Source organism: Arachis ipaensis, chromosome B2 (genome assembly GCF_059453495.1).
Source record: "Arachis ipaensis isolate K30076 ecotype BB chromosome B2, ASM5945349v1, whole genome shotgun sequence".
NCBI lineage: Eukaryota > Viridiplantae > Streptophyta > Magnoliopsida > Fabales > Fabaceae > Arachis > Arachis ipaensis.
The window spans coordinates 36147483-36219571 of NC_142437.1; the positions used below are offsets into that span (position 1 = coordinate 36147483).

General features: G+C 38.0%; 5 non-coding genes across 5 annotated transcripts; 4 read left to right on the forward strand and 1 right to left on the reverse strand.

Moving 5' to 3' along the window:
* Positions 1-1999: 1999 nt before the first annotated feature.
* LOC148573590 (small nucleolar RNA R71) lies at positions 2000-2107 on the forward strand. The gene has a single exon (XR_015906844.1). It is a non-coding gene; the product is annotated as a small nucleolar RNA R71 (small nucleolar RNA).
* A 10221-nt stretch (positions 2108-12328) lies between these two features.
* Positions 12329-12436, forward strand: LOC148573591 (small nucleolar RNA R71). Its single transcript, XR_015906891.1, has one exon. It is a non-coding gene; the product is annotated as a small nucleolar RNA R71 (small nucleolar RNA).
* A 17295-nt stretch (positions 12437-29731) lies between these two features.
* LOC148573592 (small nucleolar RNA R71) lies at positions 29732-29835 on the reverse strand. Its single transcript, XR_015905979.1, has one exon. It is a non-coding gene; the product is annotated as a small nucleolar RNA R71 (small nucleolar RNA).
* A 22894-nt stretch (positions 29836-52729) lies between these two features.
* On the forward strand, positions 52730-52837 carry LOC148573593 (small nucleolar RNA R71). Its single transcript, XR_015906845.1, has one exon. It is a non-coding gene; the product is annotated as a small nucleolar RNA R71 (small nucleolar RNA).
* Positions 52838-59348: 6511 nt separating this feature from the next.
* On the forward strand, positions 59349-59452 carry LOC148573594 (small nucleolar RNA R71). The gene has a single exon (XR_015905854.1). It is a non-coding gene; the product is annotated as a small nucleolar RNA R71 (small nucleolar RNA).
* Positions 59453-72089: the final 12637 nt, after the last annotated feature.

Below are 72089 nucleotides of genomic sequence, written 5' to 3' on the forward strand. Positions count from 1 at the left end.
CCCAAATGTAGCTTGTTTCTGGCGTTTAACGCCAGGTAGATGCTTGTTTCTGGCGTTAAACGCCAGCTTGGTGCCTGTTTCTGGCGTTAAACGCCGGACAGATGCTTGTTTCTGGCGTTTAAACGCCAGACTGTTCTCCTCCAGAGTGTGCTATTTTTCATTCTATTTTTCACTCTGTTTTTGATTTTTCAGTAGTTTTTGTGACTTCATATGATCATCAACCTAAAGAAAACATAAAATAACTATGGAAAATAAATAAATATAATTAGATAACATTGGGTTGCCTCCCAACAAGCGCTTCTTTAATGTCAATAGCTTGACAGTGAGCTCTCATGGAGCCTCACAGATGTTCAGAGCAAGGTTGGAACCTCCCAACACCAAACTTAGAGTTTGAATGTGGGCGTTCAACACCAAATTTAGAGTTTAACTTTGGGGGCTTTGGTTGACTCTGTAGTGAGAGAAGGTTTTCATGCTTCCTCTCCATGGTTACAGAAGGAGATCCTTGAGTTTTAATCACAAGGTTGTCCTCATTCAGTTGAAGGACTAATTCTCCTCTGTCCACATCAATCACAGCTCTTGCTGTGGCTAGGAAGGGTCTTCCAAGGATGATGGATTCATCCTCATCCTTCCCAGTATCCAGGATTATGAAATCAGCAGGGATGTAAAGGCCTTCAACCTTTACTAGCACGTCCTCTACTAGTCCATAAGACTGTTTTCTTAAGTTGTCAGCCATCTCTAATGAGATTCTGGCAGCTTGCACCTCAAGGATTCCCAGTTTCTCCATTACAGAGAGTGGCATGAGGTTTATCCCTGACCCAAGGTCACATAGAGCCTTCTCAAAGGTCATGGTGCCTATGGTACAAGGTATTAAGAACTTTCCAGGATTCTGTTTCTTCTGAGGCAATGTCAGTTGATCCAGATCACTCAGTTCATTGATGAGCAAGGGAGATTCATCTTCCCAAGTCTCATTACCAAATAATTTGGCATTCAGCTTCATGATTGCACCAAGGTACTTGGCAACTTGCTCTTCAGTAACATCTTCATTCTCTTCAGCAGAAGAATACTCATCAGAGCTCATGAATGGCATAAGGAGGTTCAATAGAATCTCTATGGTCTCTAGATGAGTCTCAGATTCCTTTGTTTCCTCAGAGAGAAATTCCTTGTTGATCACTAGACGTCCCAGGAGGTCTTTCTCACTGGGATTCACGTCCTCTCCCTCCCTTATAGGTTCGGCCATGATAGTTAAATCAATGGCCTTGCACTCTCTTTTTGGATTCTCTTCTGTATTGCTTGGGAGAGTACTAGGAGGAGTTTCAGTGACTCTTTTACTCAGCTGGCCCACTTGTGCCTCCAAATTTCTAATGGAGGATCTTGTTTCATTAATGAAACTTAAAGTGGCCTTAGATAGATCAGAGACTATATTTGCTAAGCTAGATGGATTCTGCTCAGAATTCTCTGTCTGTTGCTGAGTGGATGATGGAAAAGGCTTGCTATTGCTAAACCTGTTTCTTCCACCATTATTAAAGCCTTGTTGAGGCTTTTGTTGATCCTTCCATGAGAAATTTGGATGATTTCTCCATGAGGGATTATAGGTGTTTCCATAGGGTTCACCCATGTAATTCACCTCTGCTATTGCAGGGTTCTCAGGATCATAAGCTTCTTCTTCAGAAGATGCCTCTTTAGTACTATTGGATGATTCCTTCAATCCATTCAGACTCTGAGAGATCATATTGACTTGCTGAGTCAATATTTTATTCTGAGCCAATATGGCATTCAGAGTATCAATTTCAAGAACTCCCTTCCTCATGGGCGTCCCATTATTCGCAGGATTCCTTTCAGAAGTGTACATGAACTGGTTATTTGAAACCATGTCAATGAGTTCTTGAGCTTCTGCAGGTTTTTTCTTTAGGTGAATGGATCCACCTGCAGAATGATCCAGTGACATCTTTGATAACTCAGATAGACCATCATAGAATATATCCAGGATGATCCATTCTGAAAGCATGTCAGAAGGACACCTTTTGGTCAGTTCCTTATATCTCTCCCAAGCTTCATAGAGGGATTCACCTTCCTTTTGTCTGAAGGTTTGAACATCCACTCTAAGCTTGCTAAGCTTTTGAGGAGGAAAGAACTTGGCTAAGAAAGTTGTGACCAACTTATCCCAAGAGTTCAGGCTATCCTTGGGTTGAGAGTCCAACCATATTCTAGCTCTGTCTCTTACAGCAAATGGGAAAAGCATAAGCCTGTAGACCTCGGGATCAACCCCATTGGTCTTAACAGTATCACAGATCTGTAAGAATTCAGTTAAGAACTGAAAAGGATCTTCAGATGGAAGTCCATGAAACTTGCAGTTCTATTGCATCAGAGAAACTAATTGAGGTTTAAGCTCAAAGTTGTTTGCTCCAATGGCAGGAATTGAGATGCTTCTTCCATGTAAATTGGAATTTGGTGCAGTAAAGTCACCAAGCATCTTCCTTGCATTATTATTATTTTCGGCCATGTTGTCTTCTTTTTCGAAAAATTCTGTCAGATTTTCTCCAGAGAGTTGTGCTTTAGCTTCCCTTAGCTTTCTCTTTAGAGTCCTTTCAGGTTCAGGATCAGCTTCAACAAAAATGTTCTTATCCTTGTTCCTGCTCATATGAAAAAGAAGAGAACACAAAAGAAAATATGGAATCCTCTATGTCACAGTATAGAGATTCCTTTATGTGAGTATAAGAAGAGAAGAATGTAAGAAGGAAAATTCGAACACCAAGAGGAAGAGAGGGTTCGAATTTTGGGATGAAGAGAAGTGTTAGTAAATAAATAAATAATTAGAAGGAGATGAGAGAGAGGGAATTTCGAAAATTAAACAAATTAAAATAAAAATATTTTTGTTTTTAATTTGAAATTAAAATAAAATTCGAAAGTTAGAAAAAAATAAAATTAAAATTAAAAATTAAAATAATTAGTTAATTAAAAAGGAATTTTGAAAAAGAGGAAGGTGATTTTCGAAAATTAGAGAGAAAATTAGTTAGGTAGTTTTGAAAAAGATATGATTGAAACAAAAAGATAAGATTGATTGAAAAAGAATTGAAAATTGTTTTTGAAAAAGATAAGAAGTTAGAAAAGATTTTGAAATTGATTTTGAAAAAGATATGATTGAGAGATATGATTGAAAATCATTTTGAAAAGGATTTGAAAAAGAAATTTAAAAAGATTTGATTTTGAAAATTAAAGTTGATTACTTGACTAACAAGAAACTAAAAAGATATGATTTTAAAATTTAAAGATTGAACTTTTCTTACTAGGCAAGTAACAAACTTAACATTTTTGAATCAATCACATTAATTGTTAGTATTAATTTCAAAAATATGAAATAAAAATAAGAAAAAGATTTTTGAAAATCAATTTTGAAATTTTCGAAAATCATAAAGGAAAATGAAAAAGATTTGATTTTTGAAAAAGATTTGAAAAAGATAGAATTTTGAAATTGAAAATTTGATTTGACTCATAAGAAACAACTAAATTTTAAAAAATTTTGAAAAAGTCAACTCAAATTTTCGAAAATTTATGAGTGAAAAAGGAAAAAATATTTTTTTTATTTTTGAATTTTATTAAAGAAAGAGAAAAACAATCCAAAGACTCAATGCATGAAAATTTTAGATAAAAACATGTGATGCATGCAAGAACCTATGAATGTCAAGATGAACACCAAGAACACTTTGAATGTCAAGATGAACACCAAGAACTAATTTTTGAAAAATTTTCAAGAAAAGAAAACATGGAAGGCACCAAACTTAAAAATTTTTATTCTTTAGACATTAACAAATTGAAAATGCATATGAAAAACAAGAAAAGACACAAAACAAGAAAATATGAAGATCAAACAAGAAGACTAGCCAAGAACAACTTGAAGATCATGAAGAATATAATGCATGAAATTTTCGAAAATAATTTTTAGAAAATTAAAAAGATGCAATTGACACCAAACGTAAAACTTGACTCTAGACTCAAACAAGAAACACAAAAATATTTTTGATCTTATGATTTTGTTAATTTTTTTGGTTTTTTTTTTTCGAAAATTATTTTGGAAAAAACGAAAAAGAAGAAATATTTTTTTTGTATTTTTCGAAAATAAGAAATAAAAAGCTTAAAATTAAAATAAAATTACCTAATCTGAGCAACAAGATAAACCGTTAGTTGTCCAAACTCGAACAATCCCCGGCAACGGCACCAAAAACTTGGTGCGCAAAAATCGTGACGATTCCATTCCTTGGTAACGGCGCTGAAAACTTTATACGCACATTCATAATCTTAATTCTTTATCACAACTTCGCACAGCTGACCAGCAAGTGCACTGGGTCATCCAAGTAATAAACCTTACGTGAGTAAGGGTCGATCCCACGGAGATTGTCGGCTTGAAGCAAGCTATAGTCACCTTGTAAGTCTCAGTCAGGCGGATTCAAATGTATTAAGAGATTATAGTATACTAAAAGATAATTAAAATATGATAGAGATACTTATGTAAATCATTGGTGAGAGTTTCAGATAAGCGTATCGAGATGCTTTCGTTCCTCTGAACCTCTACTTTCCTGCTGTCTTCATCCAACCATTCCTACTCCTTTCCATGGCAAGCTTTATGTAGGGCATCACCGTTGTCAATGGCTACATCCCATCCTCTCTGTGAAAATGGTCCTATGCGCTGTCACTGCATGGCTAATCATCTGTCGATTCTCGATCAAACTGGAATAGGATTTACTATCCTTTTGCGTCTGTCACTACGCCCAGCACTCGCGAGTTTGAAGCTCGTCACAGCCATCCCTTCCCAGATCCTACTCGGAATACCACAGACAAGGTTTAGACTTTCCGGATCTCAAGAAGATTCTAATATCTCGGACTCGGTCCCCTGTATTAGATATCTAAGAGATACTCATTCTAGCTTGTTTGCATGTAGAACGGAAGTGTTTGTCAGGAACGCATTCATAGGTGAGAATGATGATGAGCGTCACATAATCATCACATTCATCATGTTCTTGGGTGCGAATGGATATCTTAGAGAAGGAATAAGCTTGAATTGAATAGAAAAACAGTAGTACTTTGTATTAATTCATGAGGAACAGCAGAGCTCCACACCTTAATCTATGGTGTGTAAAAACTCTACCGTTTGAAAATACATAAGTGATAATGGTCCAGGCATGGCCGAATGGCCAGCCCCCAAACATGATCTAAAGATGAAACTGAAGATGTAAATACAATAGTAAAAAGTCCTATTTATACTAAACTAGTTACTAGGGTTTACAGAAATGAGTAAATGATGCAGAAATCCACTTCTGGGGCCCACTTGGTGTGTGCTTGGGCTGAGCATTGAGATTTACACATGTAGAGGCTTCTCTTGGAGTTGAACGCCAGTTTGTAACCTGTTTCTGGCGTTTAACTCCACTTTGCAACCTGTTTCTGGCGTTTAACTCCAGAATGCAGCATGGAACTGGCGTTGAACGCCAGCTTGCGTCGTCTAAACTCGGGCAAAGTATGGACTATTATATATTTCTGGAAAGCTTTGGATGTCTACCTTCCAACGCAATTGAGAGCGCACCATTTGGAGTTCTGTAGCTCCAGAAAATCTACTTTGAGTGCAGGGAGGTCAGAATCCAATAGCATCTGCAGTCCTTCTTCAACCTCTGAATCTGATTTTTGCTCAAGTCCCTCAATTTCAGCCAAAAAATACCTGAAATCACAAAAAAACACACAAACTTATAGTAAAGTCCAGAAATGTGAATTTTAATTAAAAACTAATAAAAATATACTAAAAACTAACTAAATTATACTGAAAACTATGTAAAAACAATGCCAAAAACCGTATAAATTATCCGCTCATCACTTTTGCACGTCATTCACTATGCTAGCCGTGTTCTGAATGATGCATAGAAGAATTACACAACCACAGAAAAAGAGTTTCTTGCAGTGGTTTATGCCATTGACAAGTTTAAATTTTATTTAGTAGGATCAAAAGTGATTGTGTACACTGACCATGATGCTCTAAAATATCTCCTCACAAAGCAGGATTCAAAACCCAGACTCATAAGATGGGTGCTGCTTTTGCAAGAGTTTGATATAGAAATAAGAGACAGAAAGGGGACAGAGAACCAAGTAGCTGATCACTTGTCCCGGATAGAACCAGTAGCAGGAGCTTTCCTCCTTCCTACTGAGATCTCTGAAACCTTTCCGGATGAGCATCTCTTTGCCATTCAGGAAGTACCATGGTTTGCAGATATTGCAAACTATAAAGCTGTGAGATTTATACCCAAAGAGTACAGTAAGCAACAAACAAAAAAATTGATTACTGATGTAAAGTACTACTTGTGGGATGAACCATATATCTTTAAGAGGTGTGCAGACGAAATGATCCGTATATGTGTGCCTAGAGAAGAGGCACAGAAGATCCTATGGCATTGCCTTGGATCACAGTATGGAGGACATTTCGGAGGTGAGCGAACAGCCACCAAGGTTCTCCAGTGTGGCTTTTACTGGCCTACTCTCTATAAAGACTCCCGAGAGTTTGTATGTAACTATGACAGTTGCCAGAGAGTTGGTAATCTGCCTCACGGTTATGCCATGCCTCAACAAGGGATCTTAGAGATTGAGTTGTTTGATGTATGGGGTATTGACTTCATGGGGCCTTTCCCACCATCATACTCAAACACTTATATTTTGGTGGCAGTAGACTATGTATCTAAATGGGTGGAGGCAATTGCAACACCCACTAATAATACTAAGACAGTGATGAAGTTCCTCCAGAAGCATATCTTCAGCAGGTTCGGTGTCCCTAGGATACTGATCAGTGATGGAGGCACTTATTTCTGCAATAAACAGCTTGACCCTGCTCTGGTCCGATATGGAATTAACCATAAAATGGCAACTCCATATCACCCACAGACAAATGGGCAGGCTGAAGTCTCAAATAGAGAACTAAAACGAATCCTGGAGCAGACTGTAAGCAACAGTAGAAAGGATTGGGCAATAAGCCTGGATGATGCTCTGTGGGTATACAGAACCGCATTCAAGACTCCTATAGGGACCTTGGTGCACGAAATTACAATCACACTTTTGTAATTCCGCCAACTAACCAGCAAGTGCACTGGGTCGTCCAAGTAATACCTTACGTGAGTAAGGGTCGATCCCACGGAGATTGTTGGCTTGAAGCAAGCTATGGTTATCTTGTAACTCTTACTCAGGATATCAATAATTCTCAGATTTAATTGTAAAAAGTAAAAGAACATGAAATAAATACTTGTTATGCAATAATGGAGAACAGGTTGAGGTTTTGGAGATGCTCTGTCTTTAGAATCTCTGCTTTCCTACTGTCTTCTTCTTCACGCACGCATGGCTCCTTCCATGGCAAGTTGTATGTTGGTGGATCACCGTTGTCAATAGCTACCATCCGTCCTCTCAGTTAAAATGGTCCAAATGCGCTGTCACCACACGGCTAATCATCTATCGGTTCTCACTTATGTTGGAATAGGATCCATTGATCCTTTTGCGTCTATCACTACGCCCAACACTCGTGAGTTTGAAGTTCGTCATAGTCATCCCTTCCCAGATCCTACTCAAAATACCACAGACAAGGTTTAGAATTTCTGGATCTCAAGAATGGCTACCAATAATTCTAGCCTATACCATGAAGACTCTGATCTGAATCAGAAGGCTAAGAGATAAGCACTCAGTCTAAGGTAGAACGGAGGTGGTTGTCAGGCACGCGTTCATAGGTCGAGAATGGTGATGAGTGTCATGGATCATCACATTCATCAAGTTGAAGTACGAGTGAATATATTAGAATAGAGACAAGCGTGGTTGAATGGAAAACAACAGTAATTACATTAATTCATCAAAACACAGCAGAGCTCCTCACCCCCAAACATGGGGTTTAGAGACTCATGCCATCAGAAATACAATATGAAACGTGTAAAGTGTCATGAGGTGTGTAAATACCATAGCAAAAGGTCCTATTTATAGAAAACTAGTAGCCTAGGGTTTACAGAAATGAGTAAATGATGCAGAATCCACTTCCAGACCCACTTGGTGTGTGCTTGGGCTGAGCATTGATGCTTTCACGTGTAGAGGCTTCTCTTGGAGTTAAACGCCAGCTTTTGTGCTAGTTCTGGCGTTTTGACGCCAGAAATTTTATGCTGACTTGGAATGCCGGTTTGGGCCATCAAATCTCAGGCAAAGTATGGACTATTATATATTGTTGGAAAGCCCAGAATGTCTACTTTCCAACGCAATTGAGAGGTGCCAATTGGGCTTCTATAGCTCCAGAAAATCCACTTCGAGTGCAGGGAGGTCAGAATCCAACAGCATCTGTAGTCCTTTTTCAGCCTCTGAATCAGATTTTTGCTCAGGTCCCTCAATTTCAGCCAGAAAATACTTGAAATCACAGAAAAACACACAAACTCATAGTAAAGTCCAGAAATGTGATTTTTATTTAAAAACTAATAAAGATATAATAAAACTAATTAAAACATACTAAAAACTACCTAAAAACAATGCCAAAAAGCGTATAAATTATCCCCTCATCACAACACCAAACTTAAATTGTTGCTTGTCCCCAAGCAACTAAAAACAAAGTAGGATAAAAAGAATAGAATATACAATGAATTCCAAAAACATATATGAAGATCAGTCTTAATTAGATGAGCGGGGCTATTAGCTTTTCGCTTCTGAACAGTTTTGGCATCTCACTTTATCCTTTGAAGTTCAGAATGATTGGCATCTATAGGAACTCAGAATTCAGATAGTGTTATTGATTCTCCTAGTTCAGTATGTTGATTCTTGAACACAGCTACTTTATGAGTCTTGGCCGTGATCCTAAGCATTTTGTTTTCCAGTATTACCACTGGATACATAAATGCCACAGACACATAACTGGGTGAACCTTTTCAGATTGTGACTCAGCTTTACTAGAGTCCCCAATTAGAGGTGTCCAATGCTCTTAAGCACACTCTTTTTGCTTTGGACCACGACTTTAACCGCTCAGTCTCAAGCTTCTCACTTGACACCTTCACGCCACAAGCACATGGTTAGGGACAGCTTGGTTTAGCCGTTTAGGCCAGGATTTTATTCCTGTAGCCCCTCCTGTCCACTGATGCTCAAAGCCTTGGATCCTTTTTATTTTACCCTTGCCTTTTGGTTTAAAGGGCTATTGGCTTTTTCTGCTTGCTTTTTCTTTTTCTTTATTTTTCTTTTTTCTCTTTTTTTCGCAAGCTTTGTATTCACTGCTTTTTCTTGCTTCAAGAATCATTTTTATGATTTTTCAGATTATCAATAACATTCCTCCTTTTTCCATTATTCTTTCAAGAGCCAATAATTTTAACATTCATAAACAACAAATCCAAAAATATGCACTGTTCAAGCATTCATTCAGAAAGACAAAAGGCATTGCCACCACATCAAAATAATTACACTATTTTAAAATTCGAAATTCACGTACTTTTTTTTCTTTTTCAGAAAATATTTTTCATTTTAAGAAAGGTGATGGATTCATAGGACATTCATAGCTTTAAGTCATAGACACTAAGACACTAATGATCATGTGATAAAGACACAAACATAGATAGAACATAAAGCATAATTTTCGAAAAACAGAAAAATAGGAGCAAGGAGATTAAAGAACGGGTCCACCTTAGTGATGGCGGCTTGTTCTTCCTCTTGAGGATCTTATGAAGTGCTTTAGCTCCTCTATGTCTCTTCCTTGCCTTTGTTACTTCTCTCTCATGGCCTTTTGGTCCTCTCTAATTTCATGGAGGATAGTGGAATGCTCTTGTTGAGGTCCATGAGTGGGATCTCTTGTTTGCTCCATCCTTTTCTTAGTGATGGGCTTTTGAGATGAATCTCCCCATTTCCCATGACTCGGAGGTGGAAGCTTTTGCGTTCCTTTTCCTCTTTCTAGAGGTTTCTCCGGCCTTAGGTGCCATAAATAGTTATGGAAACATAAAAAGCAATGCTTTTTCCACACCAAACTTAGAAGGTTTGCTCGTCCTCGAGCAAAAGAAGAACGAAGGGAGGAGAAGAAGAAGAAAATGGAGGAGATGGAGAGGTGTGAATGGTTAAGAGGTGATGGGGAAGAGTATTTGGGGAAGGGTGTTATTGGAATGTATGAAGAAGAGAGAGATTGAGTTGAGGTCGGTGGGTATCCTGTGGGGTCCACAGATCCTGAGGTGCCAAGGATTTCTCATCCCTGCACCATTCTGGCATGTAAACGCCCTTTTGAGTGCCAATCCTGGCATTAAACGCCAGGTTGCTGCCCATTTCTGGCATTTAACGCCAGCTTTTCTTCCCTTTCTGGCGTTTAACGCCAGCTTGGTGCCCTTTTCTGGCGTTAAACGCCAGTCTGGTGCCCATTTCTGGCGTTAAATGACCAGAATGGTGCCAGACTGGGCGTTTAACGCCCATTCTGCTACCCTTACTGGCGTTTAAATGCCAGTAAGCTCATCCTCCAGGGTGTGCTGTTTTTAATGCTACTTTTCATTCTGTTTTTACTTTTTTAGTTATTTTTATGACTTCACATGATCATCAACCTACAGAAAACATAAAATAGTAATAGAAAATAAATAGATATAATAAAATAGGGTTGCCTCCCAACAAGTGCTTCTTTAATGTCAATAGCTTGTCAGTGGGCTCTCATGGAGCCTCACAGATAATCAGAGCAGGGTTGGAGCCTCTCAACACCAAACTTAGAGTTTGGTTGTAGCCTCCCAATACCAAACTTACAGTTTGAGTATGGGGGTTTTGTTTGACTCTGTATTGAGAGAAGCTTTTCATGCTTCCTCTCCATGGTTACAGAAGGAGAACATTGAGTCTTAAACACAAAGGAGTCCTCATTCACTTGAAGGACCAATTCTCCTCTGTCAACATCGATCACAGCTTTTGCTGTGGCTAGCAAGGGTCTGCCAAGGATGATGGATTCATCCATACACTTCCCAGTGTCTAGGATTATGAAATCAGCAGGGATGTAGTGGTCTGCAACCTTTACCAAGACATCCTCTACAAGTCCATAAGCCTGTTTTCTTGAATTGTCTGCCATCTCTAGTGAGATTCTTACATCTTGTACCTCAAGGATCCCTAGCTTCTCCATTACAGAGAGAGGTATGAGGTTTATACTTGACCCCAGGTCACACAGAGCTTTCTCAAAGGTCATGGTGCCTATGGTACAAGGTATTGAGAACTTCCCAAGATCCTGTCTCTTCTGAGGTAATCTCTGCCAAGTCAAGTCATCCAGTTCTTTAGTGAGCAAGGGGGGTTCATCCTCCCAAGTCTCATTACCAAATAACTTGGCATTTAGCTTCATGATTGCTCCAAGGTACTTAGCAACTTGCTCTTCAGTAACATCTTCATCCTCTTCAGAGGAAGAATACTCATCAGAACTCATGAATGGCTGAAGTAAATTCAATGGAATCTCTATGGTCTCTGTATGAGCCTCAGATTCTCATGGTTCCTCATTAGGGAACTCTTTGGAGGCCAGTGGACGTCCATTAAGGTCTTCCTCAGTGGAGATCACTGCCTCTTCCTCCTCTCCAGGTTCGACCGTGTGGGTTATGTTGATGGCCTTGCACTCTCTTTTTGGATTCTCTTCTGTATTGCTTGGGAGAGTACTAGGAGGGAGTTTAGTAACTTTCTTACTCAGCTGACCCACTTGTGCCTCCAAATTTCTAATGGAGGACCTTGTTTGAGTCATGAAACTTTGAGTGGTCTTAATTAAATTAGAGACTATGGTTGCTAAGTCAGAGTGGCTCTGCTTAGAATTCTCTGTCTGTTGTTGAGAAGATGATGAAAAAGGCTTGCTATTGCTAAACCTATTTCTTCCACCATTACTGTTGTTGAAGCTTTGTTGAGGCCTCTGTTGGTCCTTCCATGAGAGATTTGGATGATTTTTCCATGAAGGATTATAGGTGTTTTCATAAGGTTCTCTCATGTAATTCACCTCTTCCGTTGCTGGATTCTCAGGATCATAAGCTTCTTTTTCAGATGAGGCTTCTTTGGTACTGCCTGTTGCTGCTTGCATGCCAGACAGACTCTGAGAAATCCTATTGACTTGCTGAGTCAATATTTTGTTCTGAGCCAATATGGCATTCAGAGCATCAATCTCAAGAACTCCTTTCTTCTGATTTGTCCCATTATTCCCAGGATTCCTTTCAGAAGTGTACATAAATTGGTTATTTGCAGCCATTTCAATGAGTTCCTGAGCTTCTGTAGGCGTCTTCTTCAGATGAAGAGATCCTCTGGCAGAGCTGTCCAATGACATCTTGGATAGTTCAGATAGACCATCATAGAAGATACCTATGATGCTCCATTCTGAAAGCATGTCAGAAGGACACCATCTGATCAATTGCTTGTATCTTTCCCAAGCTTCATAGAGGGATTCACCTTCCTTCTGTCTGAAGGTTTAGACTTTCACTCTAAGCTTACTCAATTTTTGAGGTGGAAAGAACTTTGCCAAAAAGGCATTGACTAGCTTTTCCCAAGAGTTCAAGCTTTCTTTTGGTTGTGAGTCCAACCATATCCTAGCTCTGTCTCTTACTGCAAAAGGGAAGAGCATAAGTCTGTAGACCTCAGGATCAACCCCATTGGTCTTTACAGTATCACAGATTTGCAAGAATTCAGCTAAGAACTGATGAGGATCTTCTAATGGAAGTCCATGAAACTTACAATTCTGTTGCATTAGAGAAATTAATTGAGGCTTAAGCTCAAATTTGTTTGCTCCAATGGCAGGGATAGAGATGCTTCTCCCATAGAAGTCGGGAGTAGGTGCAGTAAAGTCACCAAGCACATTCCTTGCATTGTTGTTGTTTTCGGCTGCCATGGCTTCTTCTTGTTTGAAAATTTCTGTTAGGTCCTCTCTAGAGAGTTGTGCTTTAGCTTCTCTTAGCTTTCTCTTCAAGGTCCTTTCAGGTTCAGGATCAGCTTCAACAAGAATGCCCTTGTCCTTTCTCCTACTCATATGAAAGAGAGAAGAGAAAAGTATGGAATCTTCTATGTCACAGTATAGAGATTCCTTGAGGTGTCAGAGGAAAAGAAGAATAGAAGGAGGAGGTAGAGAGGAGAGAATTCAAACTTTAGAGAGGAAGGGTCTGAATTGCTGATAGAGGAGGAGTGTTAGTCCTTAAATAGAAGGATGTGAGAAGAGGAGAAGAATTTTCAAAAACAAAATTTTTTTCTTTTTTTAAAAATGGCTGATGATTTTCGAAAATTGAAATTGAGAAAGTAGTTAAGTGGTTTTGAAAAAAGATTTTGAAATTAAAAATAAAAAAGATATGATTGAAAATAAATTTTGAAAAAGATGTGATTGAGAAAATATGGTTTTCAAAAAGATATGATTGACAATCAATTAAAAAGATTTGATTTTTTTTAAATTAATGAATTGGCTAACAAGAAATTTAAAAGATATGATTCTAAAATTCAAAATTTGATCCTTTCTTAATAGGCAAGTAACAACTTGAAAATTTTGAATTAAATCATTAATTGTAGCAAGGATTTTTGAAAATAGTAAAAAAAAATAAAAAATGGAAAGAAATTGATTTTGAAAAGATATGATTGAAAAGATATGATTTGAAAAAGATTTGATTTTGAAAAAGTATGAAAATTTGAAAAAGATTTGAATTAAAAACAAAATCTTACCTCTAGTGTCCTCCTGGCGTTAAACACCCAGAATGGTATCCATTCTGGCGTTTAACGCCCAAAATACTACCCTTTTGGGCGTTTTGAACGCTCAGCTTTTTCTGTGTAATTTCTCTGCTGAATGTTCTGAATCTTCAATTCTCTATATTATTGACTTGAAAAGACATAGTTTTTAAAATTTTTTTTTGAATTTTTTAATGATGAGAAACAACAAACTGAAACAAATCATGGAAAACTAAGATCAAATAAACAATGCATGCAAGACACCAAACTTAGAAATTTTCATATTAGAGACACTAACAAATTGAGAATTCATATGAGAAACAACTAAACACACAAAGCAAGAGAATTTAAAGATCAGAGCAAGGAAATCATCAAGAACAACTTGAAGATGAATGAAGAACATAATGCATATATTCAAAAAAATGCAGGAAGAATAAAGACATGCAATTGACACCAAACTTAAAAATTGACACTAGACTCATACAAGAAACACAAAATATTTTTGGTTTTAAGATTTTATTAACTTTTTTTTTTGTAATTTTTTGAAAATTAATTGGAAAAAGCGAAAATAAGGTATTCAAAATTTTTAATGACAATTCCAGGAATCATGCAATGTTAGTCTAAAACTCAGGTCTAGGAATTAGACATGGCTTACTAGCCAGCCAAGCCTTCAATGAAAGCTTCGGTCCAAAATACTAGACATGGCCAATGGCCAGCCAAGCTTTAGCAGATCATTACTTGCAACAGTAAAATTGATAGAAATCAACAAGCTCTTGTGATGATAAGTTGAAACCTCGGTCCAAAAGATTATACATGGCTTTACAGCCAGCCAGATTTCAACAGATCATCATGAAACTCTAGAATTCATTCTTAAAAACTCTGAAGAACAGAATATTAATTTTTTTCTTTTTTTTCGAAAATAAAAAGTAGAAAGCTTAAACATAAAATAAAATTACCTAATCTGAGCAACGAGATAAACCGTCAGTTGTCCAAACTCGAACAATCCCCGGCAACGGCGCCAAAAACTTGGTGCACGAAATTACAATCACACTTTTGTAATTCCGCACAACTAACCAGCAAGTGCACTGGGTCGTCCAAGTAATACCTTACGTGAGTAAGGGTCGATCCCATGGAGATTGTCGGCTTGAAGCAAGCTATGGTTATCTTGTAACTCTTAGTTAGAATATCAATAATTCTCAGATTTAATTGTAAAAAGTAAAAGAACATGAAATAAATACTTGTTATGCAGTAATGGAGAACAGGTTGAGGTTTTGGAGATGCTCTGTCTTTAGAATCTCTGCTTTCCTACTGTCTTCTTCTTCACGCACGCATGGCTCCTTCCATGGCAAGCTGTATGTTGGTGGATCACCGTTGTCAATGGCTACCATCCGTCCTCTTAGTGAAAATGGTCCAAATGCGCTGTCACCGCACGGCTAATCATCTGTCGGTTCTCACTTATGTTGGAATAGGATCCATTAATCCTTTTGCATCTGTCACTACGCCCAGCGCTCGTGAGTTTGAAGCTCATCACAGTCATCCCTTCCCAGATCCTACTCGGAATACCACAGACAAGGTTTAGACTTTCCGGATCTCAAGAATGGCTACCAATAATTCTGGCCTATACCACGAAGACTCTGATCTGAATGAGAAGGCTAAGAGATAAGCACTCAGTCTAAGGTAGAACGGAGGTGGTTGTTAGGCGCGCGATCATTGGTCGAGAATGGTGATGAGTGTCAGGGATCATCACATTCATCAAGTTGAAGTACGAGTGAATATCTTAGAATAGAGACAAGCGTGATTGAATGGAAAACAGCAGTAATTGCATTAATTTATCAAAGCACAGCAGAGCTCCTCACCCCCAACCATGGGGTTTAGAGACTCATGCCATCAGAAATACAATATGAAACGTGTAAAGTGTCATGAGGTGTGTAAATACCATAGCAAAAGGTCCTATTTATAGAAAACTAGTAGCCTAGGGTTTACAGAAATGAGTAAATAATGCAGAATCCACTTCTGGGCCCACTTGATGTGTGCTTGGGCTGAGCATTGAAGCTTTCACGTGTAGAGGCTTCTCTTGGAGTTAAACGCCAGCTTTTGTGCCAGTTCTAGCGTTTTGATGCCAGAAATTTTATGCTGACTTGGAATGCCAGTTTGGGCCATCAAATCTCAGGCAAAGTATGGACTATTATATATTGCTGGAAAGCCCAGCATGTCTACTTTCCAACGCAATTGAAATGCGCCAATTGGGCTTCTATAGCTCCAGAAAATCTACTTCGAGTGCAGGGAGGTCAGAATCCAACAGCATCTGCAGTCCTTTTTCAGCCTCTGAATCAGATTTTTGCTCAGGTCCCTCAATTTCAGCCAGAAAATACCTGAAATCACAATAAAACACACAAACTCATAGTAAAGTCCAGAAATGTGATTTTTATTTAAGAACTAATAAAAATATAAAAAAACTAATTAAAACATACTAAAAACTACCTAAAAATAATGTCAAAAAGCGTATAAATTATCCCCTCATCAGACCTCTCCATACCAGCTTGTATATGGAAAAGCCTGTCATCTGCCAGTGGAACTAGAACACAAGACCTACTGGGCAACCAGGTTTCTAAACCTTGATGCTAAGGTAGCTGGAGAGAAAAGATTACTCCAGTTGAATGAGCTGGAGTAGTTCAGACTCAATGCTTTCGAAAATGCTAAAATTTACAAGGAGAAAGCAAAAAGGTGGCATGACAGAAAGCTGTCATATAGAATCTTTGAGCCAGGACAGAAGGTTCTGCTGTTTAACTCTAGGCTCAGATTGTTCCTTGGGAAATTAAAATCCCAGTGGAAGGGACCATATGCGATTACAAGTGCGTCACCATATGGTTAAGTAGAGCTTCAGGATATTGACTCTGACAAAAAGTTCATTGTTAATGGACAAAGTGTCAAACATTATCACTACAAGAAAAATGGCCTATGGCCACGCTTTTTTTGCCACGCTTTAAAAGCGTGGCCAAAAGTGGTCAATGGCCACGCTTTTGTGAGGGTGGCGATTGAATAGAGATTTGGCCATATTTTTTCTTGCCACGCTTCAAAAGCATGGCGAAAAGGGTCAATGGCCATGCTTTTGTGAGAGTGGCAATTGATTAGAGATATGGCCACGCTTTTTTCTGCCACGCTTCAAAAGCGTGGCCATAGAGAGAAACAGAAACGTTTTGAAAGCGTGGCAACAGGGTTTCATTATGGTAGCGTTTATAAAGCGTGGCCATATCCTGGTACTCTTTTGGCACGCTTTAAAAGCGTGGCCAAAAGTTTTTTTATAAAAAAAAAATCCTAATTACCCACCCCCAACCCAATAACCCTCAAACTTGGCCATCCAAATGCTTCGATCGGGATTCTCTCTCTCAACTCTTACCGTCACTCTCATAAATGGCAACCCAGAAAGATCTCAGATCCCCGCCGTCACCAGCACCGCCCTCGCTGCGCCGTTAGCCTCCCCTCCGCCTCGTCTCCTCGTCGCCTCTGCCCTAGCATCGAACAACGTCAGCGTCATTAGCCTCTTACCGTCTCCTCGTCGTTTACGCTATTAGCCTTTTACCGTCTCCTCCTCGGCTATCTGCTCGCCGGAGGGCAGCAACATCTTCCCGACAGTGCGACTCCTTCTGCGGCTGAAGGGCGGCATGGGAGGGTTCGGATCGCTGCTTTGAGGGCAGCGATATAGGCCGGGAAAAAGAAGATGAACAATTTTGACGCTTGCGGGAACATGAGTGGGAGAAGGCTGAGGCACGTGAATGCAGAGAGAAGCTGGAGGAGTGGAAGGCAGCGGAGGAGGAGCGGTGGCTGGAGAAGGTTGTGGAGGAGTTTCTGAAGAAGCAGATGAAGAAAGGTAAGAAGGTTGCTGGCGATGGAGAAGCTCACAAGTATGTAGCCAAGTATAGGGAAGAGTCTGAGCGCTGTGTCACCGAGGTTGCAGAGTCTGTGAAGGAGGCTTTGAAGTCTCTCAATGGTAAGAGAAAGGGTTCTGAAGCTGCACTGGAGAAAGCTGATTCCAAGAAGTTGAAGATATGGTAAATTCCTACTTTCTTCTTTGGATCTTTTTTGTCTACTTGTTTATGTGTAGAATGATTGCGTGATAACTTTGCTTGGATGTTTGAATTTGGATTTAGTTTTGATTTTGTATTCTGGTGATTTGGAAAAGGAAATTACTTATTGATAATCTGATATTTATATTTATGGTTTTTTGAATTTTCTAGAATGGGGAAGAGAAAATTGAATGAAAGTGATAGTGACTTAATTCATCAGCTCTAAATTCTTATTGATAGTGTAGAAATTTTCATGGAACGGTTTGCTGTGTATAATTATATGCAGAGCTCATCCATAAAAATTTCAACCCGAACCAAACATACCTGAGAATTAATTGGAAGTCAATCCTCGTTTGGTGAACTTACAGTCTTGTTTCAGGTTGGAGCAATGAGCATCTCAGTATTGCGAAGTGTGTGGCAAATGTTCTGGCTATGCGAGAACTGGGATGGCGAAGTTAGTGTCTGCAATCAACTTGCTAATAGCCTTATGCAATTGGAAGACAGGTTTGATGATTTCATTCAAAAGTTGAAAGAAGCTGGATGCAACTTGCTCTTAGTGTGATTGAAGCACCCACTGGCAATGAGGAAGATAATGACCTTGAATTTGAAAACTTGTCCTGGAATGGATCAGATATGGGTAAGTTTACATTCCCAGCTACTGAACTGGTTACATTTTGCTCAATGCAGTTGGTTCACATGATTTATTGTTACATCATCTATAGTTTTAAGAATCATTCTCTCTTTTATGAACTCATTTTCCAAAGTATTCTAAACTTTTCAGCTTCTATGGGTTAAAGAAAACTTGCAAGAGTCTTGGTCTTTGGTTAAGAATCACCTTCTTCCTCCTACTCCATATTAATCAACCATACGAGAATACTCCTTTTTCAGCAATATAATCATGATTCATGAGTGCATAAAAAAATGATCATTTCTGTAATTGTAGTAAGTTGTAGATAAGCTCGAATAACCTACAATATTAAAGTAATAATTAAAGTGTGTTCAGCACTGCTGAAACAATGTAAAATCATCTAGCTAGCCCATATATCCGTATGGATCATTAGATCTTATCTTATGTTTAGGCTGTTCTTATCTTAATTCTGCCTAATTGAAAGGAAAAAAACAGTTGAGGAGGGAAAAATTTAAAGCATAATCATGTATAATTGAGTGGTTAGGTTCTGTTATTGTCAAAAGATTCTTTCCATTTATATGTTGAATATTTTAAGACCAATGAAAATGTTGAGGCTTGACCTACACACATGTTTTTGGTCTCTAAATGCAAGTTCCAGGTTCTATCTACTCCAATTTTCACACATTGACATGTTCTGTCTACTTATTGTATTGGATTAACATACATGTGATATCTGACGTTTGACCCAGGCCAACTATATATATAATATAGTAGAATAAGAAAGAAGATCTATTTGCCAGGCTGGATTGTCTCCATAGAAGTGGAATTTCGTTAGAATCACTCACTGAACCACTCTAATTCTGTCACCAATGCAAGTTTAACTGATTGCTTGCTTGCTCCTCTTGACATACATAATTAATTTTGATATCAGTCCTTAATTTATCTTATGCATGGATCTAAACTTTGTTCTCACTTTTATCATCTCTACATGTATATATTCATTTCCTATGATGCATGCAGAAGCAGCACTATACTCACCATACTCTCTTCTAAGAGTACCTACCTTCATGGGGTTATTTTTTTATCATTTTTTGTTCAACCTACGATTATCCCTGGTAGGAACAACATGGTCATGTTACTGTATAAATTGGTAGGGAAAAAAGGAAGCATATGAATGGATTTATTACTATAGTTGAACATATTTGGATTTTTTTCTGTACCCAATTCTTATTCTGATGCCGGTACCTTTATCCAATATTTGTTTGGTGGATATATAGACTTTCATAAGAATAATTCAGTTGGTGAGATAGGTTGATTTTTCGCTATAATAGCTGAATGGCATCAATATCTTTAAACTTCATAGAATACTCTTGTAATAATCAATTTGTGTGTTTTATTAAATATTAATTACAAGCCATGTGATCTTGCACAGTTGCTATATCTGGACTAATTACAAAAGCATGGTGAGTTTCATGGGTCAGAAATGTAAATCCTAATGCCTAGTTGCCTACACATTGGTTGAATAGTAATCAACTAATCACTTAGTAAAGTGCTATTTAAACTTTAAAGCTGATAGAGTTAAAGGGTTACCTTTATGTGACATGATATCTAACTTTCATCACCTTGTTTTGGAAAGAATAGAGAATGCGTTCACATTGATTTAGTGAATAATTACCAATAAAATTTATTTGTTAAAAAATAATTTATTTATACTAAAAAATATTTAAAATATTTATAATAGAGTCCTGACAAACAAATTCTCAATTTGTTTTTACTGTTTTATTTTTGGCAAAATTTGTGTGTATATTGATTGTATAGAGTTAGTGTAGTTTGTGTTTTTGAACAATTTAGTGTAGTTAGTGTACTTATTGCTTGTAAATTGTAGTGGCATTATAGCTTGTAGGCATTAATTAAAATTGAAGGGATGGGGGTCCATAAAGGTTGAAGTTAAAAGGAAAATAGAACTGGGTCCTAATGCATTTCCCCATCAGGTTCTTGGCCTCAGATCTTTTCTTGTTTCTTATTCTGTATTCAGTCCACCTTTCATGGTTGTTTGTTTGTTTGTTTATGCAGTTGTGCTGGACCTTAACTTGAGTTCTCAGCTTTTTTGATTGTAATCTTCACATAACAAACAAGGATTCAGTAATTGAGGAACCTGTTTCTAGCATGGGAGTTTGTCTGAGTTCCCAAGTTAAAGTTGAGAGCCCCTACAGCACTGGTATTCCTTCTTTAATTCTCTTCTTCTTTCCTATGACCCTTTTAAGTGGAAATGCCTTTTACAATAATTGAGTTTTTGGATATTTGTGCTTGCATGTATATCATCCAAGTTTGTCCCTTTATTCTCTTTCTAAGCTTTTGGGCAGAGCTTTGACAAAAGGATCCAAACTGTATTGTGGAGATGCGTGGGAACACAGGAAAAGCGTGAATTTACAATTTCAAGAATTTTATTCTTTAATCTTCTTTTAAAGTTTTTTTACAAGATAACACATGTTTTGGTTTGCGACTTTGAGTAATAGGCTAAAAGAAAATAAAGCTAGTGTTGTTTAGAATGGAAAGTGAAGCTTCAAAATAATTTATCAATTTTGTATCTATTTTTGCCATCTTTTGCAGGTAAAAAATTTCACAAATGTTTCCGAAACAATTATGTATGATCTAAAGGAAGGAAGTTTAAGAGGGCTAGAGGAAGGAGGAACAGCAAAGGACTTAGTATTTAAGTTGTATTGTTTCTGTATTTTTTTCAGTTTTTAGTTTTGGAATTTGAACTCGAGATTTATTTTGTATTTGAGTATTAGTTTTTTAATGTATAAAACAATTATAGCGAAAATTATGTATGTCACTAATTATTATTTGATTTGTCTTGTAATAAAAATTGCATACTATATTTATAAGTTTGGTAATAAAAAAGAACTGAAAATTTTATATTTTGTATCGATGAAGGTAAAAATCAGTAAAAAGATTTTTTTTAATTTTATAAGGCTATTGCCACGCTTTTAAAGCGTGGCTGTACCTCTGGATATGGCCACGCTTTAAAAGCGTGGCCATATCTCCCATATGGCCACGCTTTTAAAGCATGGCCATATCTCTCACATACGGCCACGCTTCAAAGGGTGGCCATTTGTAAAAAGCGTGGCAAAAGAAAAAGCGTGGCGATAGGTCACCAAAAGCGTGGCGATAGAGCAACCACCACCCTTAGATAGGCCACCCTTTCAAAAGCGTGGCGGTAGCTCAAAAAGCGTGGCGAAAAGCTATCACCACGGTTTTTTCAGCTTTTCGTCACGCTTTAAAAGCGTGGCAATAGAGCTATTTTCTTGTAGTGTATCTTGAAGGAAATGTTGAGCAAGAATGCTCAAAACTGAGACTAAATTAAAAGCTCAATCAAGTCCAGCTAAAGACAGTAAAGAAGCGCTTGCTGGGAGGCAACCCAGCCATTATAAAAAATTAGATGTTTGTAACAATTATATAAGTCTATTTTATTTTGTTATCTATGTTAGTTACATGCATTTCAGTGAATAAGTCAGAGAAATGGAGGTTCAGGACATAAAGCAGAGGAATCACAGAGAAAAGGAGCTCACTGGAGTCAAAACGCCAGTAAAGGGGCATTCTGGGCGTTAAACACCAGAATATGCAGCATTCTGGGCGTCTAACGCCAGAAATGGCATCATTTTGGGCCTTCAGAAAAACGCCCAGTAAAGAAGGAATCTTGGCAGGCGTTAAACGCCCAAATAGGCAGTCAAGTGGGCGTTAAACACCCTGAATGCTATGCATTCTGGGTGTTTAACACCAGGAGGACACAAGGGAGGTAATTTTGTTTCCAATTCGATTTTTTTTTTAATTTTTCATGTTTTAATTCATAATTTTTTGCATCAAACATATTTCAAACATTCATCTTTCAATTTCTATTTTCAAATATTAATAATCTTTCCAATTCTTTTTAATTCCCTTCAATTCCTTCCAAAACATTTCCAAAACTCACATATCTTTTCAAATTCTTTTCAAATCCTTTTAAACGTTTTCTTGTATACAGTAATAAGTTTTCAAAATTAATTGCATCATTCTTCTTCTATTCCCTTCTTTCTTCTTTTGCTCGAGGACGAGCAAACCTTTTAAGTTTGGTGTGGAAAAAGCTTTGCTTTTTATTTTTCCATAACCATTAATGACACCTAAGGCCGGAGAAACCTCTAGGAAGAGGAAAGGGAAGGCAGTTGCTTTCAACTCCAAGTCATGGTTGATGGAGAGATTCATCTCAAAACCCCATCACTAGAAAGAGGATGGAGCAAACAAGAGAGCCCACTTATGGACCTCAACAAGAGCCATGAGGGAAGAGTAACAAAGGCAAGGAAGAGACATAGAGGAGCTCAAGCACTCCATAGGATCTTCAAGAGGAAGAACTAGCCGCTGTCACTAAGGTGGACCCGTTTTTTAATTTCCTTATTCTTATTTTTCTGATTTTCGATTTTTATGCTTTATGTTTTGTCTATGTTTGTGTCTTTATTACATGATTATTAGTGTCTAGTGTCTATGTCTTAAAGCTATGAATATCCTATGAATCCTTCACCTTTCTTAAATGAAAAAAATGTTTTCTGAAAAAGAAAAAGAAGTACATGAATTTCAAATTTTATCTTGAAAATAATCTAATTATTTTGATGTGGTGGCAATACTTTTTGTTTTCTGAATGAATGCTTGAACAGTGCATATTTTTGATATTGTTGTTTATGAATGTTAAAATTTGTTGGCTCTTGAAAGAATAATGAAAAAGGAGAAATGTTATTGATAATCTGAAAAATCATAAAATTGATTCTTGAAGTAAGAAAATGCAGTGAAGAACGCAAAGCTTGCGAAAAAAAATAAATAAAAAGAAAGAAAAAGAGAAAGCAAGCAGAAAAAGCCAATGGCCCTTTAAACCAAAAGGCAAGGGTAAAAAAAGGGATCCAAGGCTTTGAGCATTAATGGATAGGAGGGCCCAAAGGAATAAAATCCTGGCCTAAGCGGCTAAACCAAGCTGTCCCTAACCATGTGCTTGTGGCGTGAAGGTGTCAAGTGAAAAGCTTGAGACTGAGCGGTTAAAGTCATGGTCCAAAGCAGAAAGAGTGTGCTTAAGAGCTCTGGGCACCTCTAACTGGGGACTCTAGCAAAGCTGAGTCACAATCTGAAAAGGTTCACCCAGTTATGTGTCTGTGCCATTTATGTATCCGGTGGTAATACTGGAAAACAAATTGCTTAGGGTCACGGCCAAGACTCATAAAGTAGCTGTGTTCAAGAATCAACATACTAAACTAGGAGAATCAATAACACTATCTGAATTCTGAGTTCCTATGGATGCCAATCATTCTAAACTTCAAAGGATAAAGTGAGATGCCAAAACTATTCAGAAGCAAAAAGCTACTAGTCCCGCTCATCAAATTGGAACTGAGCTTCACTGATATTTGAAATTTATTGTACTTTCTCTTCTTTTTATCCTATTTTGCTTTTAGTTGCTTGGGGACAAGCAACAATTTAAGTTTGGTGTTGTGATGAGCGGATAATTTATACCCTTTTTAGCATTGTTTTTACATAGTTTTTAGTATGTTTTATTTACTTTTTATTATATTTTTATTAGTTTTTATTCAAAAATCACATTTCTGGACTTTACTATGATTTTGTGTATTTTTCTATAATTTTAGGTATTTTTTGGCTGAAATTGAGGGACCTGAGCAAAAATCTGATTCAGAGGCTGAAAAAGGACTGCAGATGCTATTGGATTCTGACCCTCCTGCACTCGAAGTGGAGTTTCTGGACTACAGAAGCTCGATTGGCGTGCTCTCAGTTGCGTTAGAATCTAGACATCTTGGGCTTTCCAGCAATATATAATAGTCCATACTTTTCATGAGATTTGATGGCCCAAACTGGCGTTGAAACCCAGCCTAAAACTTTCTGGCGTAAAACGCCAGAACTGGCATAATTCTTGGCGTTAAACGCCCATTTTGGCACTCAGGGTGGCGTTTAACTCCAATATGAGGCATATTCACGTGAAATCTTGAAAGCTCAGCCCAAACACTCATCAAGTGGGTCCCGGAAGTGGATTTCTGCACTATCTGCACTTAGTTACTCATTTTCTGTAAACCTAAGTTACTAGTTTAGTATAAAAACTAGTTTTAGAGATTCAGTTTACAACTCATGACATTTTTTTATTCCATATTGTATCTTTGATGGCATGAGTCTCTAAACCCCATAGGTGGGGGTGAGGAGCTCTGCTGTGTTTCAACGGATTAATGCAATTACTACTGTTTTCTATTCAATATAGAGAATATGATGATCCGTGACACTCATCATTATCCTCAACCCATGAACGCGTACCTGACAACCACTCCCATTCTATCTGAACTCAATGTAGTCATTGGGAAAAAACTTGAGTGCGTATCTCTTGGGTTTCTAATCCACGGACCGAGTCTGGAGGTTAGAACCTTCGTGGTATAGGCTAGAACCAATTGGCAGCATTCTTGGGATCCAGAAAGTCTAAACCTTGTCTGTGATATTCCGAGTAGGATCTGGAAAGGGATGACTGTGACGAGCTTCAAACCTACAAATTTTGGGCGCAATGACAGTATGCAAAAGGACAAGGGTCCTATTCCGACGCTAGCGGGAACCGACAGATGATTAGTCGTGCGGTAGCTGTACATGGTATTTTTCATCTGAGACGAGTAATCCGACAGTTGATTAGCTGTGCAGAGATCGTACTTGGTATTTTTCATCCGAGAGGATTATACAGCTTGCCATTGAAGGAAGCCATGCGTGTTTGGAGAAGAAGACAGTAGGAAAGCAGAGATTTAGATGACAGAGCATCTCCGAAACCTCAGCTTGTTTCTCATTACTGAATCACAAGTACTATTTATTTCATGTTATTTATTTTTCATAAATACAATCACTCTTGTTATCAATCTCCTGACTAAGATTTACAAAATAACCATAGCTTGCTTCAAGCCGACAATCTCTGTGGGATCGACCCTTACTCACGTAAGGTATTACTTGGACGACCCAGTGCACTTGCTGGTTAGTTGTGCGGAGTTGTGAAAAGTGTAATCACAATTTTGTGCACCATTCCTCCATCCCAGATTGAAGGTATTCGAATAGGGATTGTTATTGGAGTTTCTGGATGTGTTTCCTATATAGTTCACCTCCACTATGGTGGTCAAGATGTTGTCACCAGTGTCCACTTCATATGCTGTCTCTGGAGAGTAAGCAGCTGAGCTCTGTGCACTACAACATTTTAGGCCTAGGGCCACAGTTTTTTTGGACATATTTTTTAAAAAAAGGGTGACCATAGAGTACCTATGGTCACGATTTTTAAAAAAAAGGTGGCTCAAAAGGGTCTTTGGTCACGATTTTTGGGGTGGCCTAAAGGGGTTTATGGTCACGGTTTCTAGGGGTGACCAAAAAGGGTCTATGGTCACAGTTTTTCAAAAAAGAGTAACTAAAGGGGTCTATGGTCACGGTTTTCGAGGGTGACCTAAACATGTCTGTGGTCACGGTTTTGGAGGGTGACCTAAAGGGTCTATGGTCACGGTTTTGGAGGGTGGCCTAAAGAGGTCTATGATCACGGTTTTTCAAAAGAGGGTGACCTAAAAGGTCTATGGTCATGGTTTTCAGGGGTGACCAAAACATGTCTATGGTCACGGTTTTGGAAGGTGACCTAAAAGGGTCTATGGTCACGGTTTAGGGGGGTGACCTAAAGATATCTATGGTCACGGTTTTGGAGGTAGCCTAAAAGGGTCTATGGTCACGGTTTTAGGGAGTGGCCTAAAAGGGTCTGTGGCCACGGTTTTGGGGGATATCTAAAAGGATCTATGGTCACAATTTTTTGAAAGGTTGACTTAAAAGGTGTAACACCTACTACGCAGAGTTTTATGCTTAAGTCGTAGAATAGAGGTAGTGTGGTGTTACGGACCTCTAAACAGCAAAATAAATACATAATAGAGAAGAGGATTATACTAGGAGCCTTGAAACAAAACGGGTAAGCGAAAATCGCAAAATGCAAAGCGCAACGCTCAAAAGAAAGGATTACTTGTGTGCTAAGAAACCTAATAGGAAATGATAAAGATAAACCAGAGAGTAAAGGAAAGCTACGGAATCAGCATAACTAGCCCCTGACTCAGCCTGTGAAGCTAAGGCTGGCCAGGGCATTTTGGCCAGTTTCACTGACCTTTTCTTTACTGTTTTTAGGGTAGTTTCATGCATTTCCTTAGAAAATAAGCTAATTTTGGGTAGATATTCACTTAGATCTTGATTCAAGCATACATTGTGCACTTTACATGATTTCATGAGGATTTTGCATGAAATTAACGACAAATTGGATGTTGCATTTCCCATGACTTGGACTAGAACTTTGATGCACTTTATTGCTTGATTTCAGGACAAAGGAAGCAAGGAAGAACCACGTTAGCAGCCACGTTAGTCTCACTAACGTGATTTCTAACGTAGGAATGAGAGCTAGCTTGCAAAGTTAATGAGAAAAGTAATCGCCAATAACGTTCTCGAAGCCATCATAGCTCACGTTAAGAGTCACGTTAACTAAGTTAACGTGAACTCTAACGTGGATGAAAGAAAATGGAGCTAACGTTAGTGACACTTACCTTTGTCACTAACGTTGGGCCAAGCTCATAAGTGGCCACGTTAGTTGCCACGTTAGCTTAGTTAACGTGGCTTCTAACGTTAAGAAGCAAAAGAGAAGCCAACGTTAGTGACATTCACCTTTGTCACTAACGTTGGCCAAGCCTCCATAAGCCACATTAACTCCCACGTTAACTTAGTTAACGTGGAAGCCAACGTGGAGAAAGTATATGATCGCCAACGTTAGTGACACCTAACTTTGTCACTAACATTGGAATGAACCACACAAGCCACAATGAGCCACGTTAACTCCCACGTTAACTTAGTTAACGTGGAAGCTAACATGAAGAAGAGAGATGATGAGCCAACGTTAGTGACATTCACCTTTGTCACTACGTTGGAGATGGCTAGCATTGCTACGTTAGAGGCCACGTTAACCTAGTTAAAGTGGACTCTAACGTGGGAGATAGGGGCACATTGGAACGTTAGTGACAAAGGTAAGTGTCACTAACGTTCTCGAAGGTTGGCAAGCTAACGTTAAGAGCCACGTTTACTAAGTTAACGTGGACTCTAACGTAAGGAAGGGGGAGGCTTCTCAACGTTATTGGGAAAGGTAAGTCCCAATAACGTGTGCGAAGGACCAAGAGGCAACGTTAGTGGCAACGTTTGTGCCACTAACATTGAGGTTAATGTGGCTCTAACTTGGGTAAGGAACGTTAGTGAAAAAGGTGATTGTCACTAACGTTCTCGAACCCACATTTTCACTTAACGTTAACACCACTAACGTCCTGAGCTAAAGACCCTACCCACTTCACACTTTCTCTCTGCAAGTAAAGCTAAGCCCAATGAAGAAGATAACTGCTTCAAACTCAAGATCCAAAGGCCCATACCCAAGACTTGAAGAGCCAACTAGAAGATTAGAAGAGTAGTATATATAGGAGGAGCTTTGAATTGATTAAGGATATTGGAAAATTGAGGGAACTACTCTCTGTATTTTACCATTCTCTGCACTTCTAGTTTTGTTTTCATCATGTATTCTCCATCTTTGCTTTCATTTTCCAGAGCTATAAACAACTAAACCCGTTTCATTGGGTTAGGGAGCTCTGTTGTAATTTGATGGATCAATACTAGTTTTCATTATTCTTCCTCTATCTGTTTTCCTGATTTTACTTGAAAGCTTTCGATCTTCATCCAATTGGATAGTTATCTTGGAAAAGAAGCTATTCAAACTTGGGTCTCTTCTGAACCTTGAAAGAGGAATGAAGAGATCATGCTAGAAATACTTTCTCATGCTGGACCAAATTGGGTTTGGATGGATATGTGACTATAATCCTCTCAATACTTGATTTGGAAAATGCATGTGGTATAATCAGTGACCATACTTCATCTCTTCTCATGAGCAATTGACCAAGGAATTGGCTATTGATCAAGATTTGAGAGATTGAATTACAAGGAATTGTAATTCGATCACTTAAGATTGCCAAGGAGATCAATGAATGCATTGATTGAGGAAGAGATGAAAATGACATTGATCCGGAGAATACAACATACATCTCCTGAGCCCAATGAACTCCCCATTTCTGATCTTACCCATTCTCTTTAATTTCTGTCATTTACTTTTATGAGCAATTACCCCATTCCCATTTACAATTCTGCAATTTACTTTCCGTCATTTACTTTCAGCTCTTTATTTCTAGCATTTACTTTTTCTGTTATTTACCTTCCCGCCATTTTATTTTCTGCAATTCTCAACTCAAATTCTGATTTGCTCAACTAGAACATTCCTCTAACCAAAGTTGCTTGATTAATCAATCTCTGTGGGATTCGACCTCACTCTATTGTGAGTTTTTACTTGACGACGAATTCGGTACACTTGCCGAAGGAAATTTGTTACGAGACAAGTTTTCCGTGCATCAAGTTTATGGCGCCGTTGCCGGGGATTGATTGTGCATCAACAATGATTAAATTGGAGGATAACTAGATTAAGTTTTTTTTATTTTGTTTGATTTAATTTTCTGTTTGAGTAATTTACTTTCAGTTCTAGTTAATTTCTTCCCTTCCCCCTACATTTTCATTTTTTCTTTGTTATTTACAATTCAGTTCACTAACCCACTAACTGTTTGATATATTGCATCACTCACACTAACAGTAATTCTAACAGAATACTTTCTGCATTTATTTTCCTTGCTTGTGCCTTGTTGGTTGTATGACAGGGAGAAGAAGCGAGGCTTCAACTTCCTTTGATTTTGAACCTGAGAGGACCTTCCTTAGATTAAGGAGGGAAGCAAGAGAAAAATGTGTAGTTGGTGCTGAGGAAGAGGAGGAATACTTTGAAGAATACTTCGAACCAAATATGGAAGAAAACATGGAAAACCATCGTGAAGAAGAGGCTCACAACCATGGCGGAGGAGGTCGAGCAAATCTTGCTGGGGAGGATAGAAGAGTTTTAGGCTCTTACATCAATCCAAACCTAGGAAGCTGTGGAAGTAGCATTCAAAAGCCAACCATCCATGCCAACAATTTTGAACTAAAACCACAGCTCATCACCCTTGTTCAGAACAACTGTTTGTTCGGAGGAAGTATCCAAGAAGACCCCAATCAACATCTAACCACCTTCCTGAGAATTTGTGACACAGTGAAGTCTAATGGTGTTCATCCTGACGCCTATAGATTGCTCTTATTTCCATTCTCACTCAAGGATAAGGCAGCCAAGTGGCTGGAGTCTTTCTCGAAAGAGAGCTTGACAACTTGGGAAGATGTGGTGAACAAATTCTTAGCAAGATTCTACCCTCCTCAACGAATCAATAGGCTGAGAGCTGAGGTCCAAACTTTCAGGCAACAAGATGGTGAGACTCTTTATGAAGCATGGGAGAGGTTTAAGGACCTGACAAGGAGGTGTCCACCTGACATGTTCAACGAATGGGTGCAGCTGCACATCTTCTATGAAGGCTTGTCATATGAATCAAAGAAGGCTGTAGACCATTCATCCGGAGAATCTTTGAACAAGAAGAAGACCATTGAGGAAGCCATAGATGTCATTGAAACAGTAGCAGAGAATGACTATTTCTATGCTTCTGAAAGAGGCAACACTAGAGGAGTAATGGAGCTAAATAATGTAGATGCTCTGCTCGCCCAAAACAAGCTCATTACCAAGCAACTGGTTGACCTCACCAAGAAGATGGAGAGGAACCAAGTAGCAGCAATCACCACTTCATCAACAACCCAAGAAGGAGTGAATGAAGAAGTAGAGGATAGTCAGGAGCAAGCCAACTACATTGGGAATTCACCTAGGCAAAACCATGATCTATACTCTAAGACCTATAACCCTGGATGGAGGAATCACCCAAACTTCGGGTGGGGAAATCAACAAGACCCAGGCCTAGATCAAAGACATTCAAATCCCAACAATAATGCAGCCCACCAACATTTCGCATCTAGACCATATCAGCACCCACATAACCAACCCTCTCAACACCTTTACCAAGGCCAAAATAACCCTCCTCATCCTTCCACCTCTAATCCCAATCTACCATCATTTGATGACAGACTCTCAAGGATTGAGAATCTACTTGAAGGCATAGGCAAAGAGATTCAAAATAACAAGGCATTCAAGGAGGAAGTGCGAGCCAATTTCAAGAACCAGGGAGACACAATCAAGAGGTTGGAATCCCAAGTGGGGTATCTCTCTGAGCAGATTCCCAAACCTACAGATGGATTCCCAAGTGACACAGAGAAGAATCTGAGAGGTGAAACAAAGAAAGTAAGATGGGAAGATTGCAAGATAGTCGCTATAAGTGATAAGGAGACTGAGGACAAGCCAAACAAGTCGGCAGAACAACCTGGAGACACCTCAACAAAGAAGGAGGAAAAAGATCACCAAGAACCAGAAATCTCACAACAGGAGCTGCTGAGACTTTATGCACCCTTTCCCCAACTACTCAATGGTGCTGTTGAGAAGAGAATATACTCAAGATTCCTTGACTTGTTTGCATCTTTGCATGTCAACATACCATTCATCAAGACCATCCAACAAATGCCTGCATACATCAAGTATATGAAGGAACTGCTTCCCAGGAAAAGCTCACTCAAGGGAGGCCAAACTATAGTGATGAACAAGGAGTGTAGCGCCCTCATTCAACCAGAGTTGCCTACAAAAAGAAAAGACCCAGGGAGTTTTCACATCCCCTATGCCATAGGAGAAACAATGTTTGATAGAGCACTCTGCGATTTGGGAGCAAGCATCAACTTAATGCCCTTATCCCTGGTGAAGAGGCTGCAGATCAATGAGATAATGCCCACAGATGTAGTCATCAGGCTAGCAGACAAAACTCAAAAACAAGCAATAGGAGTGGTGGAAAATGTGTTGGTAAAGGTTGGAAAATACTTTCTTCCCACAGACTTTGTCATCCTGGACATAGAAGAGAGTCACACTCACCCAATCATATTGGGAAGACCATTCCTAGCTACAGCCAGAGCACTCATAGATGTGGTGCGAGGAGAGCTAATATTGAGGATCCATGATGAACGACTCAGCTTTAATGTCTTCAAACTCTCACAAGAAGCAGACCAAGAGAACAAAGAACCAAGCAAAGATCATAATGAGATACTGAAAGAGGAAGCAAGCACTGAAGCACAACCAGCCCATCTGGGAAAGCCCTTGGTTGATGAACAAGGAAATAAGCAATTGTCACAGCTCAAGGAAAAGCTAGAGGAACCTAAACCACCAGAGACATGTGAAGACAACAACAAAATTTCCTTAGAAGAAGAAGTCACAAAGAGCAAGGGAACATCAAAAGGAACAAAGAAGAAGGTACCAAGGAGGTGGAGGAACAAGAAGATCCCTACAGAAGACTTCTCTCCAGGGGATAAAGTGATCTCAGCTTACTTCCCAGATATCCCCCCTGATCTCCCCACTGTACCATCTCAGTTACCTAAGGTCTTCACTATCAACAGAGTTCTCTCCTTGGAACATGTAGAGATCATTGATACAACCAATGGATATAGGTCCACAGCCAGAGGAGAAGACTTGAAACATTATCAACCTCCCTAATGAAGGCGAAACGTCAAGCTAGTGACGCTAAAGAAACGCTTCATGGGAGGCAACCCGTGTTTTATATGCTTTTAGAAAATAGTGAATAAGTCAATATTCATGGACTCCAACCCAAACTTGACAGACACTTAGTGAGATCCTTATTATGCAGTATATAGTGAAGAACAAGTTTGGTGTTCAAAGCATGCCAAGAAAGCATGAGCGCAACTCAGAGCATGCTAGTCTTGAGGCTTTGAACAAAACTTTTCATCACAGTGCTCCAAACTACGTTTGGTGTCACCCCAGGGTGCCACGAATATGCATATAAGGATACACAATTAGTTAGTTAGTTGGTGTTCATGAATAAACAATCCAATCCTTTTTCTTTATTATTCTAGCCGTAAAATTTGAATTTGTATGATATTAATTTTTCTTATTTTTATAGGAAAAAGGAAAGGAGCATTGAAAGGGATTGATTGGACAATGAAATGAGGAAGGTTCGGCCACTTCATGAAGAGGGACTACACACTTGTTCTCAAAAGGGAACGCATTGGAAAATGTTGCCATGCAACATAGAAAAGAATGGGACCCTTGAAGACCGAGCAATCCCCATCATAAAGTGATAATCCTTGTCCTTTCTCCATGCACAACCCTAACCGTCCATCAAGCAACCACTCCGTTAATCTACACCTTCCATTCACTCACAACCCCTCTATATAAGTGACCTTTGTTCCGTATCCCACCTTCACACTCCACGCCCACTCTTCACACATCTTCCTTTCAAAACCCAGCACCTCACACCCCATTAGAAACATTCTCCCTCATTCCCTTCATTACAATCAACCCTAAACAACAAAAAGTCTCCACACCCTTACCACCTTCACACATTAACTCTCATTCATGGCATCTTCGAGCTCTAAAAGAAGGCAGGGAAAGGAACCTATAGAGCAACACCCGTATGATGAAAAGAGATTTAGAAGCTTGCACCATGCATTGCAATACGGGTGGATGATGGATAAGGAGATCATCTATGAGCTGGGATTTCAAGTCAGGAAAACTGAGTGCCCCGAAATCACAAAGAAGGTAGAAAAGAGAAGATGGGAGCTCCTCACTGATCCGGTCATTAAGGTGAATGCAAATCTTGTAAGAGAATTTTATGCAAATGCGGTCCGATATGATAAGGTGGACGAGTCGTATACGAGCTTTGTGAGAGGAAAGATTGTGGATTTCGGTCCCATGAGTGTCATGAGGGCATTAAAGCTACGGTCCATACCGTTTGAAGAAGAGAGTTATCATTCAAGAATGGACAACAACCCCAATCATGACCAGATTGTGCAAGACATTTGTGTACCAGGAGCTGACTGGGAAAGATATGCGGATAGGAGACCAAGGTTCATCAAGAGAGCAGATCTCACCCCGGAAGCAAAAGGGTGATTCAAAATTGTAAGGAGGTCCATCCTCCCAGCAGGGAACAACTCGGAGGTGAATCACAAGAGAGCCACAATGGTGCGCTGTATACTCAAAGGAGGAGAGATCAAGGTTCATGAACTCATAGCCGAAGGCATTAGAAAAATGGCAGAGAAAAGCGACTCAAGAGGAACGTTAGGGTACCCCAGCACTATTTATCGACTGTGCAAGAAAGCTGGGGTGGTGTTTGAAGATGAGGACCCCGTGTGGATAAAAGAGGGCATTCCAATAACCGTCCGATGAATGCATGCTACCGCATCCCCCCTGCCTCAACGGAAGCAAAGGAAGAGGCCAGCCTCTCAAGTAGTAGAAGGACAAGTCTTAGAAGGGCAAGCACCAGTCACCTTGGATATGCACCAACTGCAGGAAGCCATTGATGGCCTATCTTGACAATATTTGGAAAGCCAAGGAGCACAGAAAGAGCTTCAACTACAGATGATGGGGCAGCAAGAGGAATCACTCTCAAGATGGATAACTCAACAAGGGGAGTGGCAAAAGCAAATGATGGAGCAACAACTGAGTCAAGGACAACAATGGAGTGAAACATTCCACAGGATGGAACAAAGGCAAAATGAACAACAAGAATCCATCCAGAGGCTAATCAACATCCAAGCACATCAAGGTGCACACATACATGAGATGTATTGAAGACAAATAGAATAGGCAGAACTAATGGACGAGCAAAGAGCATTCACAGAAGGAGTTTACCTGAGCGAGACTGGGCATCATATAAACACTCAAGCCAGGCTCGGTTACTTAGTAGGACAGCTGTCTATATTGCATCCAGGAATTACAAGGTACGAAGAAATGAGGGATGAATTAGCACGAGAAGAAAGACAAAAGGTGGAAGAGAGTCATGAATCAGTAAGGAAGGAACTTGAGGATTGGAAGCAAGCAAGATTGGCACGGATGCGAGGAAATGCAAGAGGACACAAAGAGGACAAACAAGGAAGAGAGCATGGGCAACCACACGAGTAAAAGGTGGTGGAGTTCCTTCTTTGGTCCATCTTTTTCCATGCTTTAAATAAGGAAGATCTTGTATGAAATAGAACATGCTTCCATGATAGTTTAAACTTTTTAAATTCTATCTTTTAAGTTTTGTGTTGAAGAGTTCTATGCTTGCTAGTCTTTATGTCACTGCATCATCACTTTGCTTACTTGTATGCTTGTTCCTTTAAATCAAATGAAAAAGAGAATGAGTGTTTCAAAAGACCAGAGTGGAGTTCATACTACGGAGTAAGTTCATGAGTTTATGGTGTGATCATAAGTTAGCTAAGTTGGTTCAACCACAAGGTAGGAGGACAACTATCTGTCATGAATACTATGCCTTGAACATACCCCATGAGAATAACTAAATAACAAGATCCTAATAAGAAAAAAGGGAAAATAAAATTGAAAGTGGAAAAATAAAAGAAAAAGAGTAAGCAATAAGGCTAGGAACCAATGGTTTTAATCTTGAAGCATGTGTCTATGGTGTTCCTGTGTGAGGGATTTACTTGGATGAATAAGCTCTTAGGGGTGCCTTATCACTTGGTAACTTGGGTTAACTAACTCAGGATTATCAGCTGAAAGTCCACTATCAAGAGTAACCCCCACTACAGAGCATTTAGTAACCCAAAGAGGTGCTGGACACCAAGGTCTCAAGAAAGAAAATAAACAAACCATGTGCCTGTGGTGTGTATGTATGGGGGAAAGACTTGAGGAAGTAAGTCCTTAGAGGTTCTTCAACACCTAGCACCTTGAACCAACTGGTTCGGGAGTGTTGGCTGAAAGCTTATTTTAAAGAGTTGCCCCCTTACAGAGCACTTAGCTTAAGAACACAAATAAGCCCTGAAATGACAACAAAAGGATCAATGAATAAAAGTCTCATGGGATGCAATCACAGTGAGTATTCTAGTACATGATAAAGGTCTGAAAGCCAGGAATGAACATAAGTTGCTATGCATGAAACCACCATAAAACCAGGGACATGACCTCCACAAGAATGACTCATTTCTATTGGCATTCCATTCATCATTCTCTTGTTCCAGTACTTGCTTAGGGACAAGCAAGCTTTAAGTTTGGTGTTGTGATGCCAGGACATTTTGGCCAGTTTCACTGACCTTTTCTTTACTGTTTTTAGGATAGTTTCATGCATTTCCTTAGAAAATAAGCTAGTTTTGGGTAGATATTCACTTACATCTTGATTCAAGCATACATTGTGCGCTTTACATGATTTCATGAGGATTTTGCATGAAATTAATGACAAATTAGATGTTGCATTTCCCATGACTTGGACTAGAACTTTGATGCACTTTATTGCTTGATTTCAGGACAAAGGAAGCAAGGAAGAACCACGTTAGCAGCCACGTTAGTCTCACTAACGTGATTTCTAACGTAGGAATGGGAGCTAGCTTGCAAAGTTAATGAGAAAAGTAATCGCCAATAACGTCCTCGAAGCCATCATAGCCCGCGTTAAGAGTCACGTTAACTAAGTTAATGTGAACTCTAACATGGAGGAAAGAAAATGGAGCCAACGTTAGTGACACTTACCTTTGTCACTAACGTTGGGTCAAGCTCATAAGTGGCCACGTTAGTTGCCACGTTAACTTAGTTAACGTGGCTTCTAACGTTAAGAAGCAAAAGAGAAGCCAACGTTAGTGACATTCACCTTTGTCACTAACGTTGGCCAAGCTTCCATAAGCCACGTTAACTCCCACGTTAACTTAGTTAACGTGGAAGCCAACGTGGAGAAAGTATATGATCGCCAACGTTAGTGACACCTAACTTTGTCACTAACGTTGGAATGAAGCACACAAGCCACAATGAGCCACGTTAACTCCCACGTTAACTTAGTTAACGTGGAAGCTAACGTGAAGAAGAGAGATGATGAGCCAACGTTAGTGACATTCACCTTTGTCACTAACGTTGGAGATGGCTAGCATTGCTACGTTAGAGGCCACGGTAACCTAGTTAACATGGACTCTAACGTGGGAGATAGGGGCACATTAAAACGTTAGTGACAAAGGTAACTGTCACTAACGTTCTCGAAGGTTGGCAAGCTAACGTTAAGAGCCAAGTTAACTAAGTTAACGTGGACTCTAACGTAAGGAAGGGGGAGGCTTCTCAACGTTATTGTGAAAGGTAAGTCCCAATAACGTGTGCGAAGGACCAAGAGGCAATGTTAGTGGCAACGTTTGTGCCACTAACGTTGAGGTTAACGTGGCTCTAACTTGGGTAAGGAACGTTAGTGAAAAAGGTGATTGTCACTAACGTTCTCAAACCCATATTTTCACTTAACGTTAACACCACTAACGTCCTGAGCTAAAGACCCTGCCCACTTCACACTTTCTCTCTGCAAGTAAAGCTAAGCCCAATGAAGAAGATAACTGCTTCAAACTCAAGATCCAAAGGCCCATACCCAAGACTTGAAGAGCCAACTAGAAGATCAGAAGAGTAGTATATATAGGAGGAGCTTTGAATTGATTAAGGAGATTGGAAAATTGAGGGAACTACTCTCTGTATTTTACCATTCTCTGCACTTCTAGTTTTGTTTTCATCATGTATTCTCCATCTTTGCTTTCATTTTCCAGAGCTATGAACAACTAAACCCCTTTCATTGGGTTAGGGAGCTCTGTTATAATTTGATGGATCAATACTAGTTTTCATTATTCTTCCTCTATCTGTTTTCTTGATTTTACTTGAAGCTTTCGATCTTCATCCAATTGGATAGTTATCTTGGAAAAGAAGCTATTCAAACTTGGGTCTCTTTTGAACCTTGAAAGAGGAATGAAGAGATCATGCTAGAAATGCTTTCTCATGCTGGACCAAATTGGGTTTGGATGGATATGTGACTATAATCCTCTCAATACTTGATTTGGGAAATGCATGTGGTATAATCAGTGAGCATACTTCATCTCTTCTCATGAGCAATTGACCAAGGAATTGGCTATTGATCAAGATTTGAGAGATTGAATTACAAGGAATTGTAATTCGATCACTTAAGATTGCCAAGGAGATCAATGAATGCATTGATTGAGGAAGAGATGAAAATGACATTGATCCGGAGAATGCAACATACATCTCCTGAGCCCAATGAACTCCCCATTTCTGATCTTACTCATTCTCTTTAATTTATGTCATTTACTTTTATGAGCCATTACCCCATTCCCATTTACAATTCTGCAATTTACTTTCCGTCATTTACTTTCAGCTCTTTATTTCTAGCATTTACTTTTTCTGTTATTTACCTTCCCGCCATTTTATTTTCTACAATTTTCAACTCAAATTCTGATTCGCTCAACTAGAACATTCCTCTAACCAAAGTTGCTTGATCAATCAATCTCTGTGGGATTCGACCTCACTCTATTGTGAATTTTTACTTGACGACGAATTTGGTACACTTGCCGATGGAAATTTGTTACGAGACAAGTTTTCCGTGCATCATATATATATATATATATAAACATACATAGGTATCCCAAAATACACCAAAATACCAAAATAAACTCCTATCTTTCCCTCAACCTCTAAGAGGAGCAGTATACACAAGTTACTTGGAGAGTAAGCTAAATACATATATACATATATACAAACAGAAATCCAAAATACACCCAAGAATTACTTCGCTTCAAGGATCCAGACGCCTAGCGAGGAGCCTCTTGACCTGCATCTGAAAAACAGCAACACAGTATGGAATGAGAACCGGAGGTTCTGAGCATGGTAAAAGTGCCACGCGTATAATAAATAAGGTCCTGAGAATGCCATAGGTAATCCTAGAACTCCGTTATTCAATTATCCAACTTAACTACTAAACAGGAACCATAAACAGGGGTAGGTATTCTAGGTCTACTTAACTTAATACCTAACTTACTCAATTTCAAACCTATCATAACACCAAACCATTCCACCTGTTCCTCCATCCCTCCATCATCCATAATGCAACAGAAACAAGGAACCAAACAAGTTCACGCATAAGTAATGAACAGATAGTGTAAGTAGCAAGTATAACAGGTATCAGGTGGTATATATCAATTAGGCAAACCCAGAAAATGCATAGCAACCAAAACAAACAAATGCATATGATGCATGCCTGTCATATGGATGATGGGGCCCATCAATCGGTTATCCAGCCAACCTGACAAGTCCGAAAACCTTAGATTGTCCCCCGTCGTGCATCCACAAGAGTCTATGCATAGAGTTCACATTCATTCATCATATAATCACTCAATGGGGGCTATCCATACCTGGGAATTTATACGTGCCCGGTCACCCTTACGACGTAGGGTCAATAGAGTATCGAGATTCAACCTAGAACACATGGTGACAAGCCACGATTTTTACCCAGGGAAACTCGTATCTCAGATATCATTATTCATAAGCCATGGCAATTTCATTTTCAATACATCATCAATTATCAAGCCTTAGCGTTAAGCTTCATTAATATTCTTATTTTCTTCATAAAAGCCACCATTTACAACTTTCTTCACCCTTAAGATATCTTGTTTTCCTAGCTTCTTTTATCCATTGGACCTAAAACCATACTTTAATCCTTAAGGGAAGAACATGGAGGTTTAGAAGTGGAAAAATTAGTTTAAAAACAGTCAAAACCGGTTTTTGCAGCGGGCAGCATCCACGTGTACGCGTAGGCCACACGCACGCGTGGAGCGTACATCAAGTCACGCGTACGCATGAGTCATGCGTACTCGTGAATATGCACACACGCGTACGCATGCTTCTCGCGTATGCGTCGCCAAAATTCCATGCCACGCGTACGCGTGAGCCACCCACGGGTACGCATGGATTGGCGTTTTTTCAAAAATGGGCAGAATGCCCAGAAAGCTTACTGCAACCAGTTTTGCCATCCTATACCACAGATTTATACATCAAGCTTTCAACGTCCATAACTTTCTCTACGAAATTTCGTTTTTCACAAAATTGATATTGATCAAAAGCTCATAGAACCATCTTTCATTTGCAATAAATCACAACTCAATCCGAAATTTGTGGAGTAAATTATGGACGTCCAAAGTTCATCAAAATCACTTTTTACCAAAACACTTCCAAACCTCATTTTCACCACATTCATAAATCCTTATCTTTAAAACATGCATATTGCTAACATATCCAATCCCAACTCATCAACAACCACTTCAAGCCACCTTTAACCAATCCAATGAGCCATAATCTCAACTTTGCATTAGCATATAACATATATACATATATGAGCATCCCTTCACATATACCATTCCATTAATGCAATTATCAACCCTTCACACATATTATTCCATTAACACATTTAACAACTCTTTATTAACAAATACTGGTGCACGAAATTATGATCATCAATGGCGCCAACAACTTGGTACGAACAATTGTAATCTCAACTCTTTATCACAACTTCGCACAACTAACCAGCAAGTGCACTGGGTCGTCCAAGTAATAAACCTTATGTGAGTAAGGGTCGATCCCACGGAGATTATCGTCCTGAAGCAAGCTATGGTCACCTTGTAAATCTCAGTCAGGCGGATTCAAATGGTTTTAGAGATTTGATAATTAAAACATAATTAAAATATCAACTAGGATAGAGATACTTATGTAATTCTTTGGTGAGAATTTCAGATAAGCGTATAGAGATGCTTTCGTTCCTCCTGAACCTCTGTTTTCCTGCTATCTTCATCCAATCATTCCTACTCCTTTCCATGGCAAGCTTTATGTAAAGCATCACCGTTGTCAATGGCTACATCCCATCCTCTCTGTGAAAATGGTCTAATGCGCTGTCACGACATGGCTAATCATCTGTTGGTTCTCGATCATACTGGAATAGGATTTACTATCCTTTTGCGTCTGTCACTACGCCCAGCACTCGCGAGTTTGAAGCTCGTCACAGCCATCCCTTCCCAGATCCTACTCGGAATACCACAGACAAAGTTTAGACTTTCCGGATCTCAGGAATGGCCGTCCATGGGTTCTAACTTATACCACAAAGATTCTAATATCTCAGACTCGGTCCTCTGTATTAGATATCTAAGAGATATTCATTCTAGCTTGTTTGCATGTAGAACGGAAGTGTTTGTCAGGCACGTGTTCATAAGTGAGAATGATGATGAGCGTCACATAATCATCACATTCATCATGTTCTTGGGTGCGAATGAACATCTTAGAATAGGAATAAGCTTGAATTGAATAGAAAAACAATAGTACTTTGCATTAATTCATGAGGAACAGCAGAGCTCCCCACCTTAATCTATGTTGTGTAGAAACTCTATCGTTGAAAATACATAAGTGATAATGGAGTTCATTGGTCTCGGCCCCAGAGGGGGAACCAGAGTAACCAAGACTTAAATTGATCCGAAGATAAAACTTCTGATCCTAATACAATAGTAAAAAGTACTATTTATGCTAAACTAGTTACTAGGGTTTATAGAAATGAGTAAATGATGCAGAAATCCACTTTCGGGGCCCACTTGGTGTGTTCTTGGTCTGAGCATTGAGCTTTACACATGTAGAGGCTTCTCTTAGAGTTGAACGCCAGTTTGTAACCTATTTCTGGCGTTTAACTCCACTTTGCAACCTGTTTCTGGCGTTTAACTCCAGAATGCAGTATGAAACTGGCGTTGAACGCCAGTTTGCGTCGTCTAAACTCAAGCAAAGTATGAACTATTATATATTTCTGGAAAGCCCTGGATGTCTACTTTCCAACGCAATTGAAAGCGCGCCATTTGAAGTTCTGTAGCTCCAGAAAATCCACTTTGAGTGTAGGGAGGTCAGAATCCAACAGCATCTGCAGTCCTTCTTCAACCTCTGAATTTGATTTTTGCTCAAGTCCCTCAATTTCAGCCAGAAAATACCTGAAATCACAGAAAAACATATAAACTCATAGTAAAATCCAGAAATGTGCATTTTAATTAAAAACTAATAAAAATATACTAAAAACTAACTAAATCATACTGAAAACTATGTAAAAATAATGCCAAAAAGCATATAAATTATCCGCTCATCAAACACCAACCATAGTCCATCAATATATACCAACATCAACACAATCCCTAATAAATAAATCCAAGAGCATACAACTAATAACTTCAACACCTCATAATTCGAATACATATTCACCAACAATTTATTCCAACAACATTACAAGACTAATCATTAATGCAATAACCAATTCAACTTATCCTATAGTTCCTATAGCCTCAGTTTTCACAACATCGTAAATATTAAACGTGCGAAACTTAAACCATACCTTGGCTGGTCACTTTGTTTCACCCAAGGTAGCCTCTCAACACAAAACACAGCCCCTCCAATCTCAATTAAAACAGCCACAAACTAAGCCTTGATCACCAATAAGCCTCCAAATACTCCCAATTCAATTTCAATGCATATATACCCACTTAATCTACACCTAATTCATATACATATTCCAAATTCAGTTATTCCACTATAAATGCAAGATTGAGCTAGGGTTAGAGTGTTCTTACCATACCTATATGCTCAATAGCTTGAGCCCATTAAGTCCCGGAAGCTAACTTGAGCCTAAAACACAAAATTGGACAAGATTTCACTATAGAATTTAAATTTCACCAAAGAAAGGGAAATAGAGATTCTGAATCAAATATGAGACTTACCAATAAAATTGATCTGATAGAAAGGTAGAGCTCGACGCGTTGGACGCGTGGCCGCAAACGGTGCGGCGATCGGAGCTCAAACGAGGAAGATACGGTGGTTTGAAGGTTTGATGAGGGTTAGGGATCTCCTCCTCTCCCCAATCTGTTTTTAGCGCTATTGTTGCTGAAATGGGGACGAAGAGCTTCTGTCCCTCTTTTAAGTCATGGTCCGGTTGGACCCATGGGCCCGGTTTGGGCCCCGGTTCAACCGGTTCTGCCCTTTCAGTTTGATTTTGGGCCAAATTTTTGAAATTGGTATCAAAATTTTCGTTTTGATGAGCTCTATCCAATTTTGATATTAGTTTTACATTTGTAGCTTTTCTAATTAAAATTTAATTTATTAACTAATTATTTACCGATTTTAGCGGGGTTTACAAAAGGGTCTGTGGTCACGGTTTTGGGGGTGACCTAAAAGGGTCTATGGTCACAATTTTTCGAAAGGGTGACTTAAAATGGTCTATGATCACAGTTTTTGGGGGTGACCTAAAGGTATTTATGGTCACAGTTTTGGGGAGTGACCTAAAAGGTCTATGAACACAGCTTTACGAAAGGGTGACCTAAAAAGATCTCTGGTCACAGTTTTGGTGGGTGACTTAAAAGTGAATATCTCATATATTTAAAATTAAAAACATTTAATAATTAAAAACTAATGAGAATTTTATTTAATTTATTTTAAATATTGAAATTCTAAATCTAATTTTATAAATAAAAAATTAAGGAGAATACTATTAATTTTAAATTTAAAATTATTTAAAACATAAAACTACGTAATAGTCGACAAAAAAATATTATATTTTTAAAATAATTTAAATAAATTATGATTAATTTTCAATTATTATTCTACTTTTTAATTTTAATAAAATTTTTACACTACCTTAGTTCTAACTCTAACCCTAAGTCTAATTACTATTCAAGAATATTTTTGTAACTAAATTAAGTTTTGAAAATTTGAATTCAAATTAATTAAAATTTAAAAATTTTAATAATTAAAAACTAATTTAAATTTTATATAATTTAATTTAAATATTAAAATTTTAAATTTAATTTTATAAATAAAAAAATTAAATAAAATACTTTTAATTTTAAATTAAAAAATTATTTAAAATTTAAAACTAATTAATAAGTTGATAAATAAATATTACATTTTTAAAATAATTTAAATAAATTATAGTTGATTTTTAATTACTATTCTATTTTTTTAATTTTATTTAAATTCTTATACTATCTTAATCCGAGTTAATACTCAAAATGGCCCCTGAAATTTGACTTCTGACGCAATTTAGCCCTTAAATTTTCAATTGACTCAAATTGTACCCTGAAATTTTGACTCATACCTCAATTTGGCCCTTTCGACGCTTTCCGTCACCAAAAAACCGACTTGACAATTTTAAATGACACATGGCACTGTAACGGGTAGATGACATGGCTAAATTTTTCAAGGCATCAATTTAACCCCTCACAATTTGAACATAAAACCTAGTGTAGCCCCAATTCCCCAAATTGTAGGAAGAGTTCTGTAGGAAGCTTTGGAGCAACAGTTTGCCACTTAGTGAAAATCTCAGAACCACCACTTGGTGAAAATCTCAAAACCACCATCATCAAGATTCTTTGAAACCTCAAAGATGGTAACTGTTGATGGAACTTGGACAAGCTTGATCTTCCATGCTGTGATGACACCAAAGCTTGAACCTCTTCCACCTCTTATGGCCCAAAACAGATCTTTCTCCATTGTTTTTCTGTTCAGTATCGTCCCATTAACATTGATTATCTGTGCATCGATCACATTATCAGCTGTTAGGCCATATTTCCTGAAGATGGTGCCAAATCCACCTCCACTCAAGTGTCCTCCAATGCCAATTGTAGTGCAACTCCCAGCAGGGAAGCCATGAACCATGCTAATTGCGTAGTAGAGTTCTCCCAGAGTAGTACCTGATTAAACCCACGCTATTTCGTCTTCCATGTTAATGGTACTTCATAACATGATATTCGGCTTTTTCATTTTACTAAATATTTAAAATATTTAATTCCTAAAATAGCATAATAAAAAAGAGATATCAAAATGCGCATGTCCACGTTGTGAAAGGTTCCCGCAAATTGGAATTGAACTCCAAATTATATGTAGCAGGATGTCAGAAACGAGTTGCAGAAATTTTCATTTTTTCTCCTCCATTTTGCAAGAGATTGAATTTTAGTTTAAGATCTCAAATTCTCCAGTTCAGTTCCAAATATTCCGAAGTTTAACCAGGACTTAGTTCCACGCAATTCCGATCATCACAGAATTAGTTACAGTATATGCAATACCACCACAACACAACTCTACATCCTTCCATCATCCATCAGCCCTTTTGTTACTTTGATGTATATATATGTATAGTTTCTCCTCTTGTATGTAAGAATACTTTGTTTATGTACCTCTTAGAAGTTTTATGGAGAACTAGGATTTTGAACATGTTCTTTTGGGTTATTATTATGTATATATATGTACGTATATGTTCTCCATGATTTTTAAATAATTTTTCAAAGATTCTTTTAAAACTTTAGAACAAATGTATAAATAGTATGTTAAATACAAAAATTATTTGTCACTAACAAAAATAAAAATTTATCTATTTTGTGTATTAAGAAGACATGTTAAGTTTATAAATTAATAAATTTTTTATTGAAAATATGAAAAAATTTAAATTTTTTATGTATTTATTTTACATTTATTAAATGAAAATATTTAAAACTTTTCGATAATAATAAATTTATCATGTGTACTTAGGACACACATTAACTACTACGATTTGGGAGAACTGAGACTGCTCTAGGTTTTATGTTCAAATTGTGAGGGGTTAAATTGATGCCTTAAAAAATTTGGCCGTGTCATTTAACCATTACAGTACCATGTGTCATTTAAAATTGCCAAGTCAGCTTTCCGGTGACAGAAAATGTCAGAAAGGCCAAATTGAGGAACGGGTCAAAATTTCAGGGTACAATTTGAGTCAATTAAAAATTTAAGGGCTAAATTGTGTCGGAGGTCAAATTTTCGAGGCCATTTTGAGTATTAACTCTCCTCATCCAAATCCCAATTCTATTTTTCAAACCCTAACCCTAATTTTATTTAAATTACACTACCCTAATTAACCTAAAAATTCTCAAATTAAAACCCCCATATAAACCTAGCCCCCCTCTCCAAATACAACCAACAGCAGCAGATAGCAGAAAGTAAGGGGAGAATGGAGATAGCTTGGGAACGAAGAAGAGGAGACCACACGACGTCCTTCTGGTTCACCACCGCCGATCCTACTGTCGCCGCTATCCATGTCGTACGCGAGAGAGCCGTCGAGCTCGATGGTAAAAGACGCGCGTGAGAGAGGGAGGAGCTGCGCTGCTGCCCCCGTCCATCCCGCCTCGCCACCTCTTCTCTATTCTCTTCTTCAGTCGTCCTCTTCTTCTCTTCTCAGGTAAATAATTAGTTATTATAACGAATTAATGTTCTGATTAGGGAATAAAGATTTTGTTAATGAAAACTTCTGATGTTGGGTAAAAGTGTTGATTTTGATTATTAGAACTTCTGATTAAGAATGTTGTTTTTAATACTTGTAAATATTAGAGTTGTTGATTATTGTTCTGTGTAGTATTTTTTCTGAGTTGTTACTTATTTTTTTTACTTGTTCTGATTAGCAATTTAGGATTATTAAATCTTCAAATTATTACTATATATATATATATATATATATATATATATATATATATATATATATATATATATATATATATATATATATATATATATATATATATATATATATATATATAAAAGAAAGAAAGAAGGAAGAGGAGAATAACAGAGCCATGAGGAAAGTGGAAGACAAAGAAGAACAAAAACCCAGTGGTTTCAATGGAGAAGAAGAAGATGATAAGAAGAATTTCAGCAAAGAAAGAAGAACAATTTTCAGTTTGAGTTGGAATTTCCTTTTTGACCCTGACCCAGACAACGTGGTTGCGTTTGGGTTGATTGGGATTCTGACATGGGCTAATGTTCAAGTTCTCTGGCAGCTGTTCAACTCTTTTGCCATTCTTGTTGCTGTAATCAAGTACTCGTTCATTGCTGCTTTCACCTTCATACTTTCCATCATTTGCAGGTTCCTTTCTCTTTCTCAATTTATGGATTTATTTCACAAAATTCTAACATGTACACTCATCATTTGTTGCTCAAAGTTGTTTCAAAGAAGAACAAAAATGAAAACAAAAATGGTCAGAAGATAATAAAAATGTCTTTCTGAATCACTATCTTAGCATGTTACTCTATTATCCATTCTTGTTCCATGTTTTGTTTGTTTTTCACAATGCTATTACTACCACAACTTAAGGATGGAAAAGATAGATGTAAAAACTAGAACAACCCAAGCTAAAATTGTAGGAAGCATAATATCAATAGGAGGTGCATTTATAGTGACATTCTACAAAGGCCCATCCATCATTATTGCTGATGATTCCCCTTCTCTCCATCTTGTTCAACGATTAAATGGAAACTTTGAATTAGTGGATACAAATTGGGTCATTGGTGGCTTTCTTCTCACAGCTGGCAATATCCTACTCACACTATGGTTCATTTTACAGGTACATATACTTTTGTTAATATCAACGCTTTAAAATACATATTCTTGGACTTAGGATAGTATATGTGATAATGTGAATGTCACATGTATGATTGGCCAGTGGTTTAATTAGTGAATTGAATTTATCCTTATTTGATTTCTCCCTTTTCGTTAGTATTCTAACATCTTAATTCTCTCTAATCCAATGCTAATTACTATACTCATTACAATAAAGTAGAAAAGTGATTAATTAATTTACTTGCTTTAATTTGTTCTTTGATCCTATTATGTTTATATGATACAGAGAATTGATTAATTAATTAATTGTGTATAGTTAATATTGATCTTGTTAATGAGAAGTAGATTAATTGATCATTTCTACGATTGATATTGTATTAGGTAGGGTAGAGTAAGGGGAAATTTTTGTCTTTTAATTCTGTAATTATTATTATTTTTGTTCCTTTCTTATGAAACGATTGGTATGCGAAATTGCTACTCAGGTTGTGAATTGTTGTTCGAAATTGATTCCCTGGCAATGGCACCAAAAACGGATGCACAGGACCATGGTCTAAACATATCTTCACAACTTCGCATAACTAACCAGCAAGTGCACTGGGTCGTCCAAGTAATACCTTACGTGAGTAAGGGTCGAATCCCACGGAGATTGTTGGTATAAAGCAAGCTATGGTCACCTTGTAAATCTCAGTCAGGCGGATATAAAACAGTAATGGGTTTTCGAAAATAAATAATAGAATAGGGATAGAAATACTTATGTAATTCATTGGTGAGAATTTTAGATAAGCGAATAGAGATGCTTTCGTTCCTCTGAACCTCTGCTTTCCTGCTATCTTCATCCAATCAGTCTTACTCCTTTCCATGGCTGGCTTTATGTGATACATCACCATTGTCAATGGCTACTTTCGGTCTTCTCTCGGGAAAATGATCCAAATGCCCTGTCACGGCATGGCTAATCATCTGGAGGCATCACCCTTGTCAATGGCTTCATCTTATCCTCTCAGTGAAAATGATCAACGCACCCTGTCACGGCACGGCTATTCATCTGTCGGTTCTCGATCATGCTGGAATAGGATTTACTATCCTTTTGCGTCTGTCACTAACGCCCCGCAATCGCGAGTTTGGAGCTCGTCACAGTCATTCATTCATTGAATCCTACTCGGAATACCATAGACAAGGTTTAGACCTTCCGGATTCTCTTGAATGCCGCCATCATTCTAGCTTACACCACGAAGATTTTGGTTAGGAGATCTAAGAGATACTCATTCAGTCTAAGGTAGAACGGAAGTGGTTGTCAGGCACGCGTTCATAGGGAATAATGATGATTGTCACATTCATCACATTCAGATTGAAGTACGAATGAATATCTTAGAAGCGAAACAAGATGAATTGAATAGAAAACAGTAGTACTTTGCATTAATCTTTGAGGAACAGCAGAGCTCCACACCTTAATCTATGGAGTGTAGAAACTCTACCGTTAAAAATACATAAGTGAAAGTCCAGGCATGGCCGAGAGGCCAGCCCTCAAACGTGATCTAAGATAGCATACAACTGATCAAAGATACCTAATGCAATAGTAAAAGGTCCTATTTATAATAAACTAGCTACTAGGGTTTACAGAAGTAAGTAATTGATGTATAAATCCACTTCCAGGGTCCACTTGGTGTGTGCTTGGGCTGAGCTTGAGTGTTGCACGTGTAGAGGCCATTTGTGGAGTTGAACGCCAGGTTTTGATCCATTTCTGGCGTTCAACTCTGGTTTTGGATCCTTTTCTGGCGTTGGACGCCAGATTTGGGTAGAGAGCTGGCGTTGAATGCCAGTTTGCGTCATCTAAACTTGGCCAAAATATGAACTATTATATATTTCTGGAAATCCCTGGATGTCTACTTTCCAACGCAATTGGAAGCGCGCCATTTTGAGTTCTGCAGCTCCAGAAAATCCATTTTGAGTGCAGGGAGGTCAGAATCCAACAGCATCAGCAGTCCTTCTTCAACCTCTGAATCTGATTTTTGCTCAAGTCCCTCAATTTCAGCCAGAAAATACCTGAAATCACAGAAAACACACAAACTCATAGTAAAGTCCAGAAATGTGAATTTAACATAAAAACTAATGAAAACATCCCTAAAAGTAACTAGATCCTACTAAAAACATACTAAAAACAATGCCAAAAAGCATATAAATTATCCGCTCATCACAACACCAAACTTAAATTGTTGCTTGTCCCCAAGAAACTGAAAATCAAATAGGATAAAAAGAAGAGAATATACTATAAATTCCAAACTATCAATGAAACATAGCTCCAATCATATGAGCGGGACTTATAGCTTTTTGCCTCTTGAATAGTTTTGGCATCTCACTCTATCCATTGAGGTTCAGAATGATTGGCATCTATAGGAACTCAGATTTCAGATAGTGTTATTGATTCTCCTAGTTCAGTATGATGATTCTTGAACACAGCTATTTTATGAGTCTTGGCCGTGGCCCTAAGCACTTTGTTTTCCAGTATTGCCACCGGATACATAAATGCCACAGACACATAATTGGGTGAACCTTTTCAGATTGTGACTCAGCTTTGCTAAAGTCCCCAATTAGAGGTGTCCAGGGTTCTTAAGCACACTCTTTTTTTGCTTTGGACCTTTACTTTAACTGCTCAGTCTCAAGTTTTCACTTGACACCTACACACCACAAGCACATGGTTAGGGACAGCTTGGTTTAGCCGCTTATACCAGGGTTTTATTCCTTTAGGCCCTCCTATCCACTGATGCTCAAAGCCTTGGGATCCTTTTTATTTCCATTGCCTTTTGGTTTTAAGGGTTACTGGCTTTTTGCTCTTGCCTCTTGGTTTTAAGAGCTTTTGGCTTTTTCTGCTTGCTTTTTCTTTTTCTTTCTATTATTTTTTTTTCGCCTATTTTTTTTTCTACAAGCTTTGTTCTTTGCTGCTTTTTCTTGCTTCAAGAATCATTTTTATGATATTTCAGATTATCAAATAACATGTCTCCTAGTCATCATTCTTTCAAGAGCTAACATATTTAACATTCTTAAACAACAACTTCAAAAGACATATGCACTGTTCAAGCATTCATTCAGAAAACAAGAAGCATTGTCACCACATCAATATAATTAAACTAAGTTCAAGGATAAATTCGAAACTCATGTACTTCTTGTTCTTTTGAATTAAAACATTTTTCATTTAAGAGAGGTGATGGATTTATAGGACATTCATAACTTTAAGACATAGTTACTACTACTAATGATCATGTAATGAAGACACAAACATAGATAAGCACATAACATAGAAAACGAAAAACAGAAGAAATAAGAACAAGGAATGAATCCACCTTAGTGATGGTGGCGTTTCCTTCTTGAGGAACAAATGATGTCCTTGAGCTCTTCTATGTCTCTTCCTTGCCTTTGTTGCTCCTCCTTCATTGCTTTTAGATCTTCTCTTATTTCATGAAGGATGATGGAGTGCTCTTGATGTTCCACCCTTAGTTGCTTCCAATAATTGTGTGGAAGAAAATGTATCCCTTGAGGTATCTCAGGGATCTCTTGATTTGCAGTCAAATGTTCTACCACTGAGCTATAGACCCTTGATGGAAGCTTTTGTCTTCCCTTTCCTCTTTCTAGAGGTTTCTCTGGCCTTAGGTGCTATCAATGGTTATGGAAAAAAACAAAAAAGCTATGCTTTTACCACACCAAACTTAGAATGTTGCTCGCCCTCGAGCAAAAGAAGAAAGAATAGAAGAAGAAGAAGAAGATATGGAGGAGATGGATGGATGTGTGTATTCGGCCATATGGGTGGGATTGGGTGGGAGAGAGATGTTGAATTTTGAAGGTAGTGGGTGTATGGATGTGAGTGGTAAATGGAAAACAGAAGGGATGATCATGAATGGAAAGAGAGATGATGAGGTAGGTGGGGATCCTGTGGGGTCCACAGATCCTGAGGTGTCAAGGCATTTACATCCCTACACCAATTTAGGCATGTAAAATGCCCTTGCACACAACTCTGGGCGTTCAGCGCCAGGTTGGTGCCCATTTTGGGCGTTCAATGCCCATTTGTTGCCATTTCTGGCGTTGAACGCCAGAACCATGCTTGTTCTGGGCGTTCAGCGCCAGGATGCTGCCCATTTTGGGCGTTCAGCGCCAAAACCATGCTCTGTTCTGGCGTTGAACGCCAGGCAGATGCTTCCTCCAGGGTGTGATTTTTCTTCTGCTGTTTTTGATTCCGTTTTCAATATTTATATTTATTTTGTGACTCCACATGATCATGAACCTATAAAGACATATAACTAAGAAAAATATAGTTAGATAAAAATTGGGTTGCCTCCCAACAAGCGCTTCTTTAATGTCAGTAGCTTGACAGTGGGCTCTCATGGAGCCTCAAAGATGTGCAGAGCTTTGTTGAGACTCTCCAACACCAAACTTAGAGTTTGGATATGGGAGTTCAACACCAAACTTAGAGTTTGGTTGTGGCCTCCCAACACCAAACTTAGAGTTTGACTGTGGGGGCTTTGTTTGACTCTGCTTTGAGAGAAGCTTTTTCTGCTTCCTCTCCATGGATGCAGAGAGAGATCCTTGAGTTGTAAACACAAGGTTGTCCTTATTTAATTGAAGGATTAATTCTCCTCTGTTCACATCAATCAAAGCTCTTGCTGTGGCTAGGAAAGGTCTTCCTAGGATGATGGATTCATCCTCTTCCTTTCCAGTATCCAGGACTATGAAATCAGCAGGGATGTAAAGACCTTCAACCTTTACTAATACGTCCTCTACTTGTCCATAAGCCTGTTTTCTTGAATTATCTGCCATCTCTAATGAGATTCTAGCAGCTTGCACCCCATAGATTCCCAGTTTCTCTATTACAGAGAGGGGCATGAGGTTTATCCCTGAACCAAGGTCACACAGAGCCTTAAAGATCATGGTGCCTATGGTACAAGGTATTATGAACTTTCCAGGATCCTGTCTCTTCTGAGGCAATGTCAGTTGATCAGATCACTTAGTTCATTGATGAACAAGGGAGGTTCAACTTCCCAAGTATCAATGCCAAATAATTTGGCATTCAGCTTCATGATTGCACCAAGAAACTTGGCAGTTTGCTCTTCAGTAACATCCTCATTCTCTTTAGAAGAGGAATACTTATCAGAGCTCATGAAGGGCATAAGGAGGTTCAATGGAATCTCTATGGTCTCTAGATGAGCCTCAGAGTCCTTTGGTTCCTCAGAGGGAAGCTCCTTATTGATCACTGGACGTCCCAGGAGGTCTTCCTCCTTGGGATTTACGTCCTCCTCTCCTTCTTTGGGTTCGGCCATGGTGCTTATGTCAATGGCCTTGCACTCTCCTTTTGGGTTCTCTTCTGTATTGCTTGGGAGAGTACTAGGAGGGATTTCAGTGATCCTCTTACTCAGTTGGCCCACTTGTGCTTCCAAATTTCTAATGGAAGACCTTGTTTCATTCATGAAACTCACAGTGGCCTTGGACAGATCAAAGACTAAGTTTGTTAAATTAGAAGTATTTTATTCAGAGTTCTCTGTCTGTTGCTGAGTGGATGATGGAAAAGGTTTATTATTGTTAAACCTGTATCTTCCACCATTATTAAAGCCTTGTTGAGGCTTTTGATCCTTCCATGAGAAATTTGGATGATTTCTCCATGATGAGTTATAGATGTTTCCATAAGGTTCACCTAAGTAATTCACCTCTGCTATTGCAGGGTTTTCAGGATCATAAGCTTCTTCTTCATAAGAAGCCTCTTGAGTACTGTTGGATGCAGCTCGCATTCCATTCAGACTCTGAGAAATCATATTGACTTGCTGAGTCAATATTTTATTCTGAACCAATATGGCATTCAGAGTATCAACTTCAAGAACTCCCTTCTTCATAGGCGTCCCATTACTCACAGGATTCCTCTCAGAAGTGTACATGAACTGGTTATTAGCAACCATGTCAATGAGTTCTTGAGCTTCTGCAGGCGTTTTCTTTAGGTGAATGGATCCACCTGCAGAAGTGTCCAGTGACATCTTTGATAGCTCAGATAAACCATCATAGAATATATCCAGGATGGTCCATTCTGAAAGCATGTCAGAAGGACAATTTTTAGTCAACTGTTTGTATCTTTCCCAAGCTTCATAGAGGGATTCACCTTCTTTCTGTTTGAAAGTTTGAACATCCACTCTAAGCTTGCTCAGCTTTTGAGGAGGAAAGAACTTGGCTAAGAAAGCCGTGACCAGCTTATCCCAAGAGTTCAGGCTATCTTTAGGTTGAGAGTCCAACCATATTCTAGCTCTGTCTCTTACAACAAAAGGGAAAAGCATGAGCCTGTAGACTTCAGGATCTACTCCATTAGTCTTAACAGTATCACATATCTGCAAGAATTCAGTTAAGAACTGAAAAGGATCTTCAGATGGAAGTCCATGAAACTTGCAGTTCTGCTGCATCAGAGAAACTAATTGAGGTTTCAGCTCAAAGTTGTTTGCTCCAATGGCAGGAATGGAGATGCTTCTTCCATGTAAATTGGAATTAGGTGCAGTAAAGTCACCAAGCATCCTCCTTGCATTATTATTATTTTCGGCTGCCATCTCCTCTTCCTGTTGGAAAATTTCTGAAAGGTTATCTCTGGATTGTTGTAATTTAGCTTCTCTTAGTTTTCTCTTCAGAGTCCTTTCAGGTTCTGGATCTGCTTCAACAAGAATATTCTTGTCCTTGCTCCTGCTCATATGACAAAGAAGAGGGCACAGAAAAAATAATAATAATAATATGGATCCTTTATACCACAGTATAGGGATCCCTTTGTGAGTGGAAGAAAAGAGGGGTACAAAGAATGTGATGTAAAGAAAGAAACACAACTGTGAGGAGGGCAGAGATGTGAGATGAGATGTTAGTGAATGAATAAATAAATAGAAGGAGATGAGAGAGAAGGAATTTTCGAAAATAATTTTTGAAAAAGAGTTAGTGATTTTCGAAAATAGTTTTTGAAAAATGTTAGTAATTTTTTTATTTTTTTTCGAAATTTTTTTTAAAATCAAAAGTTAAAATAATTAGTTAATTAAAAAGAAATTTTTGAAAAAGGGGGAAGATATTTTCGAAAATTAGAGAGAGAGAGTTAGTTAGGTAGTTTTGAAAAAGATAAGAAACAAACAAAAAGTTAGTTAGTTAGTTGAAACAATTTTTGAAAATCAATTTTGAAAAGATAAGGAGTTAGGAAGTTAGAAAAGATATTTTGAAATCATATTTTTGAAAAAGATAAGATAAGAAGATATTTTTAAAAAGATATGATTGAAATTAGTTTTTGAAAAAGATTTGATTTTTAAAATCACAATTAATGACTTGATTCACAAGAAATCACAAGATATGATTCTAGAACTTAAAGTTTGAAACTTTCTTAACAAGTAAGTAACAAACTTGAAATTTTTGAATCAAAACATTAATTGGTGATGTTATTTTCGAAAATTTGATATAAAAATAAGAAAAAGATTTTTGAAAAATATTTTTATAATTTTCGAAAATAACTAAGAAAAATGAAAAAGATTTGATTTTTGAAAAAGATTTTGAAAAAGATAAGATTTTCAAATTGAAAATTTGATTTGACTCATAAGAAACAACTTGATTTTAAAAAATTTTGAAAAAGTCAACTCAAATTTTCGAATTTGATGAGAGAAAAAGGGAAAGATATTTTTTGATTTTTGAATTTTTATGATGAGAGAGAAAAACAAGAAAAATGATGCAATGCATGAAAGTTATGGATCAAAACAATGAATGCATGCAAGAATACTATGAATGTCAAGATGAACACCAAGAACACTATGAATGTCATGATGAACATCAAGAACATATTTTTGAAAAATTTTTAATGCAAGGAAAACATGCAAGACACCAAACTTAGAATTCTTTAATGCTTAGACACTAAGAATTCAAGAATGCATATGAAAAACAAGAAAAGACACAAAACATGCAAATGCAAAGATCAAACAAGAAGACTTACCAAGAACAACTTGAAGATCATGAAGAACACTATGAATGCATGAGAATTTTCGAAAAATGCAAGATGCACATGCAATTGACACCAAACTTATAACATGACTCAAGACTCAAACAAGAAACAGAAAAATATTTTTGATTTTTATGATTTTCTAAATGTTTTTGGTATTTTTCGAAAATTAATTGAAAAAGGAAAATAAGGATTCCAAAATTTTTAATATGAATTCCAGGAATCTTGCATTCTTAGTCTAAAGCTTCAGTCCAGGAATTAGACATGGCTCACTAGCCAGCCAAGCTTTCATTGAAAGCTCCGGTCCAAAACACTAGACATGGCCAATGGCCAGCCAAGCTTCAGCATGTAATTCAGACATGACATGCCTGACATACCCTACAGTCGTATAACAGCTGATGGTTGGAAGCCTCAGTCCAAAAGAATTTAGACATGGCTTTACAGCCAGCCAGGCTTCACATGTTTCATGAAACACTAGAATTCATTCTTAAAAATTTTGAATCTAAAATTTTTTTTTCGAAAATAGGTGAGAAAATTTTGAAATATTTTTGAAAAATTTTTGAAAAGAAAACAAAAAGAAAATTACCTAATCTGAGCAACAGGATGAACCGTTAGTTGTCCAAACTCGAACAATCCCCGGCAACGGTGCCAAAAACTTGGTATGCGAAATTGCTACTCAGGTTGTGAATTGTTGTTCGAAATTGATTCCCTGGCAATGGCACCAAAAACGGATGCACAGGACCATGGTCTAAACATATCTTCACAACTTCGCATAACTAACCAGCAAATGCACTGGGTCGTCCAAGTAATACCTTACGTGAGTAAGGGTCGAATCCCACGGAGATTGTTGGTATGAAGCAAGCTATGGTCACCTTGTAAATCTCAGTCAGGCGGATATAAAACAGTAATGGGTTTTCAAAAATAAATAATAGAATAGGGATAGAAATACTTATGTAATTCATTGGTGAGAATTTCAGATAAGCGAATAGAGATGCTTTCGTTCCTCTGAACCTCTGCTTTCCTGCTATCTTCATCCAATCAGTCTTACTCCTTTCCATGGCTGGCTTTATGTGATACATCACCATTGTCAATGGCTACTTTCGGTCTTCTCTCGGGAAAATGATCCAAATGCCCTGTCACGGCACGGCTAATCATCTGGAGGCATCACCCTTGTCAATGGCTTCATCTTATCCTCTCAGTGAAAATGATCAACGCACCCTGTCACGGCACGGCTATTCATCTGTCGGTTCTCGATCATGCTGGAATAGGATTTACTATCCTTTTGCGTCTGTCACTAACGCCCCGCAATCGCGAGTTTGGAGCTCGTCACAGTCATTCATTCATTGAATCCTACTCGGAATACCATAGACAAGGTTTAGACCTTCCGGATTCTCTTGAATGCCGCCATCATTCTAGCTTACACCACGAAGATTCTGGTTAGGAGATCTAAGAGATACTCATTCAGTCTAAGGTAGAACGGAAGTGGTTCTCAGGCACGCGTTCATAGGGAATGATGATGATTGTCACGTTCATCACATTCAGATTGAAGTACGAATGAATATCTTAGAAGCGAAACAAGATGAATTGAATAGAAAACAGTAGTACTTTGCATTAATCTTTGAGGAACAGCAGAGCTCCACACCTTAATCTATGGAGTGTAGAAACTCTACCGTTAAAAATACATAAGTGAAAGTCCAGGCATGGCCGAGAGGCCAGCCCTCAAACGTGATCTAAGATAGCATACAACTGATCAAAGATACCTAATACAATAGTAAAAGGTCCTATTTATATTAAACTAGCTACTAGGGTTTACAGAAGTAAGTAATTGATGCATAAATCCACTTTCGGGGCCCACTTGGTGTGTGCTTGGGCTGAGCTTGAGTGTTGCACGTGTAGAGGCAATTTGTGGAGTTGAACGCCAGGTTTTGATCCATTTCTGGCGTTCAACTCTGGTTTTGGATCCTTTTTTGGCGCTGGACGCCAGATTTGGGTAGAGAGCTGGCGTTGAACGCCAGTTTGCGTCATCTAAACTTGGCCAAAGTATGGACTATTATATATTGCTGGAAAGCCCTGGATGTCTACTTTCCAACGCAATTGAAAGCGCGCCATTTTGAGTTCTGTAGCTCCAGAAAAGTCATTTTGAGTGCAGGGAGGTCAGAATCCAACAGCATCAGCAGTCCTTCTTCAACCTCTGAATCTGATTTTTGCTCAAGTCCCTCAATTTCAGCCAGAAAATACCTGAAATCACAGAAAACACACAAACTCATAGTAAAGTCCAGAAATATAAATTTTACATAAAAACTAATGAAAACATCCCTAAAAGTAACTAGATCCTACTAAAAACAATGCCAAAAAGCGTATAAATTATCCGCTCATCAACGATCATGTTAAAATTTATTGTAATGCTAAGGACAATTTTTTTTCAGATATGAATGTCAGGGCATTGTGTGCATTATTATTATTATGTGGGCATTGTGTGCATTTCCAAAGATTTGTTGTTGCTGTTGTAGAATTCAGTTGTGCACTTTATGCTACTAGTGGATATAATGGAATTGATTTTAATTTTGTTGTTGCTGCTGTAGAACTCAATGCACTTTATTATTCATTTTTCCTCATAATAATACTAATATACTTCAACTTAACTTATTTATTATATAGAACGAATGTTTTACTCACATTGATAACTAAATCATAATTTATTATATGGATATATAGTTAAATCAAGAATAATTTAGTAGAAATTTTTAGAAGTCATAAAAAATGTGTGTACCTTAGGACTATGATAATCAGAATTGATAACAAGTCTTGTTACAGCATAGTACCAAAAGACAATTTGAGTCCAACTGGATCTATTGGAATTTGGTTTCCTTTTCTGCTAACATACCGCTTTGCTGCTCCTTCCCAATAAAACCTTCATCATGCTTTGGTTTTGGTGATTCTCTCTATTACTGTTTTTATGTTCTTGCTTGATTTTGATGCATGTATGATTGATTTAATTTTTGTTAATTTGATGTGGCAGAATGGGGATTTCAGCCATGTTTTAAGGATCTTTGACGAGGAGGCACAAGCTATGCAATCGGTTCGAAACTCAAGGCTTGAGCTTCAGAATTCTACTGCACTTGGGGAAACCATCCTTTCATTAATACATGGGCAAAGGGAATGCTTGAAGGTATTTTCATTCTTCCCTTGCCTTCCTTTCATACATTTGGTAACAATGATGATATACCTGATCCATGGCCAGAAAGATATGAAAGATAGAATCGACAAACACTTAGATTAGTTTAGCTATAATCTCCTTTTTTTATTCTCTGTTATGAATGTTAGATTATATGTATTAGTATATTTTTTGAACTTTCACATAAACAACTAGTTTTTGAAAGATATTTAATGAAACGACATAACAAGTTTGAAACAGACATCTCATTTACTTTTTGTATAGTTATATATAGTTGTCAAAACTGTTGTTTACATATCACTTCTTGAAGAAATGGTTCATTTTCTTGCAGATTTCATTTGTGACTAATAAGTTGGTATGATCAAGTGTAGCTTCTAGCTCTTCTTTGGTGAAAAGATAAATTTAAAATGTTACTTTAGATTTCGTTTCTAGCAATGTTAATACTAAATGATTCTGCAGAGTGCTCATAGGAAAGCATTGGACATGCTGAACACAGTGGGATGCCAAATTTTGTTTTGAGGCTAATTAAGAGATGTGCTGAACACAGTCAGGATGATATGAGTCTCATATATATATATATATATATATATATATATATATATATATATATATATATATATGAAGATGTGTTATGTATTTTTTGTAAATAGACTTTACCCTGTATTACATGTAATGAATAAATTACACCGTATTTTTATTTGTGGTTTTTGGACTAAAAACATATCCAGCTTATAATATAAATTTATGATCTAAATTTTTTGAATTTCTCATTTTTAGACTTATTTTGTGATTATCATAAATTTGGGATGTGATTATGTTTTAAAAAAATTAATCTAATAAAATAGAGTAGGCTATGGTCACGGTTTTTTAAATAGGGTGACCATAGATAAGCTATGGTCACGGTTTTAAGGAGGGGTGTCTATAGAGCTATGGTTACGGTAAAAACCGTGACCATAGATAAGGCTATGGTCACGGTTTTAAGGAGGAGTAACCATAGAGGCTATGGTCACGGTGAAAAAATGTGACCTAAAGTATTAGAATTTGAAAATTGTAACTGTGACCATAGATAAAAAAACCGTGACCATAGACCTATGGCCACGACAGAATAGGCCACGGTAAAAAACTGTGTCCATAAGTCCAAAATCGTCACTATAGATCTATGGTCACCCTTTTTACTAGCTATGGTCACGGTTTTTTACCGTGACCATAAGCCTTTTTTTTTTTGTAGTGGTGCCCCATTCAAGTGCTGAGAGATCATATTTATCTGCTGGGACACGAGTTTGTTTTGAGCCAAGATGGCATCCAGTGTATCCACTTTCATGACTCCTCTCTTCTAATTTGCCTCGTTGTTCACAGGGTTTCTCTCAGAAGTGTACATGTATTGGTTGTTGGCAACCATATCAATGAGCTCCTACGCCTCCTCAGGCGTCTTCTTCATGTGGAGTGAGCCACCAGCAGAGTGATCTGTGACATCTTGGATACCTCATAGAGGCCATCATAGAAGATTTCTAACATGGTCTACTCTGAGATCATGTCAGGAAGGCATTTTCTGATCAGTTGCTTGTACCTCTCCCAAGCTTCATAGAGGAACTCTCCCTCATTCTGTCTGAAAGTCTAGACCTCCACCCTAAGCTTGCTCATCTTCTGAGGTGGAAAGAACTTGGTCAAAAATCCATTGACCACCTTTTCCCAAGTGTCCAGGCTCTCCTTAGGCTGAGAATTCAGCCACAGCCTTGCTCTGTCCCTTACAGCAAAGGAGAAGAGTATGAGCTTATAAACCTCTTGGTTTACTCTATTAGTCTTGACAGTGTCACAAATTTACAGAAAGTCAGAGATGAATTTGTTGGGGTCCTCCTACGGGAGTCTATAAAATTGGCAATTCTATTGTCCTAGAATGACCAGTTGAGGCTTTAGCTCAAAGTTGTTTGCACCAATGGTAGGAATGGAGATGCTGCACCCATAGAAGTCAGAGTTGGGTGCAGTATAAAATCCAAGAACCTTTCTTTCATCTCCTCCAGCTTCAGGATTAGCTGCCAATGTTGTATCTGCAGCTTCTTGCTCGAGAGCTTCTGTGAGGTTACCTCCGGCTCTGCTAGCTTGAGCTTGCTGTAAATTTCTTCTTAAGAATCTCTCAGGCTCAGGATCAGGGTCAAGAAGGACTTCTGTATCCCTATTTCTTCTCATAAACAAAAAGGAAAGAATCCAAGAAGAGTAAAAGAATGGAGTCTCTATGTCAGAGTATAGAGAACTCCTGGTGAAAAACTCAGATAAAGAGAAAAGAAAATAAAGAGGGAAAATAAGTTGAAAAATTTTGAAAAGATGAGAGAGAAAAAAGTTGAAAAATTTTAAAAAAGAAGAAAGAGAAAGAAGAATTAAAGAGACACCAAACTTTTAAAATTAAAAGAAGCCAAAACAAACAATTAACTAACCAGGATTTGAAAATAAGATAGAAGATTTAATTTTGAAAATTTTTTAAAATTAAAAAGAACAAGTCAGAAGGAAATTTTTAAATTCAAAAATTAAAAAGATGAGGTCAAAAGAGAGAGAAATAAGATAAGACAAGAAAAGATTTTGAAATTCAAATTTGAAAGAAAAATAAAAGAAACACCAAACTTTTAAAATTCAAATAAGATAAAACAAACAAGCAACTAACTAGATTTGAAAATATAGATAAAAGATTTTATTTTGAAAATTTTTAAAAATTAAAAAAGAGAAAGTAAAAAAATTTTGAAATTTAAATTTGAAGGAAGGAAAGACTAACAAAATACTAAACTTTTAAAAATTTGAATTTAAAAGAAAGATATGATAACAAAATTTCGAAATCAAAGAAAAAAGATAAGATGAAGATTTAAAGATAAAAAGATAAACAAGATAAGACTAAAGAAAATTAAATGAAACAAAGAGAACACTAAGAAGACAGTAAGCTGAAAATTTAAAACCAAGATAAGGAAAATATTTTTTTTTTCGAAAAATTAAAAAGAAAGGACAAACACTAGACGGACACCAAACACAAAAATTTTTAAATCAAACAACACTAATTTCGAAAAATAGAGAGAAAAACACTAAGAAACACTAAACTTAAAAATTTTGAAATCAAATAAAAGAAAATAACACAAATATTTCGAACAAAAAGAAAAAAAACCAAGAACAATTTTCAAAAAAGTTAAGAAAAGAAAAATCAACAAAAACCAAAAGGACACCAAACTTAAGAATTAACACAAGACTCAAACAAAAGAAAAAGATGACTAAAGATGAGTTTTTGAAAAATTTTAAGAAAAGAAACAAAGAAAGTTTGAAAATTTTTAACAAGAAACGCAAACAAAAGGAAAACAGTAAAAAGTACCTGATCTAAGCAGCAAGACAACCGGTAGTTTGTCAATCTCGAACAATTCCCGACAACGGCACCAAAAATTTAGTGTACAAAATTGAACTCGCACAACTTCACCGGCAAGTGCACCAGGTTGTCCAAGTAATACCTCAGGTGAGTGAGGGTCGATCCCACGAAGATTGTTGAATTGAGCAAGATATGGTTATTCTGCAGATCTTTGTCAGGCGAATAGAAAGGTAGTTGTTGTTGTTGATTGCGCATAAACAAGAACATAAAGAGAACTGTAAAGAATTAACAGAGAAACAATAATGAGAAATCAGTTAAGGCTTTGGAGATGCTTTATTTTTTTGGATTAACACGTCTCACAGACTACTTCAACAATGAATGATTCGTTCTATGGCAAAGCTGTAAGTGATTAACTCATTTCCTCTCATCACGTTAATCTCCTATAATTCATATCAAACGCCGTTGTCAATGGTCATTCAATATGAACGAGGATGAAGCCCGCGCAATTCACTCTCCTTTGTTAATCCTATGCAAAAAGCCATAGACAAGGTCAGATCTTTTGGATCGGAGAATGAAGCTCAATAATTCTAGCCTTAGCGCCACAAGAACCTCATCACCCATAACTAACCAGATTATATGTCACATATCCTCGATTAGCCCAGATGAATTATTGGTTCAGGTGATGTATTCTCAAGCTTTAACTCAGTACTATCTAGATCAGGACTCGTAAAGAACTCAAGTAGAAAAAGGGACATACCCAGACTCAATTGGATGAAGAACGACAATACATCATAGAATGGAATTAACATATATTGAAGTAGAAAAAGTAATATTATTAATCCATGGGAATCAGCAGAGCTCCTAACTTTAACCTAGGAGGTTTAGTTGCTCATAATTTATAGAGAAAACTTAGATGTAAAGTATGATACAAGTTCGATGCATAAACCTAAGTGATCTCCTCTATATATAGGAGATGCTAACCCTAAAAGATTTTAATTTTAATTTAAAAAGTACAAAGATAAGACTACATATGCTGAGTGCTAAAATCTACTTTGGGCCCACTTTAGTTGAGTGCTTCGTCCAAGCCTGGCATTCAACTTGGAGAATGGGCGTTGAACACTAGTTAGGGGGGTTGAACATGATGTCTTCTGGTCCCTGGCTGGAGTTGAACGCCAGTCTTAGGCGTTCAACGCTGGGCTTGGTCCTTCTTGGGCGTTGAACTCCAGATGTGGGCATTCCAAGCCAGTTATAGGCATGGCTCTGGAAGAGAAGTATAGACTTTTAAATATTGCTAGAAAGATCTGAAAGTTAGCTTTCCAACACCGTTAAGGGCGCGTCAATGGGACCTCTATAGCTCAAAATATGCTTGTTGGAATGCATAGAGGTCAGGATTTGACAACATCTGCTATCCTTTCTTCAGCTCTGAACAACACTTTGCCAATCTTGCTAATTTCGCCCAAAAATCCCCTAAAATCATAGAAAAAACACAAGAACTCAAAGTAGCATCCAAATATGAATTTTCGCACTAAAACCTACTAAAACTTAATAAAATATACTAAAAAGACTATGAAAATGCGATGAAAATGCGTATAAGATATCCACTTATTACTCAGGGTACAATCACAAGTAAACAATTGTCTCAATTCCATCCTAGAGCAAGTAGGGCAAAACCACAATCCTTGCATCTACCCAAGAAGCTCATATACCATTCGGGAGCAAGCGGGACAGAACCACAATTCTTGCATCTGCCCCAGAAGCTCAAATATCAATCAAGCTTATTCTCTTCCTCTAATCATATCAACTAAATCTCATCATTCAATCATATCAATTCATTCTCATCATTCAATCATACCAATTCAATCTCATCATTCAATCATATAAATTCATTCTCATTATTCAATCATATCAACTCATTCTCATCATTCAATCATCTCAACCCATTCTCATCATTCAATAATTTCAACTCATTCTCATCATTATTTTTATCATTCAATCATATCAATTCATTCTCATCATTCAATTATCTCAACCCATTCTCATCATTCAGTCATATCAACTCATTCTCGTCATCCAATCGTATTAACTCATTCTAATAATAGAAACTAGTCATCAGATCTCAAATAGGGGTTACAGAAGTGAAAAAAGTAGAGTGAAATAGGCAAAACAGTTAAAAATTACATTTTCAGCAAAACAAGACATTTGTGCCTCTACATGCCTTATGCATACGTGTGAGTTCCCTGTTGTGCGTGCGCATGGTACGCACATGAAAAACATTCAATTCTGGAAATGCGGGTTGTACGTACGCATGCCTCGTGCAGACGCGCAACTCTATTTTTATCCGTGCACATGAAACTCATATGAAATCATTTCACTTCTGTTACACCCATCATGCATACGCATACGCATAACCTCAGTTTTCTGCAACTTCTACAAAATTCAGTTTTAAATCCCCAATTCAAACTCTTATAACTTTATCTAAAAAAGTCAGTGTTCCTTCATCTTTAAATAGTTTTAAAGATCTTTCCACTAGCTTCAATTCAAGACAAATCTCATCCAAATCCGAACTCTGAGTGCCAAGTTATGGCCCGCCGAAGTTGGCTAAAAATTTATTTTTTACCAAATTCTCATAATCCATTGACGTGACAAAAATTGGCGAGTTAAGAATTGTTATAAGATATGCGTTACAAGTATAGTTCTCAACCAACCAGAAATCCGCCTATCAATTTAGCAGGGTTGTCACAAAAATTAAAATTAAAATACTGGGAGTATGAATCCCAGGTCGTCTCCCAACGAGTTGCAGAAAGGTGTGCTATTTTATTAATCAGATGTTTTCAAAAATGAATTGAGTTGATGAACAGGAAATTAAATTAGAGAATTTATGTAATTTAAATAAAAGTCTTGACTGGGAGTAGATTAGTTGGAAGCCCTATTCTTGTTGGAGTACTCTCAAGATTAACTGATAATCGAGGGTTATTCTGTTTAGTTATCCCTTACTAGGTAAGGGAAAGTCAAACAAGTTGGAATGCTATTTCTATTCACAAGTTCCAATCTGCTTACATGGAAGGATTGGTGTCAGTGACTAGAGAGCAATCCAACAATAAACCCAATTACAATTTTTCTTTTAAGCATTCCAACTCAAGGTCTTCATTTCAATCAACTCCCATCCAAGTTATGGAACTACTCGCTCATTGTGAATGTAGAACTCATAACATAGGAAAGGGAAATATAGAAAGACATGATAAACAGTAATCAAAGAAATTAATTAAAAATAAAAGTAATTCTTGTATTAATAAATTCTAAAATAATCCAATAGTGAAATTGAGTAAATTAAGGACATGGAAGAGTAAGAGACAAGTAAAGAGAACGAATTAGAATGACGAAATCTTGCTGAGGCAATAACTCTTCTCAATATCCCAATGCAAAAACAATAATAATTGAAATCCTAAGAACTATGACTGTGTAGAGAGAAAAAAAACCTAAAGGAGGAGTAAAACTAGATCTAAAAACTAAAACTATGTAGAATGAATGTTCTCTCTCGTTTCTGCATGTTCCCTGGCTCTAGTCTGCTTTTCTGGGCCGAAAATTGGGTCAAAACATGGCCCAAAATCGCCCCCAGCGAATTCTGCAGATTATGCAGATCACGCATGTCACGCGATCGCGTCATTCATGCGGATGAGTCATTCAGCGTTTGCTTTGCCACGCGTGCGCGTCGTCCACGCCTTCGCGTCACTGATGTAGTTTCCAATCCGCACGGTCGCGTGAGCCATGCGTCTACGTCACTGCAATTTCCTCTATATCGCGTGGCCGCGTGAGCCATGCATCCGCGTCACTTCTCGCTGGTCAGCTCCTCAATTTCTTGTGTTCCTTCCATTTTTGCAAGCTTCCTTTCCAATCTCCAACTCATTCATGCCCTATAAAGCCTGAAACACTTAACACACAGATCACGGCATCGAATGGAATAAAGGAGAATTAAAATAAATAATTAAAAGTCTCTAGGAAGCAAGTTTTCAACCATAAAGCATTTTTAGGAAGGAATTATAAATGCATGCTTTTTTTAATAAATAAGTGGGTAAAGAGTTGATAAAACCACACAATAAAACACAATATAAACCATAAATTAATGGTTTATCAACCTCCCCACACTTAAACATTAGCATGTCCTCATGCTTAGTTGGAGGAGGTAAAATAAATGAGTAGGAACATGTAAAACTCATGCAATGCAATGCAACCTATATATGTGAATGCAACTATATGATTCTTGTCCACTTGATCAAAAGTAAATAAGCTCTTCAAAATAATTACAAATCAAATTCTACTAATTTAATTCTTATACAGTAAGAACAGATAAAAGTGTAAGAAGATAGCTCATGAAAGCAGGGAACACATAATTTCAAGCATTAAACCCTCACTGATGATGTATGTACTCTCTAGTCTCTATAGTGTATAGGGTAATCACTCTATCCTTCTCTAATTATTCTTTCTAATTTTTGTTCTTCTCCTAACTACTCAACAACATTTAATATACCAATGCAAACATCATGAGGTCTTTTCAAGGTTGTAATGGGGCCAAGGTAAGGGTAAGGATACATATATGGCTAAGTAAGCTTATGAATTGAATCTTTAGTTAACCCAAGCTTTAACCTAACCTATATATATTCTATATAACTTTAGAATTCATACCTAGCTACCCAGAAATTTCTATTTCACCTTTCATACTCATGTATCAACTTTTTATTTTAATTTTATCATATATGCATTGATTCTTAAATTTAAATTTAGCATTGGGGTAATTTTGTCCCCTTATTTATTTATTGAATATTTTTGGATTTTTTTTCAACATAAACATAAAAATAAACATAGCTTATCAATGCACATAGATTTTTAATTCTTATAGTTTCACATGAGTAGGTATCCGAATTCCCATTGTATTATCATGACACATTCCCTCATTATCTTTTGTTCCCACAATTTCCCATACTTAATTTAACACACACAATTCTATCTTAGGCTAACCAAAGATTCGATTGGGGTATAAAATTATTTTTCCACTTAAGGCTAGTAATATGGTAAAATACAGAACAAATGGGATTTACAGGCTCAAAGTGGTTAACAAAGGTAATTGAAAGGGTAGGCTTAATTTGGATAAGTAAGTTTAAACAAATAATGGCCTCAATCATATGCAAATATATAAATATATTAAACATTGGACATATAGGATGAAATAAAATGTAGATTACAATAATAGAGAAGTAAACACACAAGAATAAAATAATTATGGTTAAATAATGTAACCATGCATTTGGGCTCAACTCTCATAGGTTGTGTGTTCTTTAGCTTAAAAACCATGTTCTAAATACAACTTCAAGCAGTTTTAACATAAGAGTTTTGATAAAAATTAGATAAAAATTAGTGAAATTTTGTTCTAAAGACAGGGTCTTAGAAGAAACTTATTGTCTTTTTAATCAAGTAGAACATGCATGCAACTAATCTATTACTATGTAATTTATCCTATTCTACAAAAGAAAAACTAACTAAATATCCTAATTTATTGGTGTTAGGGAAGAGAAATTACCTCCGAAAGTCAGGTACTGACCGACCTCCCCACACTTAAGGCTTTGCACCGTCCTCGGTGCCATTTGTCAGGAATAGGGGTGGGCTGGTAGCAGTATCTCCACAGTCGGGGCCATCATGGCTCCTGTGCTGGTAAAGAAAGTGGAGTCCGGGGTGTCTGAGTCCTTGAATTTTCCCATAATCAGCTCCTTAAGGTATGTGAATCAGCGCTTGTTACGGCGCTCTCTCATCTTAGCTTTCTGTTCCTGCCGATCCAACTTTTCAAGTATCTGATGGAGCAGTTGGTTTGTTGTAGGTGCTTGTGCTGCTGATGGAGGGATGTCCTCAGCCGGTTCAGTAGGCTGGCTAGTAGTGGCTGCTGGGAGTCTAATATATTTCCCGTTAGGGACGTATTGATCATCCCGTGGAAGCATGGCTTTGGTGTCCCCAGCTCTGTAGGAGACTCCGGCTGCTGAGACGAGATCTGAGATCAAGGCAGGGAAAGGTAAGTTGTCCGCAATCTGTACGTGTCCCATGGCATTCCGGATGTGTCTTGGTAGGTTCAGAGGCTGGTCTGTAAGGATTTACCATAGTAGAACGGCCATGTCTGCAGTGAAGGAAGATTCGTGAGTGCTCGGAAAGACGTAATGGGACATGATTTGTGCCCATACGCGAGCCTCCAAGGTAAGTGCTGAAGCTGATATTCCCTTAGGACGGGAACGGTGGTATCCGTAGATCCATCTGCTATCAGGTAGTGCGATAACTCTGCGAACGGCGTTCCAATCAAATTGGTACATCTGGCGCTTGAGTGTGGCTTCTTGAAAGGCGTCCAAAATCCTTCTGGAGCAGGGGGAAGATCTAGAGCTTGTTGAATGGCCTCTTCTGTAATGGGGACTTGCTTCTGACGTACATAGACAGACTGCAGGGTTGGCAGGTGGAAATTAGAGCAGAACTCAACTACCCAAGAAAGATTAGCCTACCTTGGCTGTCTCTAGAGGAAACCCCATTGTCTTCGTTCAATTTTCGGCTCAACAAAGATAGCAATATTGGGCGGGAGGATAAGAAGGTATTCGTTGTTGTAGCTCCGTTCTGCCAGGATAGGGAACATCTGCTCACAGTAGCGATTGCGAAATCGCGCAGTGTCCTTTGCTGGGAAGGCTTTCTCTTTTTCATCAACCTTTATAATCTTCTTAATTCTTTTTGTTGAGGGCTTGACTGCAGTTGAAGAAGGCTCTGCCACTAATGCTCTTTTTGTTCCTCTTCTTGCTGGTGGTTTGGGAGTAGCTTTCTCTTTTCCTTTCTTGGTGGCCATCCTGAAAAGGGGAAGAGAAAGTAACTTAAATTCAAAGAGATAGAGCAAGGAAGGGGATGGTATAAGTGATAAACAATGCACGGTAAAGAAGATGTCGTTAACACATGGTCATGACTACATGTGAAAAGTTCACCAATGGAAATATGGCAAGTGCATTTGAGGACAATTAAATGCAAGGTATTTATTGGCATGCAGGCAAAGGCATGAGTAGCATAGATCAAGCATTTAATTAATCGAATGTGTTATCACTCGTAACAAACTAGCCATCACGTTTGTAATGACAATTAAATTTAATTAATACAATAGTAAAGGGAATTTGTGAAAAGCAAGCATTGGATAGTAGAATAGAATAACGTAGAAAGATGCATAATGCCATATGGGCGTTTTCACAAACACATAGCATGCATGGTAAATAAGCTATTGAAAATAATAATTTGAACATGCAAGTAATCCCTTAAAAATAATATATAATTACCAAACAATTTTGCAACAATTCATAAGCATATAATGAGAAATAATGACTTAAATAAATTCTAACACCAATTAAAAGAAAGAAAGAAAAAAGAAAAAAATGGATAATGAAAGTAAAAAGAAAATAAGAAAACATAAAAATAAAAAAGAATCATAGAAAAGTAAGGAAGGAAGAAGAAAAGAAAAACCTTGTTAATGGTGGTGAGAAAGTAGAAAGTGAGAAAGAAGGAAGAGGGAAGATGGAAGAAATAAGGAAGGAGAAGAGAAAATAGGATTAGGGGAAAAGAAAGATAAGATATTTGGCAATTTAGGGTAAGCTGTACGGCGTAAGCGACGCGGATGTGTGGGTGACGCGTTCGCGCGACTTGCGCTTTAAGTTAATTGACGCGGCCGCGTCGGTCACGCGGACGCGTGACTCGTTTTATGCTACTGGCGCGAGGGCAGCCTCGCGCTCGCACAACTCTCTGTTCAAAATCTTATTTTGCCAAATTTTGGGTGACGCGATCGCGTGGTCGACGCGATCACGTGAGTGGCCAATATGGAGATATGATGCGGACGCGTGAGCCATGCGTCCGCGTGGTAAGGCTGTGCGTTCAGCACCAGTCCAGCACCACTCCAACATAACTTTCGGCTATGCACCCTTTTGACGTCGATTTTCATGTCACGTGGCCGCGTGGGTGACGCGGTCGCGTGGGAGGCCAAAGTTCCTACATGACGCGGACGCGTCAGTGACGCGGTCGCATGGGGTGATTTGTGCCAAAGGCACGCCTCCAACCACGCTCCTGCGTTACTTTCTGTTCGCTTTCTTATTCTTTCTGAGCCACCTGCGACGCGGACGCATCATTGAGGCGGTCGCATCGCAAATTTTTTTTTATAGAAATATGCAAATGCAGATGCAAGCTAAATGTGCGAATAAAGAGAAGAGTTATTGAAAAAGAAAACTAAGAATAAAGAAAAGAACGATTATACCATGGTGGGTTGTCTCCCACCTAGCACTTTGCTTTAACGTCCGTAAGTTGGACGCACCACTAGCTTAGTCTTCGGCTATGTGTGGATCTTCCAAGAGGAAGATCTCGAGCTCCTTGTTTTTCTTCAACTTTTCGCCTTGGTACAGCTTTAAACGATGTCCATTAACTTTGATGAGTTCAGAGCTTGAAGGATGAATTAGGTGAAAAACTCCGTACGGTTCGGCCTTCTCTACTCTGTATGGACCTTCCCATCTTGATCTCAACTTGCTTGGCATGAGCCTCAGTTGAGATTTGTAAAGGAGGACTAAGTCCCCAGGTTGGAACTCTTTCCTCTTGATGTGCTGATCATGTACAACTTTCATCTTCTCCTTGTATAGCCTTGAGTTCTCATACGCCTCTAGGCGAAGGCTTTCTAATTCTTGCGGTTGTATTTTCCTTTCAGCTCCGGCTTTCTCAAATCCCATGTTGCACTCCTTTACTGCCCAAAAGGCTTTGTGCTCTACTTCAACTGGAAGATGACAGGCTTTTCCATAAACTAAACGGAAAAGACTTATCCCAATGGGTGTCTTGTATGCTGTTCTGTATGCCCAGAGTGCATCTTGTAGCCTGGTGCTCCAGTCTCTTCTATGAGGTTTGACTATCTTCTGCAATATACGCTTTATCTCTCTGTTTGACACCTCGGCTTGCCCAATAGTCTGAGGATGGTAGGCGGTTGCAACTTTATGAATTATCCCATGTTTCTTCATTAATCCTGTTAGTCTCCTATTACAAAAATAGGTGCCTTGATCGCTCACGATTGCTCGTGGGGATCCAAAGCGACAAATAATGTGGTTTCTAATAAAGGAAACAACAGTGTTAACATCATCATTGCGGGTAGGAATTGCTTCCACCCATTTGAAAACGTAATCCACAGCTAACAATATATAAAAATAACCATTAGAATTTGGAAATGGACCCATGAAGTCAATGCCCCAAACATAAAAAATTTCACAGAAAAGCATAATTTGTTGAGGCATCTCATCCCTCTTGGATATATTACCAAATTTTTGGCATGGGAAACAAGATTTACAAAAATTAACAGCGTCTCTAAAAAGAGTAGGCCACCAGAATCCACAGTCTAAGATTTTTCTAGCTGTTCTTTGAGGGCCAAAATGTCCTCCACTCTTAGATGAGTGACAGGCCTCTAAGATGGACTGAAATTCTGATTGAGGCACACACCATCTAATTACCTGGTCAGCGCCACATCTCCATAAATATGGGTCATCCCATATATAATATTTAGACTCGCTTTTCAGCTTGTCTCTTTGATGCTTAGTAAAGTTTGGAGGAAAAGTGCTGCTAACTAGATAATTAGCTACAGGTGCATACCAAGGGACTACCTCGGATACTGCTTGCAGGTTATCAAATGGGAAATTATCAGCTATAGGAGTGGAGTCATCTTTAATGTGCTCAAGGCGACTCAAGTGGTCTGCCACTAAATTCTGGTTACCACTCCTATCCTTAATTTCTAAATCAAATTTTTGTAGTAGCAGTATCCAACGTATAAGCCTTGGTTTAGATTCATTTTTAGCTAATAAATACTTTAGAACTGCGTGGTCTGAATACACTACTACTTTCGTACCAAGTAAATAGGCTCGGAATTTATCCAGAGCAAAAACAATAGCAAGAAGCTCTTTCTCAGTAGTAGTGTAATTAGACTGAGCGGCATCTAAAGTTTTTGACGTATAAGCTATAACAAAGGGGTCCTTACCTTCACCCTGAGCCAGTGCTGCTCCTACTGCATGGTTGGAAGCATCGCACATTATTTCAAATGGTTGGCTCCAGTCTGGTCCTCTCACAATTGGGGCTTGAGTCAGGGCGGTTTTCAGCTTATCGAACGCTTGTTTGCAATTCTCACTGAACTCGAACCCAATATCTTTCTGCAGTAGTTTGGATAAGGGAAGAGCTACCTTACTGAAGTCCTTAATGAATCTCCTGTAAAAACCTGCATGGCCAAGGAACGAACGGACTTTCCTCACAGAAGAGGGGTAAGGTAAACTAGAAATAACATCCACCTTTGCTGGATCTACAGAAATGCCAGTATTAGACACAACATGTCCTAGTACAATCCCTTGTTTAACCATAAAGTGACATTTTTCAAAATTCAATACAAGGTTTGTACTGACACATCTTTCTAACACTCTAGATAAACTATCCAAGAAAAGATTGAAGGAATCGCCATATACACTAAAGTCATCCATAAAAACCTCCATACAGTCCTCAATAAGATCAGAGAAAAGACTCATCATGCACCTTTGGAAAGTAGCTGGTGCATTGCACAAGCCAAAGGGCATTCTCTTGTAAGCATAAGTTCCAAAAGGACATGTAAAAGTGGTATTTTCCTGATCTTCAGGAGCTATATGAATCTGGAAATAACCTGTGTAACCATCTAAAAAATAATAATGTGATTTACCAAACAGACGATCCAACATTTGATCAATGAATGGAAGAGTATAGTGATCCTTACGAGTGGTCTGGTTGAGGCGTCTGTAGTCAATGCAGACTCTCCAGGCGTTCTGAACTCTGGTTTCCATGAGCTCTCCATGCTCATTCTTCACTGTAGTGACTCCAGACTTCTTGGGCACTACATGTACTGGG